Source organism: Excalfactoria chinensis, chromosome Z (genome assembly GCF_039878825.1).
Source record: "Excalfactoria chinensis isolate bCotChi1 chromosome Z, bCotChi1.hap2, whole genome shotgun sequence".
NCBI classification, from domain to species: Eukaryota; Metazoa; Chordata; class Aves; order Galliformes; family Phasianidae; genus Excalfactoria; species Excalfactoria chinensis.
The window spans coordinates 69,384,411-69,455,307 of NC_092857.1; the positions used below are offsets into that span (position 1 = coordinate 69,384,411).

General features: G+C 46.7%; 2 protein-coding genes across 6 annotated transcripts; one reads left to right on the forward strand and one right to left on the reverse strand.

The window, feature by feature from the left end:
* Positions 1-6,764: 6,764 nt before the first annotated feature.
* Positions 6,765-14,682, reverse strand: LOC140264004 (DNA-directed RNA polymerase I subunit RPA49-like). Of its 2 annotated transcripts, none has more exons than XM_072359415.1 (10): positions 14,425-14,682; positions 13,351-13,435; positions 12,572-12,627; positions 12,041-12,185; positions 11,612-11,719; positions 11,047-11,143; positions 10,571-10,704; positions 9,653-9,734; positions 8,668-8,799; positions 6,765-7,110 (listed from the first exon to the last, which is right to left on the reverse strand). In XM_072359415.1, the coding sequence occupies exons 2-10, from the start codon at positions 13,397-13,399 to the stop codon at positions 6,951-6,953; spliced, it is 963 nt and encodes a 320-aa protein (XP_072215516.1). In that variant the 5' UTR covers positions 13,400-13,435; positions 14,425-14,682; the 3' UTR covers positions 6,765-6,950. The 2 variants fall into 2 exon arrangements, with proteins under 2 accessions (XP_072215516.1, XP_072215515.1); XM_072359414.1 differs by having other exon boundaries at positions 14,522-14,673.
* Positions 14,683-14,784: 102 nt separating this feature from the next.
* LOC140264229 (transcription factor TFIIIB component B'' homolog) lies at positions 14,785-26,268 on the forward strand. Of its 4 annotated transcripts, XR_011906013.1 has the most exons (9): positions 14,785-14,973; positions 17,456-17,789; positions 17,999-18,068; positions 19,564-19,600; positions 21,474-21,544; positions 22,540-22,729; positions 25,063-25,261; positions 25,844-25,990; positions 26,129-26,268. XR_011906013.1 is itself a non-coding variant. In XM_072359835.1 (6 exons), exons 1-3 carry the CDS (start codon positions 17,613-17,615, stop codon positions 21,521-21,523), a joined length of 264 nt encoding a protein of 87 aa, XP_072215936.1. In that variant the 5' UTR covers positions 17,462-17,612; the 3' UTR covers positions 21,524-21,544; positions 22,540-22,729; positions 25,063-25,261; positions 25,844-26,268. The 4 variants fall into 4 exon arrangements, 1 of the variants encoding a protein (XP_072215936.1); XR_011906014.1 differs by lacking the exons at positions 14,785-14,973; positions 17,456-17,789; positions 17,999-18,068 and adding an exon at positions 19,023-19,181; XM_072359835.1 differs by lacking the exons at positions 14,785-14,973; positions 17,999-18,068 and having other exon boundaries at positions 17,462-17,789; positions 25,844-26,268.
* The last annotated feature ends 44,629 nt before the right edge of the window (positions 26,269-70,897 follow it).

Here is a 70,897-nt window from a genome sequence, read left to right on the forward strand (position 1 = left end):
CGCAGTTTGCATGAGTAGCCAAGTGCTCCTGAGGTCATGTGTGCTGCAGAGCTGACCTTGGTGGCAGGGGCCGTGTCTTCATTTTCTACCTGCCCCGTGGGAACATAAGAAGACTATTCAGAGCAGGAGCTGCAGAGCAGGATGAACGGCATGAGAAGGTAAGGCTGGGAACCAAGGAGGCAGCTTTTGTGTCGGGCAGCAGTGATGCAGGGGGCTCCCCAGCAGGAAGCTGGCTCATCCAAACGCTTGCTGAGTGTTTGGAAGCCCAAACCCTTATGGTCTCTAAGCTGAAGGCAGCCCAGAGGCAGCATGTCCTTGATCTGATCGTGGTGTGCCTGAGTGAGGGAGTGATCCAAGCTGGATGCAGAAGAGCCATCTTAATTTCTCTGATATTTGACTTCAGGTGACACCTCTTGGGTGTTGGTTTCTTAAAATTTGGATCTAGGAGGCGGCCTCTCCCTTTGCTTAAGGTTGCAGTCATTGCTGGTGTGGGATCATTTGTCCCACAGCTGGTGAGCAGAGCTGTTGCTCTCCTGAGCGTGCTGCACGTGGAGACAGAGCTTTGGACCCCCTTGCTAAAGACCATCCTGTGAGAGCCTGTCAGAAGCACTGCTGCGGTGTGCACGTGAGCTGGGCGCAGCTTAGGCTGAGCAGAACTAAGAGGTGAGCTGGGTTTGGTGCTGGGTGGTTGCTGGGAGGTGTCTCAGCAGAAAAGCCGGGCTGGGGTGGGCACGCTGTGTCAGTCCTCATCCCAGCTGGCAGTGAGAGTTGGAGGAGGGTGATGGGTGCTGCCTGCTCTTGCTGCTGCACCGAGTTTGTGGCACAGCAGCACAGTGGTGAGTGAGCTGGGAGGGGGACGGACTGCTGTTGTGCATGGCTAGGCCAGAGCTGGAGGTTTGTCCAACACGTGCGTCATGCTGGTGCAGCCATTGCAGCTGCAGCAGGAGTAGAAGACAAAGAGGTTTTCTTCGTGAGAGCAACACCAATGATTTGATTCAAATGTATAACTGCTATGAAGATGGCGAAGAACAGATCCACCTGAAAGACATGCTTGATCACATCAGGAATGAGCATGTGATCAAAGACAGCCAGCGTGGCTTTCCCAGGGGAAGGCCATGCCTAACCAGTCTGGCGGCCTTCTGTGATGGAGTGGCGGCATTTGTGGACAAAAGGAAGGAAACAGATGTCATTGACCTGGACTTGAGCAAGATCTTTGACATGGCCCTCCACCACATCCTTCTCTCTAAATTGGAGGGACGTGGATTTGACAGGTGGACCACCTGGTGGAGAAGGTATTGGTTGAAAGGCCACAGACAGAGGGTGGTGATTCATGGTTCTGTGTCCAGGTGGAGGCCGATAACAAGTGGTGTCATCCAGGAGTCTGTCTTGGGACCAGTGCTTTTTTACATCGTTATCAGGGACACCAATGATGCAATCGAGTGCACCCTCTGCTGTTTGCTGAGGGTGCGTCTGACACAGCGGAAGGAAGGGATGCCATTCAGAGGGACCTCGCCCGAGAGGTTGGCCTAGGTGAATCTGATGAGGTTCAACACAGCAAAGTGCAAGGTTTTGCACTTGGGCTGGAGGAATCCCAGGCATTCCTACAGACTGGGAGGAGCGGTCCTTAAGAGAAGCCCCGCAGAGAAGGACCTGGGGGTCCTGGTGGATGAAGAAGAGAACGTGAGCCATCAGCGTGCTCTTGCAGCTCAGAGAGCAAATGGTACCCTGGGCTGCATCAGAAGAGGGGATGGCCAGCAGGGACAGGGAGGTGATTGATCTTCATGATCCTTGAGGTCCCCTCCAACCCGGGCCGTTCTATGGTTCTGTGATTACACTCGCTGTCCGAAATAATGGCAGCTGTGCAGAAGCTGGATATATGTGGGGACAGCTCTTGTAAGCAGCTGATTTTAAGACCTTGCCCCAGTCGAGAGTCTAAATTGCGTGTCAGAAGAAAGCTGGGAAAGTGGTTCTTGCTCATTATTTTTCATTTGCTGATTCTTTCTTTAGGGTTCCTTTTCAAAAGGAGATTTTGGTGATGGAAGCAGTTGAAGAAAGAACAAAACCAGCTCTTGCCAGGAGTGCTTGAAGTCCCTGTGGAGAGAAGCAAAGAACCTGGGCTTCCTTTGGGATGCTCCCCACCATGTCTCAGGAAGGAGACAGCTGCTGTTCCAATTTCTGCTCTGTGTGTGGAAAGGTACGCCTGGGCTTCTTCTGCTTGTTTTCTCTTTCTTGTTCTCTCTTTTAAGGAGAAGGGGTGGAGCAAGGGGAGACCCACTGGTCATTTGTTACCTCAAGAACAGGATGGATTCTGCATTCACCGTGAAAAACCTGGGCTAGTAGCACGGGCGTGTTTCAGGCTGGACTCTTCTTTTCCTGCTCAGTTTCCTTTTGGCTACAGGGAGACAGCTGTCGAAAGGTGTGTTTTCAAAGCCACTCTAGAAAACCGTGTTTCACTGTTGCAGGTGGTTCAGTGTGCTCTTGCAGTGTAGATGCGTTTGCTGTAGAATCTTAGTGGTTTCTGTTCCTAGGGGAGGACTGGGAGGAGGTAGTGAGAAGAGAATTCAATGCCTTGGGTGTATCTTAGTGAGAAATGTTGGCATGAGGTGCTGAAAGTCTTCAGCTGTAAAAGGACAGTGAGGCTCAGACTCCTTAACCTGCTGGAGCAGGGCGGAAGCAAGGAGTGGGCACTGCCCTCCCAAGTGCAGGCTGCACTTGGTTATGGTCTGCCAGGTCTCTGCTGCCCTGTGTTTCTTCTGAGAAGTTTGTTGGAGCTGCTTGGAGTAGTGAAGGGTGGGGAAGAAGTGCTGTTCAAGAGCTAAGGCTCTGCATGATAATTCTGGATGGATTGAACCACGGTGTCTGAAGACATAGCTTCCATCAGAATGATCCCAGCATTGTGCAAGTTTCTCAGCTGAACCCCCTGAGCAGGTGTCTGAGAGCACCCGCCTCCTCCAGCTGAGCCATAGGCAAGCTAACTGTGCCCAGGAATTACAGCTTATGCAGACTGAATATGCTTCCAAGTGTTTTCCTTAGTGATAAACAATGTCCCAGCACTCTGATATTCCATCTCCGGCACAATCTGGAGCATCTCTGCAAACCATGGGTGCCCCTTCCCACCCCCGTTTCTTCCTTTCTCTCTTTAGAATCAGTGTGGTGCAGTTCCCTGCGTTTGTGAGCCGCAGCCAGCAGGCTGTAAGAGATCCAACTGCACCTTTCAGCACACAGAGGGACGTGATGGGGATGGGCCGTCCTTATGCTGAAGGGAGTAAAGGCTGTTGATGTAGTCAGAGGCTGTTGATGTGGTCTACCTAGACTTCAGCAAAGCCTTTGACACTGACCCCCACAGTATTCTGCAGAAGCTGGCAGCCCGTGGCTTGGATGGGTAAACTCTTGGCTGGGTAAGGAGCTGGCTGGAGGGCTGGGCTCAGAGAGTGGTGGTGAATGGAGTTAAATCCAGCTGGCGACCAGCCATGAGTGGTGTTCCCCAGGGGTCGGTGCTGGGGCCTGTCCTCTTCAACATCTTTATTGATGACCTCGATGAGGGCATTGAGTGCACCCTCAGTAAGTTCGCAGATGACACTAAATTGGCTGGGAGTGTGGACCTGCCTGGGGGTAGCGAGGCTGAGATGGCTCAGGGGAGACCTTCTTGCTCCATATAACTTCCTGAAGGGAGGTTGTAGTGAGCTGGGGGATGGCCTCTTCTCTCGTGTTGTTATTGATAGGACTAGAGGGAATGGTGTCAAGCTGCGGCAGGGGAGATTCAGGCTGGGCATTAGGAAATAGGACTTCTCAGAAAGGGTGGCCAGGCACTGGAATGGACTGCCCAGGGAGCTGGTGGAGTCACCAACCCTGGGGGTATTCAAGAAATGTTTGAATGTTGTGTTGAGAGATACGATTTAGCTGAGAAGTATTGGTGATGGTTGGACTGGATGATCTTTTAGGTCTTTTCCAACCTTGATAATTCTGTGATTCTGTGATTCTGTGAAGGGAGAGTTGGCACAGTTTACTGGAAACCCACAGAAGGTAAAGTCTCGGTGTGCCTCAGCCCTTTGAGAGTGATTTCTTGGCTGCTGGATTAATGACCTGCCTTCCCTCTTCTCTAGCAGTGCTGGGTGGTGTTGGGTTTCACAGAACCACAGAATCACCAAGGTTGGAAAAGACCTACAAGATCATCCAGTCCAACCATCCACCCATCACCAATAGTTCCCACTGAACCATGTCCCTCAACTCAATGTTTCTCTGTGCTCTCCTCTTGCTCGCTTGAATGAGTGACCTTCCTTTGCTTTAATTCTCTCCACACGTGCACTGCAGTGCAGTAAGATACACGGTGGCCTTTGCTCAGGCATTGTGGTCATTGGCAGAGAAAAAGGCATCATCTGTAGCAATTGGATCTAAGGGAATAAAAAAACTGACATTTATATTCTGCATAATGCAAAGCCTGCAGTGGGGTATCTTAGCTGGTATAATGGGGTGGGGTGTCCTGTCTTCATTCCTTCTTATCTACATTGAGTTGTCCCTTGGCCAGGAATGCTGGGGATGGCACACGGTGATTCAGCTGCAGCATGGGGCCTGATTAATGTTCCCTGGTAATCCTTCCCAGCGTGGCACTGCCTGTGCTCCTTCCACCTTGTTCAACGTTGGCACCATTGCTGGCTGCCTGTTTGTTTTGCAGCTTCTCTATCCAATGCAGAGCCCCAGCTGCTACTCCCTGCTGCTCCATCATGTTTTTGTGGGGGCACATACCTCTGCCCCACACTGCTGCCCCCCAAAGTACAGACACCACAGGGTTGCTGCAGGTGATCCACCACCTGCTGAGCCTGCCCAGTGCACAGCCCTCTTGCTGCGGGATGCTGTGAAATACAGGCAGATAGGACAGTCTGAAGTAAGAGGTAGTTTCAATTCTAAGGAGGTGCGGAGTCCATCAGGTGCAGCTGTAAGCAGGAGGTTGGGTAAGAGGTGGAGCAGAGAGGCCATGCTGCAGCAGGCAGTACCATGTACCCCATCTCCTTACATTCCCTGTGCGTGCAGATGCAGCTGCTCACCACAGTAGACAGGATACTGAGTGGGCACACAGATTGCCCAACCTGGTGGCCACGTGTACACGAGCCCCTTTTGCTTTTCCAGTGGCTGTTATTTCATGTTTCCCCTCACCTCTTCCGTGCTTTTACAAAAGTATGTAATTGCCATCATCAGGCTCACTTGCAAATGCCTCTTCCATGTCCACACAGAGATCAACAGGTTAAGCTCAAAGCCATTCAAAGCCATTAGCAGTTCTACACAATCACTGCCTCCCTCTGTCATGGGTGTCAGGCAAAATAAAAGTAGACAAAAAAACCTCCATCAACTGTATGTTACTTTTTTAAATAGACAGTGAGGGATGGAGAAACCGCATTTTATGTGGCTGCCAGATCCCTTCCAACACAACCATGTGGTGATTCCATGAAAGCTATGTTGCCTCAACAGCAACAGAAGTGACAACTAGGAAATGCAAACTGGGAGACTGTTATACCTGGCATCACTCAAGAAACATAACAAGATAATTTTGGCAATCAAATAAACAGACAGAACACTTGGGAGAGATGAACTGGCACAACAAAGACACTTTTGTTCCTCTATCTGTGATCTGCCCTCTTCCGTCCTCATTCACTGCAATTCCAGCAGCCAGTCCCTGGAAAATGGGGTTCCTTCCAGGTAGAAGAAAAGAAAGCTGCCACCAGAAGTGATGCCTACCTTTGCACAGTTCATACTGATGTAGATCAGAAAGAGTTGTTTGCCCCCAAAAAAGTAAACAAGGCAAACAGAAATCAACTGTTAAAAATAAATATAGGAGAGAGAGTTTCTGAGATTTGGTTCTGCCTGAGCTGCACAGAAGGGGGCTGATGGATCCTCAGGATTCCATTCAGAAGGTCCTATCATGACAGAAGAACCACAGTTACTTTCAGGAACAGAAACAGTTTTGATCTTCCTGGCAGAGCTTCCAAGATCTCAACAGATATGACCTGAAGAGAGAAGCGAACAGGATGAAGAGACATTGCACTGGGGTTATTTTATTTTTTAAGTTAAGCCTCGCTAATGTGGAGGTGACACAGTAAAAGGCATGCCTGTATGTCCATGCTTTGCTGCTGGCCCGCCAGAAGGAGCTCTACCTCTGCAGATCCTCTCTGCCTTCTGGAGGGATGTTGCAGGGCTCTAAGTCACTCATTTTGTTCTCCCTTTTTCTCACTGGCAGCAAGTAGAATGCACATCAAGAGCAGTGATGCGCTCAGCATCCTTGCTGGTGTCCCTCAGAACCTCTGCAGCAGTGGGGAAAGGGTCCAGCAGAGGCCTGACAGGAATGTGGCCAATGAGGTGAGATGGAGGGAGCTGAGCTTGACTAGTACAGCAAAGCCCTCAGCTGTCTGAAGGGCAGTCAGAGCCAAGCCCTTCTCAGCACTGTCAGGCTCAACAGAGCAAGGGTCAGCAGCATGAGCTGCAGTGCTTCCTGGCCTGTGGGAGGTCCAGCTGAGAGATGCAGAGCATTCTTGCCTTGGGGCAAGCTCCTGGTGGAGTGCTGGGACAGCTCTCAGGGAACTGCATGGCCACCATCCTCAGGGTAACCTCCAAGATCTCTGCATTTGTGTCACAAAGGGGTAAAACCCGCCTGAAGTACGCAGTCAGCACAGCACCTACAATTCCTAACAACATGATTTTGTTCTGGCACATTGTGTACATCTTTCTCCCCTCACAGACAGGAGGAAAGACAAAGGGTTGATACATTTTCTAAATACGTAAGAAAGGTAAACAGTTTAATGAAATAACAGCTGTTCCCGTCAGCACAGAGACTTCAACAGGGCTGTGCCATGATGCTGGAAAGCCAAATCCAACAGGCAAATGCATCCCCATGATGCTGTGTGTGCAGAACAACTGTTGAGAACAGAACTGTTTCACCCCTGCTCACACCTCCCAGATTCTCAGTTCATCTTTTTGCGCTTCCTCTGGCTCCCTGATGCTTTCTGCACAGGCAAGGGGAGAGAAAGGGTGCCAAGCTTGTGATTTTGATCATTCTCAAGTCCTGGCATCCCCTTTGCCTTGGAGACCTTCAACCGCATGGCCCTTGCAATGTCCATCAACCTGGAAAACAACAGAGAAACGTTGTGTTAGTGGGGTAGAGTGGTCTCCTGGGAAAGACACTGCAGAAATGAGCAATAGCTTTTTCACCTCAGGAGGGAAGCTAGGAGGCAGAAGCAAGCAGGATGTCTGCTCTGCATCCCAACACAACCACCAGAACGCAAACTGGAAGTATTTAAATACTACAAGGCAGGGAGCCTTGCTGGAAAGGCTAGAACACTACCAAACTGGACACGAGCACCCCAGAGAGTACTATAAACCCACGGTGCCTTACTCAGTGTACAGCAATCTTGGAGAAAAAAAAAGCAAGCAGCCCGTATTTCCAACAGAATCCTATACCACGAGTGACAGGATGGAAAGAACCTAGTACAGAGAGCAGCTCCTCTTAACTGCTGAAATACAGCAGTCCTAGATGTAAACACATTTTGGATGAGATTGGTACTGAGCAGGGCTTGATCAAGATGGCACCAGCCAGAACACACCTGGAGACTTGTCAAACACAGAATGAAGCATGTTTGAGCAAACGCAGCAAGGAAATGAAAGTCCTGCCTCATCTGGGGCCATGAGAACACACCTCAGAATCCTCTCAGCTGACATTACGTCTTTAAAAGAAAAACAGATTCAGATGGCAAGAGATATCTGGTGCTATTCAAACAAACCTCCCACCATAAGCAATGATCATTCCATGGCTAAATCAAGAGCCTCGCAGCCATATCCCTCATCTTTGTTTTTCCAACATGTTGCTGCTTCTCCCACTTTTTTCTTATCACCACGCTACAATCTATGCTCCCAGCTCCAGTAGAGCACTTAAAAGCAAAAACTTTGGTGTTTGTTGCAGAAAAAGAGCATGTCTTTTATTGAAAAGCTTACTTCCAAAGCAATAAAATTTTAAAAAGGTGGGAAACCAACATTAGATTATACTGTTAATGCCACTATTAGTCAACAAAGAGCAGAACTGGAGGCAAAGCCCAGAAATCTTTACATCAAATCTGACTACAGAGCTCACAAAACCAAGGGCTGGTAACAGCCCCGATAACTTCCAGTTATCCCAGAATCTTGATATTAAATCCTTCCAGGAGAAGCCCCAACATATCTGTTTCTAGTTTTCCAGTTACAGTCAGATACAAATCTGTACTTGCATCCAGACTGGTACCTAGCTGACACCAGATCTCTGCTGAAAGAAGGGATTCAGTGAGGAGCAACATGACTTAGCAGGCAAGATACAGCACTGGGTAGCACCTGGATAGGTTTTCTGCCATTTTGATGCTGCCTGACTCAAGTTTTTCCACTTTCAGATGGACAAAAAGCCTCACAGTGCACCTGAGCAGGTTTGTGAAAAGCACTCTTTCAAAGCTTTGACACATAGAACTACCCCATTAGACGTAGCAGGGCTTGAATATAAAACTTCAACACACTCAGAGTCTAACTGCAACATAGGGAACTCACAGCGGGTATCACTGTATTATTTGGGCACAGAAGAGGCTCCAGAGCCCTCTTCCCCAGGGACTGCTTGCACGAGGACCACAGGCATCTTAACAGGCATAAGCAAACATGACTCACCTACTTTCGTGGAGCTTCAAGTCATTCTGCAGGACAGTGAGGTCAACTTGGAAGTTTTTAATGTGCAGAGCCAGTGCAATGACATATGCTGCAATTTTAGTCTTCAGCGACGCAGAGATTAAATTCTGAACACTGAACAGCAAGTGTGAGAACAGATGAAAAGCAGAGAGTTAGCAAACCCAAAACACAACCACCCACCAGGTGCAGACAGAACTGGAGCCCCAGTTAGCTATGACAAGCATTTCCGAGACATGAAAAAAGAGCTTTAAAAACACAGGTCCCTGATCACAGAGGCCTCAAGGTCTTCCTCAACAACTGCCTATGTTTCTGTTCAAAAGTGCAGGTCTCTGGAGATGTTTACAGGTTTATAGACTTGACTGAATCACTGTCTACAAATACTTCTGTCTCTGTGGCACACTGGCAAGATGACAGCGAGGTGAAGCTGATCTGAAGGTACTCACTGCAGCCATACACAACACACAGAGCAGGTCTGAAAGCATTTATTTTTACTGTTCACCTCTGGTCTGAGTCTTTATAAACAAATGCACCCTTGATGGCCCACACGGATTCAACCTCTCTGTTAACCTCCAGTTCACAGCAAACAGCAGATATATGATGGCTGAGCAATGGCAGTTATGCTACGCAGAGGCTGTTGGATTCTTGAGAAAAGGCACTGTAGCAGCAATTACAAATCTTCTCCCTCTTGCTGATCAAGTCAGCCTGGTGAGCCTGGCTAAATTCACAGGTACAGGCTTGTTTAAGCACACATGACTCTGCCTCTCCCAGTTATGTTTCTGACTTCCATTATTCATGGATGAACATCAGCCATAACAGAATATTTTACCTGGCCTGGCCTGCTACTCAAGAGAAGCTTCTGCTGTTCCCGTTTTGGTGCAGTGCTATTTGATAATGACTCTGTGGCCCTTCAAGCTGTTTTCTACATCCTCTGAACATCAATAACATCAAAGCAATCACAGTTCCTTACCCGCCATTGTTGTAGGTCAGTGAAGTGAAGTTCTTCATAAGCTTCCTGCTAATGATGTGGGGGCATTCAGGACCCATTGGATCTAGAATAAAAAGGGGTTTCACAGTGAGCACCAAGACTGGCTATTTTCACATCCATTTCAAGCCTCCTAGACTAACTCTTGTTGGATGACCCCAGCGTCTCCACCAATGCAAAAAGATATTTACAGACAGATTTACCTTCCTCACCCATCTTACCAGTCACTGAAAAGGCTAACGTTGGAATTTTTGTAAGAAACAGAAACACAAGGTCTGTGAAATACAGCAAGTCCTGAAAACTTCAATCCAAACATTTGTGCACTGCTTTTGAGAAAAGCAGTTCCTGCCACTTTATAAGAAACATTCTGAAGACTGTCATCCACACACTGAGATACTAAGAAAAGTCTGACACAAAGACAGCACAAAAACACCTAAAGATTGCATTGTGTACTGCATGCCTCTTGCAGCTAAAAAATGGAGGCTAGATGAGGAAGAGCACTGATAGTTTCCTGCCTCCTGGCTTAGGAGTAAAGCTTGACGATATAAAATGTTTTCAGGTACAGAAACCATGAACTGTCTGTAAGCAAAAAAGGAATCTCAAACTCAGATGTAAACTATTTTATCTCCTACAAATAGGATCTCACTGCAGGACCCTGATGTATGACAGTTAGAAAAGGACTGAAGAGAATGACACACGTATATCCCAGTAGGTGAAGATCTAAAACTCCACAATGGCATGGAAATGCTGAACCTCATCATGAAACAAGCTGAACTGTAACTGCTGCATGTAGCCATTTATCAAACAGGTAACTCTGGGAAGCTTCATTGTTTGCTATTATGGTAACTACAAACCAAGTCCCAGCAGGCAGCTGAAAAGGGTAAGAGTTGAAAATTGTCTTACGCTTCTTCTTGATTATTTTCAGGAAGCTGAACTTAATAAGGATGTCCAGGAACCAGAGGCATCGAGCTTTGCGGTCCCTGCTCTTCTTATCAGCAGGCAGGAATTTCAGCTCTTCTAAGACAAAGGAGCAATGGCTGAAGAGGAAAGAGGGAACATGAAGACCAGAGAATATCATAACGTATCATAGTATCATAGTATCATAGTATCCTGCGAGTTGGAAGGGACCCTAGAGATCATCGAGTCCAACTCCCGGGTTTCGAGCCCCTTGTGTAGCGAAGCGGCACTTCTACCCCCTGCGCCACAAGGGGGATTCGAACCCGGGCCCTTCGGTGCCACAAGCAGCACTTTATACCAATGCGCCACCAGGGGCACACGATTAGGACTAGCTGGTTACAGCTGCCATCCTGCCTGTAAGAAGAACCACGATTTCATAATGCCAGCCTTAGCTATTAAAAGGCTGCCTGTGGAAGTATTACCTTTTCTCTTCTGTTTTCTTGGCAATTTCCTCTGGAGTGATGTTAATAAAGGCTGCTGCTGGACCCTGCAATGCTTCATACTCTGCTGGAGACAGAACTGGATGGACTTTAAAGAAAAGAACATGGTTCTTTCTGGTTCTGAATAGCTCACAGTGAGATATGGTCTGTCAGCTCTTGCTATGGGAGGTGTGAGATAGGGAAGTGGGGAAAAAATTATAAATTAGCAGAAAGTAACAACAGAACTTGTTGTAACCAAACCAAACGTCTCTGAGGTACAGTGGCTCAAACACAAATAATTTCTCATATACTCCTGACATCACTGCTATTCTTAGCTGAACAGCTCCCAACAGGCAGGCATAGTACCCCTGTCTTTGTAGGGAGGAAGAATACAGAACTGGGAACCCCAAAGCCTCAACATACTAACTTCCTGCTATCAGCTTTTGGTTTGTGAGGGGAGAAGGCTCAACCCTGCTGTCACATGCCCAGCAGCACTTTCTCCACATGCCAGACTGCCAACAGGAAAGTTTACAGGCACCAGAAACCACACGGTCACTGAAAAAGATACTGTCGTCAAACTTGTAAACATGTTCTGGTTTGTCAGCATCCTCATGACATGGTGGTAGGAAAATGGACATGTTCTGTTCATCGTCTTGGGCCACATCCTGGATCAAAGCTTTGGAGGGAAGAAGGAAAGAAGAGAGTATTTGGACCGTGCAGACAAAGCCACAAAGAGTGGACTTCTAGAACACCACCAAAAATGGGCAGAGATGGACGGTGATAACACAGTTTTTCCTAGCGAAATAATAAAGCAGTTCCTTTTCCAATAACAAGTTTGGCAAGGTCCTCAACACGTGCCCATCTCAGCAGTTAAACCAACCTCCTCCCTTCTTACTCAAGGAAAACACCCTTCTTCTTCCCACCATGTTTGGCAAGGAAAAAACAGGAAAATGGTAATTTTGATTGCCTTCCTCAACATCTCAGACAACATTCTTACCTGTTACCCCCTTTGCATCTATAACATCTGCTGCTGCTTTTGTCACAGCTGTATTGAGAATATCATTGCCCACTGCATTCATTCGCCGAGAGTTCAGAGCTCGCTTCTGCTTGCTGGTACCAAATGCCTCAATGCACAAATCCACCTGTGTATAACACAGAAGCAACGACAACACACTGAACTCAAGACACTTTGCATGCAGGAAGAATACCCAGATAACCACTGCTTGTTCTACAGGTACGTTTTTAAAGTAATTCCAAACATAACGCTGGGTACAAACAAAGCATATGACAAAGAAATGCAAAAGGGCATGTTTTACCTGGGACTGTAGACAAGTCTAAAGTATTTAGGAACATACTGCTAAGCTAGACACTAACAACATGCTGTCTCAAAAACCATCAGTGCATAGAAAGAATGCTGACCCTGCACAAGTTTGTCCTGCAACAAATCAAACATCTCAGTTTCAGACAAGTATTTACCACTGTCTGCTGGATAACTACAGCACATTATGATATCAGGTTTCAACCTTACCTTTTCCCTGTAGGATTTATTCTGATAATCCCTTGTGTCATCAGGAATTAAATTATCTACAAAAGAATAAAAATTAGTATGCTTGGCTTGCAGCAGGCAGGAAAGTGCATGTACTGGGTACCCCTCTAATCAATTACAGAAGGGCTAGGTACACCACTTCAGGGTCTTCTCTACAGGATTTTGTTAATAGAATACGTTGAATGTGAAAGATTATGTACCTAAAATAAAGAGGGACAATTTTTGCTACAAAATCTAAAAGCATAATGCACAGGTTGCAGCAATACTAAGCTCCTGTTGCCTAAAAAAGAAAACAGTTCCTTAAAGATCATATTCTCAGGATTATTTCCACTAGATTCAGTAATAAAAAGCAGTTCTGCTGGGGAAAAGCTGTTTTCTTTTTCAGTGAACGATTCAGTCTACTAACTTGATTATTTCCAAGCTTCCCTCAGCAGGAGAAGGGCTGCAATTATCCTAAGCAGTGACAACTTTATTTCTAACTCTGGTATTTCCACCCTCCCACACCCGAGCTCTCTGCTTAACTCTTCCCCTGACTATCAGCTGTGATTCTGCTTCATTCTCCCTTTTTTCATTCCATACTGCTCCCCAGGCGTGGACAGAGTGATGTATCCTCCTTCCCTCATTCTAAGGCAGCACAGCAGAAATAAGAGTAGGAGGAAACAGGGCAATGCTGTCAGTAGCCAATTAGTCAGTTTTGAATGCATACATATTTCCAAGACATTGTGACCTCGGCACCAGGGTTAAATACAGAACTGTCCTACCTGACAGTAAAGGTTGCATGTTGAATATTTCAGCATTATAGACTTCCATTTGCCCAGAATCCTTGTTTAAACACCAAGAAAATACCTGGGGAGAACAAGTGCAAATGATAACCATTGACAGTCTCAGAGCTGAGAAAAATTAACTTGAAATCTATAGAACAGGTTAATTTGTAGCAAGTTATTTTTCATTTCACACTTCAGAGGAGCAAACCCAAATAGTTTGTGCTGCTCCTCACCACAGAATCATAGATCAGACTCATAGAATCCTTAGAGTTGGACCTTTAAGCATCATCCAGTTTGTATTTGGAGAGAAAAATTTAATAATATCATGACCCCGTCAAAAGAACCAGCACAAGGACATTAAATGGCTGGAAGCACCTCGTCTTAACAGTTTCTGCAATTCTGTTTACTCTACGTTGTGTCACCCCACTTCTACTTTAAGTAACCCCCGTGGTCAGAGTAGACATAAACCACGAGCAAACGCTGCAGGACAAATGTAGCGCGTTCACGGGGCACAGCACTCACTAACAGGAGCCTGACACACACACCAAATGTACTTCAGAGCTCTGTAGGTTAGCTATGACAAAGTAAGATGATTTTACACTTGGTTTCCACTTATACAAGAGGTTCTTCTACCAGAGGATGGGAACGATCCCCCATGCAAAATAGTTCTTAGGAATTCATGGGAGCTGCCTCGAGGCTACAAAGGTCACCTTCTAAAACCAGCACATGTGAAAACTGGTGATTTCACCAAGGCTTCCCATTACAGCACGAGGCACAGACAAGTTATTAATTCATACAGCACCTCCGGACTGTGGCCCAGAAGTTAAATGCTGACCAACGACCCCCTGGTTTCCTGGATACTGATCTGGACAGCTAAGAAGGAATAATGCTGTTGTCCCCAGGTTTCAGCCACGTGCAGACACCTTCTCACTCTTCTCCAGCAGATCTAAACTCCACTTATGTGTAAGATCACAGCTCCCGAGGAAGCAGCGTGCAAAATGGTGCGGCTGCCAGATGACATCAACTGCCTAAATCCTCCTCATTCGCACCACGGCCTCAATGGGAACTCACCAGTCACCTTGACAGAAGGCTACAAGGCCATTTCATTTGCGCAGTTCCTCTGCTTTCACCTTCTTGTGTCTCGCACAGTGTGGCCAGCTCCCCATACCTGCACAGGGAGCTGCATTTCATGGCTCCGCTGCTGAAGTTATTCCCCACGTATGAAAGCCTTTCAGCTTCTGAAACCTGACAGACAAAGAACCATGACTTGAAGAGCGCATGGTTTGAAAGCGCACGTTTTCCTGCACGTCCTTCAGTGACACGAAGCTCAGCGCTGCCACAAGCCGCCCATTGGCTAGCGCCACGCCGCGATGCCGCCGCTTCCGGCGGGCGCTCCGAGAGTGCGTCACTTCCGCTCGTCGCCACGAGTGCGTCACTTCCGGGCGACGCGGCGGGTTCGGTGCGCGCTGGGCCCGCGGTCGGAACTCGGCCCGGTCGGAACTCGGCCCGGTGGGCCTCCCGTGGGCTGCCGCCGTCTGTCCCGGCCCCGCCGCCCGCCTTGCTGTCCCGGCGCTGAAGGAGGAGCCTGGAGCGGGGCTCGTCGGGCCTGTAACGGCGGCGGTGCGTAAGACCGGCCCCCTGGGGGAGGGGCGCAGCGCGGGCTGGGCCGTGAGGGTCTCCCGGCGGGCTGCCTGGGCGGTAAGGGAGCCGCCCGCACACAGCAGCCCTTCCTGCCCATAGAGGCGGTCCAGGCACGGCCCGGATACCCGAGTCACCCCGAGGGGCACGCAGCAGAGCGGGCCCTCCTGCCTCACCTTTGTGCCGGTACCGCGTTGCTCGTCGTAGCCGAGCTGTGCAGGACGGGACTTGGGTGGGGGGGTGCCGACTGCGCTGCTGACTCTGACTCAGCCCCGCCTGCTGTGCCTTGCTAAGGGCGTGAGGCATCTGTTAGGCCCAGCCTGCAGCTGGTGGCTTGTCTCGTGCTGGCAAACCGTGTGGTGGATAACACAGTCTGCTGCTGCAGCGCTGTGCTGTAAGCATGTCTGATACAGGCACTGTAACAGTCTGTGTCGGCACTGATGTCTGTGTCAAGCCCAGAACGCTTGGAGCTGACCAGACGTGCTTAATTTCTTCCTCCGCCCTTTAAGAATTGCTCAGGGGTTTCATTCAGCACCCACGCTTGAAAATTGTGGCAATTGTCGTTTAATGAAATGTTTTCATTTCCCATCATTGTGCGTACTGCATAGGTCGCTCTGAAAGTAATGCCTCCTGTTTATTCCTGTGCAAACTACAACAGATGGATCACTTGGTAGAGCATAATGCTCCATTACCACGCGCCATTTTTCAGCATGGTAACCACCATTAGCAATGCATTCTCATTGGTGACGAGCGAGGGCCTGCGTACCACCCTCATATAAATCTGCACCAGCAGAGGTGACATCTGTCACCACTGCAGAAACACGGCATCCACCACCTCACCGTGCTCACATCTACTCTTTGTGCTCCACAAGAGTTCAGCAACTATTGATGAATGTCGTTGGGTGCTGTTTTTTCTGTGTGGAGGAATTCAGCAACTCATTTCTGCTTCATACGCTCTTCCACGTCAGATGCCACCAAGAAGATCAAGCTGCCAGAATTGAGGTGGCTCAAATTGACTTGGACTGGCAGAATAAGGGCGAACTATTTCTAGCTCGATGGGCCCATGAGACCTCGGGCCATCAAGGAAGAGGGAGAGAAAAAGAGTCCCCGAGAACCAGGGGGCCTACTGTAATCTCTAGGCGACAGGCTGGAACGTTGCTGATAGAGGGAGACGGCAGGGATGGAGCGCTCCAAAAGTGATAGATAGAGCGAAAAGAAGGACCTTCCAGCCTGGGAGCGAGATTATATACGTGTCCTCCTCCGGTGATTCGTCTCTGGCCGCGTCGTCCCCTGGGATATGTAGTTCTCCTCCAAGAGCTGAGTACTCAGGATGCTGCCATTCCACAGAACTGGAGCATGAGCCTTCCACACTTCCGCATACCCTCTGTTGTACTTCTGTATGCCATTAACAACTACACTTTCTTTTACCACCAAAACAGTTTGCCACTATTTGTACCCTCAGTTAATGATTCATACTGCACATGATGTCATGATGTAGAATATTGACAGCAACAGCACAAAACCATGACACACCTGAACCATACCAGAGGCGTGCAGAAATCCCTGCACCCTTTACTCTGTTTGCAGCTTCATAAAATGAACAGCCAGCACTCTCACCAGCCTACCCCGGAGTCCACTGTGGTCTGAGTAACAGTTCCAGACTTTAAAAGGAGAGCTTTAAAGATACCCATGCTGGGGACAGTGGGATTATGAGAGTTATCCAAACAAACTGTGCTGGAAGTGTCCTTTAAAAATACCCATGCTGGGGACAATGGGATTATGAGAGTTATCCAAACAAACTGTGCTGGAAGTGTCCTCTGTACTTGGTTTCATCTCTCTATCAGTTGACAATGCAAGCTCTTCTAAGGGTGAAATTTGGAATAATTTTTCTTGCTTAGAGCAATTGCGACCATCGCTTTGGGGATGGAAGCGGTAGCTAATTCAAAGGGATTGTGTTCTAAGAAACGGGAGCTGATAATTAATGATCATCTAACAGTTCTGGTTTCTAGGCATTAGTAAGATGAACTAAAATCTCATAGTTTGGGTTCTGTACTGTGCTTTTAGCAAAGGAGAAACTAGAGAAGTTCCCATGATTTACAAAGTTTGCAAGCTTCACCTATCTCAAAGTGAAAGTGAATTTGTTTGTTTCTAATAATTCCATACATTGCAGATTTCATACTGCAGCTTCTCAGCTCTCTGAAACTGCTTACTCCATGCTTAAGATCAGTACTTTTGTGCACATGTGAAGATTTGGTTTCCGGATGGAGTAATACCCGAATGCATTTTTGCCAGCGTGTTGCAGGAAGTAACAGGACTGTATTCTTGATCACAGTGCTCCTTTTCTTCTTTTCTGTTCATTGAGTTGGTTTTTACTTGTGGTGTCTCTTTTAATGTTTTGGATTGTATTAGACTTGATTGATATTTTTAGTATACTCATGTTATGTGCTCTTGCTTTGTGTTCTAGGAGACAACCTAGGAGGTCATCAAAACAGACAGCACTACCAAAACATGGATTGGAGCTGAGAACTGATCCATCTTCTGCTTCTGAATGTGAGGCCAGTTACTGTGAGAAGGGGAATCGAAGACAAGAAGTGAAATCAAGTGTTGCTAGAGGCAAAAGCATGAAAACTGCCCACAGAAAGAAACCGGTGAAGGAGCAGAGAAGTTCAAAAACAAGCAGCCTGGTGACCCTCCGGGCTTCTCAAGAAGATGAGGAGGAAGCAGATGACTTTGAGCCTGTTGATGAAGATGAATGTTTTGCTGAAGAGGAAGTAAACAAAGCACCAGTGTTTGTTCCAGTAGGTCTTAGATCTCCTAAACCTATTCCTGTTCAGATAGAGGAGACGATGCAAGAGGTATAATGTAGCTGCGTTCTGTGTCCATGTTTGTTTTGTTTCTTCAAACAGAAGCTTTTATTCCAATTGCAATTGCTAGTACTTGTTTAGTTTGTTAAGAATAGTGCTGACAGTAGCAAGGATGTTTACTTGACACATGTACTTGATTTCAGATGAATGTACATCAGCCTGGGATCCAAACACTGTTATGAACTATCAGCAGGTCTGCAGGGTGCTCACCAGGTAATTAATCTGGGACTGGATTTAGGCACAGTCTGATGTGCTTACTGCATGTTTTGAGGCCTAGGGTGGAGCAAATGGAGCATTTCAGTTCTACATTTGAATGTCAGGGAATGAGAGAGATTACCAGTACAGTTTCTGGTTTCTCCGCAGGTTTGTCCTCCTTTGTTCTTGTGATATACTTCCTGTAACATAAAACTTAAGTAATGGGTTAAGTTTAAACATGTGTCTGTTACAAGATACAGCCCTGTATCTCTTTAGTTTAGGCTGTAGAGTTTGACACAGCAGTGGAATCCACTCCTTCCCTGTGCTCCAATGTAACCCTTCCACAGGCTGGAGGTATTTCAAGGAAGATCCTGCTCTGTCTGGTGCGGGCAGATCCAAAGCCTGTGGTCCTTACATTTTGGCAATTATTTTTTCAAAAGCTGTTTTTGGCCTCTCCCATGAACTGCTTTTATAGTTAAGCCTGGAGTAAAGGCCTAGTGTTTAATTGTGGTTTTAGACTAGAATTAGAACTCTAAGAATGTAACAAGACTGAGTATCATCTCAATTGAACAAACACTGGAGTGGAAATTGCTCCCAGCTCTCCTTTTGGTTTACTACTAGTAGTTCTCTTCCTCTTTTCTCCTGTTGAAATCCTTCTTATTTACATAAACTAATCATACAGTTTCTTGCTCTGAATGACAGTGAGAGAATTTAAAGCAGAAAAAATGATAAAATCAACAAAATCCGTTTGAGTTAAATAACCAGCTCAAAAGGTCTCAGCTGGATAATGTAGATTTTCTGATTCTTCTAGTTGGTTACAAGCAGCACTGCCAGTTCTTCCTCCAGTTGCTTCCCTCTTTAACCTGCAGTATTGTTTAGTACTTGATTTGTGGAGGGATTCCATGAGATGTTCAATGTCTGCTAAGCATGTAGTTTATTAGGAAAAAATAAAGTATTTGTCAGATTTTCTACGAGGGCTGATGAACTGAAATGCTTTCAAACCAATTTTTACAGCTGGATATATCTCTGAATATCCCTGATGTGCCGGTGGCTACTAATGTAGAAGGTCTTTCTTGTGTGTCTGTCCAGCCAGTCATACAGGAGGAGGAAAAAGGAAACTCCTTACCAGCTGTAAGAATGCCTCTTTGTTTTTGACATCTTATTCAGCATTGCCATCTACTTTGGGAACCATCTCTCAGGAACTATTGATAATTACGTTCTTTCCCCTTTGGGAGCCAGTTGATGAAGGAGACAGATTCCCACTGTGTCCTCACCATGTCTCCTTCCTTTTCTCTCTCTTATTTTATAGCAGATACAAAGCTCTGGCCTCTGACTGGTTTCCAGGCCTGCTTGTGACACTATAGATATGGAAAACTGTAACATTTTGTCAGCTCCTACTATGTATTTTAAAGCCAGGGCGACCTCTGGGCTGAGAATTCACCAGGATGCATTACATTAAAATTGCAGACTGATTTTTATGTAAATACCTGATATGTTTTTCTTTTTGCTTAAGGAAGCAACTGAGCATGAAAATCCAGAAGCGGACAAAGGTAGATATGCAATTCTCTTGTTTGTGTCTTCTCCATTAACATGCTACCAATTTGTGGTTACTCTTGGAGAGAATTTCAAAATTCATGTATTTTAGAAAAAAAAATGCTCATGAGGTGCTGGATTCTTTCATGTTTTTTTGAACAGGCTTAAACTATCTACATTCTTCTGTTCTCTATCAAGTAGATGGACCAAGCATTGCAAAGTTTTGTTTCTTTGAGTTGGAATGTGCATTTTCTGAGTCCTATTCTGTAGCTATCTGTACTGGGAGAAGAGAAAACTTTACAAACCGTAGAATCATAGAATGGCTTGGCTGGAAAGAATCTTAAACATTATCTAGTTCCAACCCCCAGCTTACAGCTTACTTGACGTGTTGTGAAGTGATAATAAAGTGGCCAGAGTCTAAGCTTTGTCCTCTGTATGTAAGGTCCCTAACTCAGCTCTGACCAGAAGAAAGTACTGTTTCCATAGGAGATATGTGTCCAACCCTTACAGAACTATTGCTTTTCAGAACTGCTTTCACTTAGGAGTTTAATTACATTCTCAGTCTTTGTAAGGAGCACTTGATATTGCCTGGGCTACGGTTTTGGTTGAGGGAGGTGAAATCTACTGTCTTGCTTTGGTTTATTTCGGTACGATAATTTTGGAGGATGGAAATGCTTAGTTTTGTATGACCAGTTAGTTAGGAAACAGAAGTTTAAACAGGGATATAGTTCAGTGCTACGGGTTATGGATATCTGCATTTAAACACTTTCTCCCTTTCCATTCTTGGTGGCTTGGTTGGTTATGAGATGCAGTGGGATAAAGTAAGATGGAAAAGCTCATGGATTGAGATGTAGACAGAGAGATCGTTTTACAAGACAGAAAGTTTATTTTATTGCTAACTAAAAGTAGAGTTGAGTGGTGAGAAGCAGGGAAGACTAAAACACCTCGTCCCCACCACACTTCCCCATCCTGACCTTTCCCACATTCAGCTTGACACCTTCACTCCTGACTCCCCTTTCCCCATGCTGCTCATGAACAGAAGAAGCAGGAGCTGCAGTCAGCCCATCATACTGTACCTCCACCACACGTTCCTCCTCGTGGTTTTCCACTGGTCTAGTATGGGATCTTTCCCACGGGATACAATCCTTCACAACTCTTCAGCGTAAGCCTTCTCCACCATATGTCCTCCAGACTGTGGTTCCTTCAGGGGGTGAAAGGGCCCATATACCTATTGGGCCATGGATATATTTTGCATCTTTAGTTTTGCAGTGGTTGATACCATTCTAGCATAAAGAATTACCTGATTTTTTCCTGAGGGGGGTTCATTCACTCTCCCTTGAGACCTCCAGCACTGCTTGATACCAGCATACTTGCAGTTGCTGTGGAATGGCTGAATTGCAGTGACTTGTTTTCTCAGTGCAACCTGTAGATGTGTCATTTTAGAACAGGGTGCAGAAAAGACTGTGCTCATACTGGAGTGGCAGAAACAGTAGGAGGAGGCAGCTTGCAATGGAGGATTCCTTCTCTTAGCAAAGAACTTCTACCATAGAAGGATGGGTGTGTTGCAGAGCTGGGTGCTTCTCTTTGACACTTGGTTGTTTTGTAATGGTTGGTGGAACTTACATTCCTAGAGCAATTTGTTATGTGAGTCATCAGTGACAGAGTTGTGCACTGGGAAATATCAATTTATTTCAAGAGATCATCCATGCAGACAGTGAGCTGCATATGAATTACATATTACTCTGGTTGGTCTGGTATCCTTCAACCTGGAATGCCTTGAAGGAAAAGCTGAGAAAACACAATTTTAGGTTTTATGTCTCTTTGGAGTCTGACATGCTTTCTTTCTTTTGTGGAGTTCTTTGTCAAGCTTACCGTGTTGCTTTATTTCAGATATTTCCATAATGAAACAAATGCTAAGGATTGTCAGCAGCAACACATAAGCAGCAGAGAAGAGACTTCAGGTATAATGCACACTATATATTTTAAGTGAGCAAAAAAGTTGTGTATCTTACAGTGATGCAAAGATTAATTAAAAGAAAAAAAAGAAAATGTGTTGTTATGATTAAATAATCTACTTAATGAACAAACAAAAGGACTGATAGCTTAGTGTCATTCCCCACTCTTGCTTCTTATTTAAATTTCATTATTGCAAACTAGACTTGGAAACCTTTCAGATGACTCCTTGAGCTTAGATATCAATAGAAGGGAAGTTCTTGCTCTTTTCTCTCAGCAGTGAACGCCTGCTTATTACCTCTGCCGTGTTCAGCATTTGTTAGAGCTCTTTGTGGCACTGACTCACATACCCCTCAAAACCTGAAGGTGGTAGAGGGAGAAAGCCCGTGTATTTTTCCAGCAGCTTAGTGAGCTGTAGTGGCTCCTGAAATGTTGAAGTGAATGCCAGCAGCAGTGAATGTGAGCGGCTGGGCTGGACTGTGCAAGTGTAGAGCAAGAGGAAGAGGAGAATGGGAGGTGATAATTGAAGAAAACACACTTTTCAGCTGCAAATCATTTAAAAGTAATGCAGGGCGCATTAATTTTAAAATAAACAACAGAACAACACCACCACAAAGAAAACGCACAGAAATAAAGCAACAGCAGAATTCTGTCACTTAAAGAAGTAACTCTGAATACCTCACAGCAATATATAGAGACAGAGGGGCATCTGGCAACCACGGCTACACAGATTCGATTAAACAGCACGTCTTACACCTGACTGAAAAGCTTCATCCCTGCTAGGCATTCTTAATATTGTTTCTTCTGGGGGATAATAAGGGTTCTACTGCAGTGCAAGAGCTCCAGAGTGATATGTATCTTGTCTCAGAAGAAAGCAAGGATGTTGTGTGAAGGATATTCCCAGTGCCTTCTTTCATGGAGATCTGCATGCTCATTGCTCGATGTGGGGAACTTGAATAACAGATTTCTGTTACGTTTTTATTTCCCTGGAAAATGATGGTAGTGAATGATGATCGCAGATGTCCGGAGGAAGAAGAACAGACATTCCTTTTAACATTGGTGGAAATCCTTGCTGACTCAGGAGGGTTCGATACATCTGCTTTGCAGGAACAGACCTCAGAACCATTACTACCAGCACCGATACTTATCAGCCCAGTGACATCTGGTGGAACCAGCTTGAATGAAGTGGAGAGGTAAATACTTTGTTTTTGACTTTAAATGTACATTAGAGTAGGAGTATTCCTCAATGCAAGGTAACTGAATTACTTCAACATTACGGTTGGAATGAAATCTGTTCAGCTTGGGAAGAAGGGGGGAAACATCAAAGGAAAATATTCTGAAGTACAGTAAGTGTTGCAATTCTTTAAAGAGTCCTGCTATCTCTATGTAAGTTCTCAGGTAAAAAGAGCAGGTGTGATGCTCCAGCAGTGCAGAGGGCTTTGCCCTTGTACAAGAACTTCTGGTAGGTAAATTTAAACTTGTAAATGCAAATTGAAACTAACCTAAATGCATGGTACAGCACAGTTTAATGCTTGTCGTTATCCCGAGTGGTCCTGTCTGCAACTAACTTGTGCTGTAACACAGTTCACCTTTTATTCTGTGTTGGTCTTTTAAAAAGTACATGCGCTGTTTAATCAGTCTCTGAAGAAATCAACAGAAGGAAAGCAGAATCTCGACAGTACAGTTTTCAATCAGCTGAGCCTTTGGAGGGTTTGGAGATGTACTTCTTGGTTCCGAAGTGAACTTGAAAGAGAGATGGTGGAATTGTAAGCAGCTGGATGACTTCACTAAGCTCTGTTGTGTGCTGTAAAGATTGGGGGTGCGGCTGTACAACTAAATTTCTCCAGCTCTTTCCATACAATGTCTGTGAGATTTTACAGACTTTAAAAGTAGATTGTGAATTCTTTAGTCTTAGCGGTGGTTTTGAAAAACAAAATGACAAAAAACTGAAGAGAAAAAAAAAAAAAAAGCCCTCATCTTTTAAGCCATTTTAATATTATGCTCATTTTTTGACTACAGTGCTATCAATGAAAGGGAATCGCTGAAGTTCTTTAATGACTCTCAACTCTTTTACAGGTAATCCTTTCCAAATGAAAGGGGCTTCAACAAATAGAAATGTTCTTACTGCTGCCCTGCTGCCTGAGCCTATTACAGCAGGAGATGAGAGAAGCCAGTGTGAAACTTGAGAGAATTCAGGGAAAGCATCGTTTCACAATGTAGCGTCCAGTCAAGAGGAGGTGATGTGCAGGTTAACCTCCAGCAGGAAAACAGAAATAGGTGAACAAGGAAAAGTGGGAGATAAACATGAAGCAGCACAGTTGGAATGCACAGAAAGCCAAACAGAATCTTCTAAAGCTCCATTACTCAGGTACTGACAGAATGTTTCTGTCAGCCTGTTCTGTTAGATGTTTTTTCCACATTGAGTCATTGATATCCTCTTTCCAGTTAGTACTACTAGAGCAGCACTGCCCTCCTCTGTGACCTGTAAGAATTATAGGTCTGTCCTCAGAAATTGAAAAGGATTAAACTGTCTCCTTTGAAATTTGGAGTGTTTTAGACATTAAATAGGCAGATTGACCAAGGGATGATGCTACTGATGTACGATCTGTTTAGGCACTGACAGATGCCTCTTCTGATACAGACATCCGTGAGGCTGTAAGACAGACTTGGGGTCATTGTTTTTCCTAGCTCAGTCTAATGCTTAGATATGCACCCATCCATTTGTTACGATTTTCGGCCTCCTGCCAATAAGATTTGGGTTTGATGCAGTACTCGCCATGTTTCTACAAGTACTAATTTTGTCTTTTCCCCGTGGGACTTTCTAGCCTGACAGCTCAGAGGATATTGCTCTTATCTGTCCATCCAGCTATCTGAATTATGTTTTCTTGTTTTAATATACCATTCTACAGTATTTAAATGCTTTAGTTTCTTCTCTCTGTTGTACTTGTGCACACTGTTTCTGACTGTTATTTGTATCTGGTATATCTGCAGCAGCTGGGAAACGATGAATTGAAATAAAGAATCCTTGCTTTGATACAGTTTGTACCTCCTCTATCCTTACTTCATTGCTGTGCCTTCTGATGTTACATTATGTTTATATTATATGATGTTATATTGTGTTTCCCCACTGATGACGTGACGTGTGCTCTTCTGAGTTCTTCCTGCAGGTCTGTGTCTCTGTTCCTCTCAGAAACCGTTCTGAGCATCTGGTAGTTACAGGCTCTAGTTCAGAGACGAGTCACATATTCTTGTTCTCAAGGGTGGAGGTTGTTCAGTGTTCCTTTAACGCTTCATAAACTCCCATGTGCCAGAATAGTCAGTAACACAGAATCCTGGGATCACTTCTTGTTTTTTTCCTTGAGAGTCTTCAAGCATTTCTGAGGTGTGTGTTTGCTGTAGCATGAACTGGATTCCTGTAATACTATTTACATATCACTTTTATGGATCGATTCTATGACGTTCTTACTGTACTTGTTTTGAGCAGGAGTAGATGAAAACCATTGGGATTTTTATCTTTAATTTGCAGAAAAAGCAGTTCTGAACTTGCAGAAGAAATGCAAAGGAGGAGAGGAGAGATCCCAAACCCACAGATGGGGACCACAAAGCAAAGTCTGAAGGAAACAACTCCCTCTAATAAGGATGATGGGGCATCTTGTTCCTTTCCCTCTAGAAGCACATCGTCATTTGTGGAGTATGACAACGTAGCTGCTGATGCTGTAGTTATGGTATGTTTGCTTCTGAATGTCTTTGCATTTCTGAGCTGTGAGAAACAAGGAATTAGTCGCTTCCAGGTGAGCAGGGGGGCATGCTGTGTTCAGGTTCTGAGAGACTGATCTGCTGCAGGGAATGGTTTCTGACTGGTGAATGTCTAGGAAACTTAAAAGGGAAACAGAGCAGCCTTCTCTGTGCACGTCTATCTATGAGCATTTTGGGTTCTCGGGAAGTTGTGGCCCATTTTTCTACTTGTGCAGAAGTTGTACAAGGTTTGTATGTCCCTTCAAGACCAAGTTGAAGCTGTGGGGGCTGCTGCTGATCACTGTGCTTGTGTGTGTAGGTACAAGATGGTTGTCCTGTGAAGTGTTATGACTTTGGATTGCCTTGTTGCAATAGTTCTGTTTAAACTGACACCCACAGCAATATGTGAAGTCAAACAAAAGGGAACGAGCGCTGCCCAGTACGCGGTCCATCTCAAAATCTTGATCAGCTTTTGCTGCAGAAATATTCCTGGTGTCAGCAGAGGATGAGAGAGGAATCTACTCGTTTTCCTTTTTCCAGGGATTCCCAATTATTTTAATATACTTTTATAGGCGCTTCCCGACTGAGCCCTGGGACTGCAAACATCTCTCAGCAAGAACCACGTTTGTGCTGTCAACGTTGTCTCAGCTGGAACCAGGACAAATTCTGCATTGAAAACAAAGGGGTCAGATGCTGCTGCTGCTTCTTTCTGCACGTAGGTGTGTGTGTCTGCAGGGATGTCCTTTGTTGCACTTATTCAGAGCAGCGCAAACAGCTGAATCTAACCACAGTGAGCTTGCTTGAAGGATTTGCTACTTGGAGGCAGCTGTATTTGAACCATTTTCCTCGTGTTTCAGGTCTGCTTGCTCGGAAGAGCTGTGCGCCGGGATCTGGACGGGACTCGTGCCGGCTGTCTAATGGCCGCCGTGCTTTCTGTTTGCAAGGAAGCTGTCGCGTCCTGTACGTGTAAATGCTGTCAATAAAGTCTGTTCTCCGACCTGCGTCCGTCCCGCTCTGTCTCCCTTTCCTCGCGCGGGTGCCGGCCCGGCCCCTCCGTGCATTGGCTGCGTTGGGGGGAGTGCTGTGCCCGGTGCCGTGCCGCTGTGTGCTGCCGTGCCGCCGTGCCGCCGGGCTCCCCCCTCTAGCAGGTAGGCTGGGCCGTGCCGCCCGGCTCCCCTCCGGCCGCCTTAGCGCCCGAGCGCTGCTCCTCGGCGTCCCCAAGTGAACCCTCCGGCGCTGTGCGGAGCCACCCGCAGCCGCCGTGCCTCGTTCGGGGAGTCGGCGCACCGCCACCTGCTGCCGCCTCCTCCGTGCGGCAAATCTCCGCTGCTGATGCTTCGTGCGGGCTGAGCTTCAAGGCGCCGCCTGAAGAGGGCAAGGAGACGCCCGGCTTAGTGCGGAACTTTGGCTTCGTTAGGGTGCCTGCAGGTGCCGCACTTGCAGCGTTGAGGCGTCTGAGCGAACTGCTGCTGTTGTGTTACAGCCGAATGGGGTTTTGCAGAAAACGAGCTTTGGGACAGAACTTCGGGTTACAGAAACTGCTCTGGGACTCCTGTATGCATATATATACGTGCCACGATTGGCTATAGGGGTGTGTTTAGGTACACGTATGTAAACATGTGTAATAGCATGTCATACGTGCGCATGTGTTTGCATCTGCAAACAAACAAGCACAAAAGCAGCAGCTGAATAAATGCATTTACTCTGCTAAGCTGTCGGTGGATTTGCGTTGGTGTGAGCACCTTTCAATCTCAACATCCAAATAACTCTCTGTAGAACACTTTATTTTCACTTCCATTTTTAGCTGCCGTGTATTTGGGCAGCAGTTTGCAATGAGATTCGACAGGGAAGGTGGCTCTGTTCCACGAGCCCACCTGTGTGCGGTGGGAGCGCATTTACAGGCACGAAGGGCTGTGAGGTGTTCAGCAGTCGGAGACAAGAATCACGTGCAGGGAGTAACAGTGCAAACACGAGAGTGCGTGGCAGTGTGTGATGAAGGTCTGGCCGTCTGTTTGCTGTTGGCCCTTCTGGACGTCAGGACAGCCAGACAGGTTGTCCTTCATCATGTGCACGGTACTCTAAGGATTGGCTCTTAGGGCTGCTTTGGTTGGGCAGCAATAATTCACTGCGCTCATTAGGATCTCAGCATCAGTCTGTAACTTCCACTTCTTGGTCCTGCTTTGAGTTCCTAGGAGCCCTTGCACTAAGAGCAGACTTTTATAGACCCGACTGGTGCAGAGGCAGGTTTACAGGAGGAAAGTGTGTCCATTCGCTTGCGTTCTGGGCATTAATTAATGAAGGGGCCACAGAGATACAGCGCAACTGACAGGTTCAATCCTGCATGGAGCCATTTCTGCCTGTGTTCAAAACCTATTTTGTCCTATTTTGAGGTGAATATTTACTGCCAGCAGTGTGAGGAGAAGCCGAGTGTGCTTAGAGGAAACAGGCTGACTGAATAAGGGGGGACAGTGACATCTTGTGCAGTGCTGGAAGGTGGGCCAGCTGCCGCTCAGACACACAGTAACACAGAGTGCTGTGACAGAGTTGGACAGGGATGGACTTTCACAGGACAGCAGCTCTAAGTGCTCTTGTGAGGGACTGAGATCAGGGTTTTTCTCAGGTGTGTGACTGCAGTCGCTGTTCAGTCCATCACAGGGGTGATGCAGTCAGACTCCTGGGGCTAAGGGGCAAGAAGGGCTTCCTTGACAAAGTCCTGGGCAACCAAAACGCTTTGTATGCGGAGCGCCTGTGCATGTGTTTTCATTCCGTTTGCCCTTCACATTGTGGTGCCTCTCTGTGGTTCAGAGCTAAGCAAACCAACCTGCAGCACTTGCTACTTCCTAGGGTGACCCTAATCCTACCTGTTCACCTTTTGGATATTAAGTCTCCGGGTTCTGGGGTTTGTTTGTCTTTTGGATTAGGCTTTCCTATCTCCTAAATGAGAATTAGACAGGACTGATTTTTCTCACGCTGCAGTTAATACATATTGCAATGCACGCTGCACTTATACTTTGCAAAGAAGTTACATAGGTCATTAACCTTCCAGCACAGGAGGCGCAGCAGCACTTCATTTGAGTACCCGTGCTTTATTTTGCAAAGTTCCATTTGTGAAAGGCAAACAAAATGCACAGCAGTAAGTGAACAAAACCTGAAAAATAGAGTTTGAACATCAGAAGTTGCTGCAGTCAAAGCCATCTGAGAATCCAGGTCTCCAGGAAACAAGTAAAGCAAATCCTCTCCAGGACTGTGTCCTAAAAGGAAACAGATCAGAAAGGTGAGTTCTTCCCCCCCTTGGAGCACCCACTCACGTAACGTCCATGTAATTTCTAAGGATGCTGCCCAGACGAAGACTGAGGATGCTTCAGGAGAAGACCTTCCTTGCTAAGCCAAACAGAACAAGTAAGGTACCCAAACATTTAGAGCTAATCTAAACCTTAAAGCATATAGGACCTTACAGCATAAGCCTTAAAGCGTAGAAGCATGACCAGCAGGTGGAGGGAGGTGGTGCTGCCCCTCCACACTCATTGAAACCCCATCTGGAGTACTGCATGCAAAAAAGAAAGCCTGGAATGCCATTGTTAACACTTGTACAGCATCTCCGGAAGCACTCAGTTCAGCTTTCCTCATTTATTTCCAGAAGTTACAGGAATGAATTTATTTCTTTAAGTATTTGTGAACTGTAATTCCCCGAACTTGCTTGGCTGTCTGAGCCACGTGTTGATATTTTCCACCTCTTAGTGAAACATTTCACTAATGTGAGTTAAGCCAGCATGTGACATCTGTTGTTTCTCCATAAGTTTCTGTTTTGAGTCTGCCTGGACTTCCAGAGATCCATAAGGATTTTAGCATGGTAGAACAGACCATATAAATAACATAGAATGGCTGAGAAAACACAATGAAAGGAGAAAAAAGAATAACTGTGAACGTTTATTACCTCTGATGTTAATGCTGATAGACTCTCTCTTCTCCTGTTGTGAAGCACAGAAAGCTCTGTTGCACAGTCTTCATGGAGGCGTCCCAGCTGCAAGAAGAAGACCTATACTGAGGAAGCAGCTTTCAAGTCATCTCACAGCCCAATCTCACCGTGATAGTGTTCTGCTATGCAGCAGTCAGTAATTAGCCATGATTTCAGATGCTTTTTTAAACAGTTAGTGTTATGGCTACCTATTACAAGGAGCAAACAGAAAGAGCCATCCAACTTCAGCAACTAGTCCCTCTGTGGCAACAGGTTCTGAGCTCTGAATTCAAGTACAAAACCTGTCAGCAGATGAGACGTTTTACTAGAGCAGAAGTTCTGCAGAGACACAGCGCCACCCAGTGACCAACGGCAGCCATTGCCTGCAAATACACGACAACTTCCCAGTATCTGCAGCAACAATCTCCCCACGCGTGCACTTACTGAACCAGTGAACAGCATCAGAAGGACCTTGCACGAGACAAGGGTGACTTAACAGTTGTTTAACTGCAGTCCGCTTCTTTGGGTCTACCTAGTGGGCAGAAACACTCGAGCTGTTACTTACAGCATTGAAAAGAACCGGAGACAATTCTTCTATTCCTGAGAGCTTCGAGGTGCCCAGAAGCACAAATAGAGACCAGCAGTATTTCATCACCAAAAGGAAGGTCAAACACCTGAGCTGGGAAGAGCAGTTGCAGAACCTGTGGTTACAGCAAACGTTCCATGAGCATTTTGTATTTATGAGACTGCCTAGATATAGCTCAAATGCATACTGAGTATGTTCAGCTTTCTTTATGAGACATCTTTGGTTTACAGATCGGTTTTAGTTCTACAGCACAATTAAGAACATCCAAGCGCAAGCTGCTTGAAGACTGTTTAATTACTAAAATAGTAATTATTTCTATTACCTGTAACTGGTACCATGTTTTTATTTGAGAATTTTCAGCACAAGGCAACGCTCACCTTTTCTTCATGGCATGGAACAATTTAGCTTGTTTAAACACTGAATAATTTCCAGGTACTCCACCAGTGTTTTGAGCTCCTGCAACAGCATCTTGTAGATCCATCTGAATAGAAGCGGCTCTTTTTCCTGTAGCAGCTGGTGAACTAGCAGGGTACTGCGAGGTGAAAGCCATTTGGGAACAGCGTATCTTCCTCTCTGCAATAAAACAGTTTAATGAAAATAAAACAACTAAAATAAAAGAGGATTTAGAATGAACCTTGAACAACTATTTGGAGGATTCTGATGTCTCTCTACTTTCCAAACGTAGAAACAGACACATGAGAAATCAGCCTTAAGAATCACTTGAATAAATACAATGGTGAAATGAAGATGTGCTTGGCTGAGGGCAATGCTGGAAGGCAAACTGCTCACAAGAGCTACAAAATGCATGAGATCACACCAGACATACTTTGTTCTGACCACAGTTATGGCACATAGTCGATTTCCTTCAGTATTCCCAAAATGAAATGATGTGGAGCATCACAGGGAAAGAAACACTGCACACAGACACGATGACCCTGATTAGATTCAAGCAGCAGGCTTAAAACAAGTCAGAGTTTTAGATTCCAGGACATTTCAGGGTCTATTATGTGTGAAATTCAGTGACACAACAGTGCCCAGGTGCCTGCGTTTCAAGCAACCTTCAGATCACAGCCACGTAAAATAAAAGCCAATTCAGTGCAGAAATAGCAAGCCTGTATCTTAATACCCGTGAGATTATCCACTTTTTTACTGCAGTCTGATTAAGTTCTAAAACTTGCTCATCCCAGTTCACTTACACAAGTTCCACCAATTCAAGCAATGCAGCTCTGAGATCCTGTGTATGTTAGGCAGGTAGAGCTGAACAGTGCAGAAATGATCTCTGACAGCTCTAAGAGCTCCATTCTGCTTGCAAACTCTCAGTCCAAAACTATTCACAACTCTAAGGAAACGAACACCTGAAGCAGTTGGATCATCTGCCATGTGCCGCATTCTGCTTCTTGGCATAAGGATGAACACAGAGTTTTCTGCTGCCCTGCAGAGATGGGCAAAGTCCTGCTCACAAATGGACCAAGTTTCAGTGTACAGACAGGCCTTTCTACCCACAGTTCAGCATGTTCTGCCATCCGAACAGCAAGGCCTCTTGTCAAGCTCAGCTATTTCCCTTCTCAGTGTATTCTAGCACCACTGATACCCAATGTTATCCTCCTGTAGAGTGCCATCGTATTGTCATCATCCAAAGGAAAAACCCCCACAGCAGAGCATACAGCAGGACACCCATGCTCCAAATATCCGCCTGAAAAACAAAAAGACAAGCTTACAAACCTGAAGCACCCAAAATGGCTTACTGACAGATTGCATTGTCTGCCCTTGCCAAAGCCCACACACGGCCCATGAAAAGCTGGCTCTTTCCCTCAGCAAAAAAAACCTTACAGTCCCAGAGAAAGCACATAACCCTCATTCAATTGCTCTTCCACTCAACTTAGAGCGCTACTAAAACCAGTATCTTCATCTTAGCTCATCACACTGCTGCAGTTCCTTTGACCAGGATTTCACTGGCAAAAATGAAATCAAAGCCATCACAAGGGATTTAGCACAGTTGTGTGTTACTGGCTACGAGAGCCGTCAGCACAGTCACCTGTAAGGCTCTGCTGCTGTTCTACTGATGTATAGGCACAACAAGGTTCACACGCCTCACAGTGCAAATCTCTGAAGCTGCTGTTTTGTAGAGCCCCAAAGCAGTCGCTTGAGACAGTTCAGGATCAGCCAGAGACAAACCAGCCAGCTGTGTGAACTGAGACCAATTGCACTTTCCTAGTCTGCGGCCACTGACAGCTTCTGAGAGCTACCAAGCAATGCAGCCTAGCAGAATTCAGAAGGGAAACCAAGAGAGCCTACCTGAGCTCCACTGCGTTTAAATGCTCCGTGCAGAGGGGAGGGAAAGAGGGTAAAACAAACACCGGTCTACATACCTCTGAGCCAGTATCCACTTTGCCCTGGATTAGCTCTGGTGCTGAAGAAGCCGGGCTTCCACAGCATGTGCTCAGGCGGTAATCAAGGCCTCCCTGGAATAACACAAAGAATGGAGAGAAACATTGGCTTTAACAGAGTTGACGTCTTCGGGGAATAACACTTCAGAAGCATCAGAGGCTTCTTCTCCTGTGTATATTTTCATTCATCTTACATTTTGCTTTCATTCAGTGTGACCTCACTAAGCAAGTATTGTCTAAGACCGTATCACGTAAATGTGCAGATCTCAAGCTGCTCACTTATCCAGTGCCCTTGGCATGTTGCATTATTTTCCTCAGCTGATCATCTGGATCGTGCCTGTTGGTTGTGCAACAACAGCCTGTCGGCCTTGATTACCTGTGGGAGGCTCCAACTTTGGCCAGGAAAAATTATTTGAGGGTACGTAATTCTCTTTGAATCAGTAAGGCAGCCTTCCCATTCTTTCTTACCAGCACCCATTTCCATGTTAATAAAGGCTTCTGGAAATCAGTTTGAAGATCAAGAAACAATTCAGTTCAAGCATATGCAATCATAGGATCCGCATGTCACCTGCAAAAGTCATTTTATTCTATCCACAATCTCAGCCTACCTACAGTTCCTTAGAAGGTTCCTGAGGTGCACCAACCCCATACTCCGAATACAGACCCTTGCATAAGACAGGTGATGTACCTACAAGGAAAATAGGGAGTCTAGGTAGAGAAAATGATCTAACTGTGCTTCTGAGCAATCTGTTAACCACTCTCACACAGTTCAGGCCATTCCAAACAAGATGCAAGTACATGCCAGCCACAGAAACAGCTTGATTTTAGGGTGTTTGCTTGGACAAGTCCCTGTTGCATATGGCGGTCAAACATGCATTACTTGGGGGCACGTTATGTTTTACTTAACAGACGCTCTTCCCTTTGGCTTTGCACAGAGTCCAAAGTCTATCAGCTCCTAATTATCAGTCAGCAGATTTTCCCGGTGGATGGGAAAGCAGTCAGGATTGATTTTCACCCAAGTGCCCAAGGAAAGACATTTTCTCTTCTGTTATTTCTTGCCGTGGACAGTGGTTCCCAGTCTACTAAAAGCTCGCTCGCTCTCGCCGTCTCAGAGATCTTCACTGACTGCTAGCAACTACCCATCTTCCAATAGCCCAGGTGGGAAATACCAGCTTGTATCTGTTGCAAAGGACCTGGGGACTAGGAGGACAAGTGGTGATAGAGCACAGGCTGAATGCAAGCCAGCAGTGCGCTCTGACAGAAAAGAAGTACAACAGTGTCATCAGCTGCATTAAAAAGCAGCACAACCAGACCAGGACAAGTCATTCCTGCTTCAACACTCATTGGACCGCATCTACAACACTGTATCTAGTTTTGGCCAGGAAGGATAACAACCTGAAACAGATGCTGTGGATGACCTGCAGCCTGTGCAGGGGGCTGAAGCTCCCACTCAGTGAAGAGAAGCTGGGGAGAAAGATGTTTGTTCAGAGGAACCTCGTGGCAGCTTCTCAATGCCTACGGGGGGCAGAGGGGGCGCGTATGAAGATTGACTGAGGCTGTGGCCAGCAGGTCACGATGGGATAGTGACAGGAAACAGCCATACACCAGAACAGCAGACTAGATAGAAGGAAAAAGCTTTTCAAGCACTGAACGTATTCCCCAGAGAGAACATGCAGCCTCATCCCTGGGAGAAGGCGATGATGAGAGTGGGAAAAGCTCTTGAGAAACTTGGTCTGACGATTCCCAGAGCAGCAGGTTCAGGCACAGATCTCTACAAGTCCCCTCCACACCAAGTTACCGTCCAAGCCTATAAATCCATCAGCCTCTCAGCTGGAAGCCAGTTTCTTCTAAGAGGGATAGACAGTGCTTTCTTTTTCAGAGGGGAAAGGTTCTTTAGATAGAGGGATTTCATAAGATGCCTAGGAAAATGCTCGTGCTGTAATGATTTGCTTTACTGAGAGATACCGGCAGCTTAAAAAATGCAAAGCTCTAACCTACTTGTGAGGAAAGATTCAAGCCTTCCAGTACCTAACCTGTGCTTCAAGTCTTCAGTGACAGAAAATCCACTGGATGGGGCCAGAGGAATGCATCTCACCCCACACCCTCTGTATGGCCACCATTTGTTTAAAGGATCACTCTTCCTTGAGGCACGAAACTAGAGCAGTTTACACAACAGACTGACACCACAAGGGCTGTTCTCTAGATACAAACTGCAGCAAAGAGCGTAACAAAAATGGGAAACCAACACTCATATCAGATCTGTGTCCCATAAGGAGCATAATGTTGTACTCCTCTTCCAGAGGAAGATACAAAATCCAGCTCAGCTCCAGAACGTAGTACCAAATAGCAATAAGTATCTAACGTTTCCTGCAGTGAAAGAATTCTAAGCACAAGATGATGAAGGATGTCTGAGTTTCAGCTGGGACTGAATTTTCTTCAGTGTCTGATAGTACGAATGCTTTCATTCTAGAAAAGCAATGTAGACAGCGCGGTGATGCTTGAAGTTGCTGCCAGGCAGCGTTGTGCAGAGCCAAAGTCAATCTCAGCTGAGTGCCCAAGGAAGTGAGAAGGAACAGAATTAGGACAGCTGACTGAAACCGGCCAAAGGGATGTTCCATACCATACGACAGCTTGTGGAAAGAGTTTTGAAGGGGGTAGAACTTCATGTGAATCTCTTCCACTACCAGGAGGCTAACTGGACACGGATTGGTAGGTGGCGAGCAATTGCTTTTGCATTCATCATAACTATTTCCCTGTTCTCTATCTCAGTAAATAATTCCATCTCACTTTGTGTTACTTTTCCCCCCTTCAGTTCTCTCCTGCAGTCCACTGGAATGGAGTGGAGGACTGTGTGATGCTGAGCCACCTGCCTGGTTAAACCACAACAGCAGGGTAACTTTCTCTCTCCCCCGGCAGAAACATAAAAACACGTTAATGGTTATTTATGAAAGACTGACTACAGTTCAGGCTTACTGGTTTGAGGTCTCTGTGGGCATAACCCTGACTGCGAACAGAAGCAATTGCTGAAACAATCTGTCGAAAACAGACTCGAGCTTCCTCTTCCGAAAGGCGGTCCTTAGAAACAGTGGAATCAGAGAGCTGCCCTGTAAGATAAGGTGATCTGAAAATGCATGTAGAAAGTATCAGAGAAAGATCAGTAACAACGGCAGCACAGAAAGCACGGAGCAGCACCGACAGGACTCTCTCCCATTCCCCGTGCTCAATCAGAGCAGTATGCACAAGTGCTCCAGTTACGCCCTGGCTCGTCACTGTGGCAGACCACACCAGCTAAGAAATCTGACCCTGGCCTCAAACTGTGTCACTGAAGCATTGCATTCATGCTGTGGGTGGCACAGATCACTCAGAAGGTGACAACATTCGGGGGCTCTGGTGTCCCACAGACCTCGCAGATGCTACTTCAAAACACTGAAACAGGTTAGGAATTAAAACCAGTTCTCTTACCGTGAGTGCTGATTAATGGCTTCTACAAAGAGAGAACATGTCACATTTCCTACTTAATTTTCAAACCAGTGAATCTTGAACCCGGTCTCCACTGAGATCTGTCAGAATCATTTCATCTCAGCTTTATTTTTATATTATTGTCTACTGCTAAAGATCAAAACAGTAAACCGAAGTGTGGCAGAAACTATTTCTTACCTCTAAGGCTATAAATATTTCTTTGGTGTCTCTCTTACATGATACAGTGGGCAAACATGTGGATGACTTCAGTTCTTCGTGGCATCAGTTTCTGTTTTAGCATGAGGCAAGTCGTCCTTAAGAGACCATAAAAGCAAGCTATGGAATCGCTAACTACTGTGCCATACCAGGTACCACATCTGACTGCTGTGGAACATAAAAAGCACACATGGCACAGTGCACAATTCAACATCAACTCAGCAAAGACTGACATCACTCCATAGAAATTCTGGAACGCAGATCTGTGAAAACTGAACAGAAAAACATTCAGCATTTTCATTGGCATTTTGTGAAAGTTGCTGTCATGATGTTGAACTTCCTCCACTTTACAGCCAGAGAATATTGCCCTCTGAACAACGAGGAACAAGGTTTGTGGTGCTCTGTTCAGCTCTTTCCAGTTCTACAGCCTCTTCCAAAAGGCAATGGGACCAGTAGGCTGCATTCCTATGTACCATCTCCCTGCCCCCGTGTTCTTGAGAACTCCGCAACTCCAACAGAAGATACGATCATATTGAAATGCATTTTGGCTTACCCCTAAAGTAACTTTGTCCATGTCTTTTATTGCAGCTCTTTCACCAGTAAGAAGATGCCGCCCGAGTTTTACCTTTGCAAAACCACCCACAGTTCAAAATACAGATGCTTAAAGTTGAGGGTGAATTCTTCTCTAATGTAACACTACAGGTAAAGCAGAGCACCTAGCATACACTGTGTGTAATGCTTTAATTAGAGGAAGAGGTAATCGGCACCGTCAATTTCCAACTGGTTTCAAAAGTTCAAGTTTATACAACTGAAACCTGACTCAGAGAACTGACAAGAGCTGTCAATCTATTCTCAGATTAACTCTGGAGTGGTGAGACAGACTGTTAGGCGTGCTGTTTCTGTACAAAGATGACACTTACCCGTTCCAACTGTTCAATGCAATTCCCAGGACTTGAGAATTTCCTCGTAGCTGTTGACAGACATCCTGAAATGTGCATGAACTGAAGATCCTCCAAGCACGTGCAATGAGGAAGTGCCAGCAGTGTTCACATCCTCCTTAGGACATCTTCTTAGAGGCAGATCCAGCACTGCTCATCTCCTCACCAAGGTGCATCCCCCTCTCACCCGGCAACAACAAAACGCAGTGCATGAAGCTGACTTCCCTTGGGCTAACAATAAGTAACACCCCTCAGGGCTTTGTGCCACAGAGCAGTAGCAGGGCTGGACTACAGCTTTAGGAAGCAGTGGAAGCCTTTCCCTGTATGGTTACAGTGTCCCTGCACGCACCCCACAGCCAGAGCGGTGCAAGCTGAGCTGCCTTGCTGTTTCTTGCACTCATCCCAGTCTCTGCGAATGAAGACTCGGAATGCAGTCAAGGCATTGATTGAGCACGAGCGGGCCTTTATTCAATAGGAGAAAGGAGGGGGTGTGAGGTCTGAAGGAAAGGTGGGATTCATCCTCCCTTATCATCATGAGAGCGGCTCACAGCTCGTGCTGTTGCTTGGAGGCTGGGACTGGCGGTCTGATTCTATGTCCCCCTCCAAGAGGCTCGGCTTCTCCTCGGTGTTGCTGACCTGAGCCTGCATGGTGGTGCTGCTGTCGGGGCACTCGGGCTGTGCTTGGGCTGGGCTGTCCTGGGACCCCTGCACTGGGTCCCAATCCACGCTGGTGCCTGTGGTGTCTGGCAGGCTCAGGTCAGCAGCTTCCGGAGGGATGGGATGAACGAGGGCTTGTACAAGGATGACATTCTTCTCTTCATTGATGGTTCCATATGGAAGGCTATCGATTGAAATGCAGCACCCTGTGCTTCCTAGCAGCTCTGCGTTGATGGAAGCACAGGATGCGCTGTCGTAGCATGCCCTGCGTCTTCGGGACACACATGGGCTCGGGTCACCTAGGAAGGAGTAGATGCACAGCGGTTAGTGTCAAACGTTCACAAGATGAATCATGAAAGAGGTTCTTGACATCTGGCTACGTAGTGGTGGTGGGCAGAAGCAAATAGGCTTCTAGCAACAGTGTCACTGTCTTGACAGTGATCCTCGTGCAGGTCCAGCTCTTGTGTTGACAAGAGACTCATTTGGGAAAGACAGGGGTGAACCAAAGATGTCAGGCACGGGCTCGAATGCCAGAAGGAGGTACAAGCCCACTGAAAGCATGAATCCTACCTGTGCTGCTGACAAGCAGTGTTTTGAAAGCTGGATTTGCACCCTTACCTGCCAGGACCACGACTTCTTCTTCTGAGGGATCCCTGGCACTCAGCTGCAGTTGGCGTTCAGCCACAGGGGATGGTTTGCCCAGACAGAAACAGGAACGCCAACTGCCAGCTGGTGACTCCGTCCTCTTGCTGCGACAGCTTGGTCTGGAGAGAGAAAACAGAGCATGCTGTCAGTCGTGGTGCAGGGTGAGGGAAGAGCTGCTCTGAGCCCTTGCTGACAGTTGCCCGTTCCTGGCAAACCCACCCGACTAATGATGATAGGGGCTGGAAAGGGAAGTCCTCTTTACCTTTCAGATGGAAAATCAATGACCGTGTGGAAGTTCCTCATTACAGCTGCGGGGCCTTCCTCCACCTCAGTGTTGCTGCTCCGTGTCGCAGCAGGAGAGCTGCTCTGGCCTCTCCTCTCAGCCTGTGCCTCCTGCAGCGTGAGCAGCTTTGCAGATGGAGGAGACACCCACACAGACTTGGGCCCGTCCAAAGAACTGTGCCCTGCAAGGGGAAACCACAGGTAAGAGGGAGGATCAGAAAGCAGCCGCACAGCCATCCCAGTTCTGCATTTATCTCAGACTTGCTAATCCGAGGCACTGGAAGAAGAAGGGCTCAAAACATCTGAACAGCAGTGACGGTTTTCTCCATGTAAATTATGGGTTTGGACACTCTCAGGATCCAGGAACGGGGCACCATATTCTAATCTAAGCCCAGAAGCCTGCAGTCTCCTCAACAGCAAAAGCATTTTCAAAGATCTTGGAGAAGGCCTGGCTTGGATCAAGGTGTCAGATCAAGATCAAGCTAATGGAGGAAGACGCTCACCTGCCCTCTCTCCCACGGCTGGCGTGGATTTGGAGGGGAAGAGGACGTCTGTGTGGCTGATGAGGAACTCCACAACATCTGACTGCATCTGCAGCTCCTTGCACGCAGCTTCTCCGCTGGCGCAGGCGGACTGGCTCTGCTGGGATCTGAAGAAAAGGCAGATCTTACAAGTCATTTCCCCAGGATCATTTCCCCCAGTCTGAATTTCTGTAGCCAAAAACTGACAAGTTGGGCTCTGGAGACTTCCGCAGTGGGCAATCAGCGATGCCACTGACGAAATTCTCCTTGATGATCAGGGACACAGCAGTCCCAGCTAAACAAGTGACTAGAAACTGTTGTCTAGAAATTGTGCCCCTGGGGTTGGGGGAGAGCAGAAGTAAGCATCGTGCTGAAAAAGAAGTTTACCTTAAGAGGTTTGGAGCCCACACTATCGCCAAGTTCTGAGCATGCATGTTGGTGATGGAGCAGTTCCCGGCCAGAGACGCCAAGTGTCTCATCAGGTATTCCAGCGTCCTGGAAAACAAGAGGGGCAGATGTTCAGCACCAAAAAGCAAGCCGTGCTGCAGCGCACAAAACAAACCTCACTTCATGCCGGTTGTTGTCATTGCTACCGTCCCTGAATATGAAGTAGGTAAAACATTCCCAATGCCACCACACTGCAGCACCAAGCCCCAGCACAGCACAGCCGCAGCCATCGGCTGCACCAACTGTGCCCCCGTACCAAGGAACTGACCCAATCAACCGACCCGACGCAGCCTTCAGCCGCTTCAGCGTGCACAGGCATGATGCTGCCAGCGTGAGGCAACACCTGGAATCGCATCATGGCCCTCTGAAAGGCAGCAGGGCTGAACACAGCAGACCGAGCGCAGCACTGACCTGTAGTGAGGAGCGGGCAGCTGCTGGATGGCATCCTGCATGCTGAGCAGCCGCTCCTCCTCCGTAGCAGCGCAAACAGCGTCCTGGAAAAAGGCAGGAAGGGATTCAGACACCAGGCGGGAATAGCAAAGGAAAGGGAATTCTTCCAAGCGTCGTGAATAGCTTAAATAAGCACCTCCTGGCACCACCAAAAGTGGCATCAGCCTGAGGCAGGATGTGGCAAAGACATGCCTCATGGGGCTAACAGAAATAAGACCTCGGAGCTGGGGCACTGCTGCAACCATCAGCCAGGACGCCCAGGGGAGAGGTGAGTGTCATTTCCAAGACATTGCCCTGAGCTTACCGAGAACTTGGCATACAGCTGCTCGGTCAGCAGAGGGTTCGGGAGCTCCCTGAAGTACATCTTGCAGAGGGAGCTCACGCTGTGAATGTCTCGGACGCTGAGCTCGGGAACCTGCTCCAACTCAAACTCATGGCTGCAGAGAAGGACACAGGATTGGGCAGAGGGCTTTGAGAAAGAGGAAAGCAAGTCCAAAGCCACACAGAATACAGTCAAGAAAAGGAAGGGGTTCCTCTGAACGCCCGCAGCATGGCACGTGCCCCTGCTGACAGCTGTGTCAGTCGCAGCACTCTTACCGTAGGCGCTGGATCCTGGACGCCACGCCGGACAGGCGGTAGATCCCCTGCACCACGCCATGCTGCTCAATGAACTCGGCGCAGCTCTGCAGGACCTGGGGGACTACAGAACAAGAGCCAGCGGTTAGCTCAGCTTCTTCCTCACGTCCTGCTTCAGGCCGTGCTCTTCTCCCATCCCACCCAGTATTCCCTTTCATCTTCAGATGCCCAATGGAGGAAGATCTCAGCAATGGGCTGTTCCTTACCATCACGGCCAGAGCGGAGAAGGTGCTCCCCCAGGTCACACCCAAACACCCCTTCCTTCGCCGGCTCCGGCTGCTCCGATCTCTTGGGGTGGGCCTTCACCACGGAACGAAGGAGGGTGCTGAGCTTGCCCCGTTTCCTCGGCACTGCAAAGAAAGAAAACAAAGAATCCAGTTCATTTCAGGCTTGGATCGGTTGGACGAGGCCGAGCGTAACGCCTTCGACCGAGCACGGAACAACGGGAAGAACATTCCCAACAAGGACACGCAAGAACGGATTTTGCCCATCCCTGCAAGTGCCCGAGGCCAGGTCGGAAGGGGCCCCGGACAGCCTGCTCTCGTCTCCTGCTAAATGCGCAGGCTGGCCACCCAAACTGAGGCAGGGGCCTTGGAGCCTGAGGATGATCCTTTAGGCTCCTTCCAAGCCCAAGCCATTCCAGGAGGATTCCGTGACTTCCCCAAGCCCAATAATAAACACAGTGGGATTGGGACAGATCTCTGCGTGTTCCCATGGACCTTAATGCAGTCCTCTTGCTAAGCTTGCTCAACTCGAGCATTAACGAACCCCCTGAAAGCCACGATCTGACCCCATTTTACTAACCCGCATTGTCAAATGTAACATGTGTACCTGGCTTTGGCAATGTATCGACAAGGGACTCGGGAAGTTTTCCGCTGATGAGCTCCACGCACTCACCAGGGAAAAACCCAACCTGTAACAAGAACAAAAAGACAGGAGGGCATTAGCCCGTGCCCAGGGCCAAACGGAAGGTCCTCTGACAGCAACACAGGGCAACCGTTTGCGTCCAGAAGCCATCCTGTGCAGGCAGAGCAGCTCCAACCTGAGATTCCTGACTCTACTGAAGCTGTGCTCTCTAGTTGGAAGCGGGTGCCTACCTGAAAGCCACGCTTGCCTCTCCACCAGGGGCTCAGCTCCTTTGGTGGCATAGCGACAATGCTCACCATGTCTCCCACCTGCAAGAGATTGAAACGTCAATCCCAGCTTCAGCACAGCTGGCAGGAAAGCACAGCTCAAACAACTGCCTGCTTCTGCGCCGCAGAATATCCTAGAGCTTGACAACAATCGCACCAGTGCAGCCCCCAAGGCTTTTTTCCTTTCTAAAACTGAACTTGGAGGCAAAAGAGTCACACAACACACACAGTGCAGCTGTGCAGCAGGAAACAGGTCTTAAAGCAGCAGGCTCTCTGCCAAAGGCACAACGGGCATCAGTTAGCAGGGCTTCCTGAACACATCTGCACCCATCACGCACCGTGGTGTCTGCTGTTGCTCAGAGACCAGGCTCCCATACTGGGCTTGTGATCTGCTTGATCACAAGGTTCAAATGCCCAATCCAACCATACTGGAGAGATGGCTGAACTCCTCCCGGCCCAGCACAAGTCTAAGCTGGAACCGAACCTTCAAAGCTTCACCTCACGAGACATTCTGAAGGGCTCTGAGAAGATTCCTGAGGCGTTCACACCCTAGACTACTCTCCTGTGCCTGACAACAAGGAACGCCTGCAACTGCTTACCTCCAGGGAGAGCTCATCCGGCCCCTGGGCGACGTAGGTCTTGATAACATGGGCTGCCGCAATCGCTGGAACGTTAACAGATGACTCTGCACGCACCAGCTGCGGCTTCCGCATGTCATCAGCCTGCAAAACAGAGCACAGGCCGTGGTCAGCAGCTGAGGACAAACCAGGAGGATTTCAAGGGGAGGAGCACATCTGCAGAGAAAGCTGCAGGCAATGCGCTCCGTCCTGATCAGGAGCACTTCAGAAGGAGCTGCGCGTCTCATGACAGTCCTTTCTCTTCCTGGCGTGCAGTGCCAGGCCATGCCAAGATGCATCTCTCTCTACCCAGACTCATCAGCAATGGCACTGGCACAGACAGGTGGCCAGGCCCTTTTTGGCCCATTCTTTCCGGCAGGAGAGCACATCTGCGGCTCCCTCTGCTGGCTCAACACAGGGAACAAAGACCAGCCGGAGCTTCACACTGTACCTCCGTGCCCGCCACCTCAGGCTCACTGCTGATCTCACTGCACGCGATGCCCATCCCAGCAGGTGTGACAACCTGGAACAGAGCAGAAACACACTTCTGTTTATCTAGTCACACAGCACAGTATGGAGAGACTTCTGCAGCTGGAGGGCAGTGGAAAATCCCACCCGTGACCAGGGTCACATCTAAGCTGGATGAGGCTGTGTTACTAAACACGCTGCCACACGGCCTGCAAAACCATGCGGGGGGACAAAACACGGCACTTACCCGGCAGAGAGATCACCTCAAGCTATCTGCAGCAGTTCCTTGTCGCTTTGCTCAGATCTTCTGAGAGCAAAAGCTGCACCGAGGACGTGGGCAGAGGGTGGGGAGAGGAGAGAGAAAGAGCAGGTTAATGAGCAGGGCTAAGCCAGCCATGGAATAATGCACACGGCCCAACCGTCCCCATCCACATGCTGCAAGACATGCTGAGTCTCAGGCTACGTGATGCCTGTCTGCCCAGCAACTAGACGATGCTTCCACAACTGAGCAAAGGAGACAACGGAAGAAGCACGGGACGGGTGCCACCTTTACGGACACCCCCTTTGGAACGTGTCTACCGGGGGAAAATGACGTCTGATGCTCAAGAGTAAGCAATGCGGTGCTGGGAGCTCCGACAGCCAGCACTTCTCAACACCTCACTGCCCACCCGTCCATCCCACGCCGGCTCAGCTTACCTACAGGATGCTGCGCACGATGGTACTCAAACAAAGGCACTAAACGCACAAGAACAACAAGCCAACCAACCACTCCGAACTCCAACTCTCCCACAAAGGAACACAGAACGCACCGCTCCTCCCCTCAGTCCAGACGCTTATGACATCACCAACGGCCACCAGCCTGCTCCACCATGACCCCCCACAAGGGGGGGAGGCAAGACCACGGGGTCACATCTGATTTCAACAACATTCACCACACACTCCAGAACTCAGGCTGGGCTTGGAATTATGTCCTGGTGTGGCAGCGCAATGGGAGGTGTTTGGGCACAGCTGAAGAGCTGGCAGACACCTGTCGTTTCCAAAGGAGGGTGCCAGATTCACTCTCAGCACTCTTTTGCAGGGCTCTTAGGGATGCTTCAAACCCATTTTCACTGCCTACGTCATTTCTAGCAAGTCCAGCCGACAAATGCTTGCTTTGTCTGGGTAACGCCTCTGCGCATCTACGATCATGAATGAAAAATAAAATAAAGTGGGCACGCAACCCTATGAAACTTACCTCGCTGCTCTTCTTCTCAGCCAGACACCCAAGATGAGCATTGCATGTCCCTGCTCCTGAATGAAGACTCACCCAAATCTGTGATCCACCTCAGGGTCTAAAAGAAACACAGACAGAGATGATTAGAAGATCCTTTGCGCAGACGAAAGCGCAGGGTGCACGCATACTCTATTTAGCAAGAAATACTACTTGAGAATCCACAGACAGTTTTATGAGAGGTAGTAGGAAAGATGAACAGAAAGGAAATAGATTCATTAAAATAACCTAGTTAATCCTCTCCCCATCACAAAGGAAGCCTTCTGGGCACTGTTAGCAGCAGCTCCTACAACACCTTGCACCACAAATTGCGCCACATACATTTTCTTCCCACAGGCCCCTCGCCTCACTCGTTAATGTCAGATCCACTCAGGTTCAAATACGTGGATCAGAACAGCCATTCAGTTCTGCTGAGGCAGGAACCCACCGCCAGCATGTCCCCCAGTCCCATTCCCTGCTTTTCTCAGCCGGGGTGGGGAAATCAACAGCAACTGACATCACCTACCCAGACTTCTGCAAGGCCTTCCATTCGGTCTCACATCACAGCGAGAAGCGGGAGAGCTCTTGTGGCACAAAGCTCAGGGCTGGAGATATCAAGGCTGCCTCTTAGATGGTGCTTTCAAACAGCACGAGTAACTGGACATAGCACTTGAAACACAAGGGTAACGTGAAAAAGCCACCAGTTCCCATGGTGGGGCTGTTGGCAGAGACAACAGCTGCGTGCTTTCCAGCAGTGTGATGCTCACCCAACAAAGCGCTCAGCCAGCAAACGCGTCCAGCGTCTGAGCACCCATTTGGAGATGGTTTTCTTAACATCCAAGCTGAATCTCCCCTCATACAACCTGAGGCCGTTCCCTCCACTCCTGTCACTAGTTACATGGGAGAAGAGCAGGACAACCCTCACCTCCACATAACCTCTCTTCTGTTAGTCACAGAGAATGATAAGGTGTTCCGTGAGCCTCCTCTTATCCAGACTAAATAATCCCAGTTCCTTAAGAAGCTCCCCATAAGACTTGTGCTCTAGACACCTCACAGCTTCACTGGTCTCCTCTGGACACATCTCAGGATTTCATTGCAGTGAGGGGCCCAGAACAGAACACAGAACTCAAGGTGAGGACTCACCAGTGCCGAGTACAGGGGCATGATGGATTCCCTGCTCCTGCTGGCTCCAGCCTTCTGCATTCCTATTCCAATCCAAACCATTCCTGCTGTGGTAGGACTTGAATCCTCATTTGGGGCTGCAGCTCAACAGGTCAACACATCAGAAATAACACAGCGTGCCACTGGAAGACGTGTCTCAAAGCCCAGAAAATCCAGCTCTCTGACCTCGGCACAACTCACCAACCAAGAGCCAGGCCTTGACAACTTGGCTGATCTGAGCACGTGGGAGGGGGCCAGACAGGGGACCACAAGTGTCCATTTCCATTGCAGCTCCCTGTAGAGAACAGCACCAATCAGCAGGCGTGAAGGAATTCATTCACAAGCTGCACAATGAGTCTGTTCTTTATGTAAAAAAAACCAAACACACACATAGATTCCTGACCAAAAAAGGTGGGAGTTAATAACGACCAAAGAGGTTCCTGTTCCTACGCCTCATCCTCACCCAACTCTGGGATGATGCCCACAGGCTTCAAGTCAGGTCTCAAATCCATTGGACTCCCGTCACAGAACTCTATCAAAAAGGATGCCACACATGTGACACTTACATACGTTTTGCACCAGAAGCAGCGCTGCCAGCAGGAGCAGAGAAGTGACTGTCCCCCTGTACTCGGCACTGGTGCGGCTGCAACTCAAGTTCTGTTTCCAGGATTGGACCCCTCAGTGCAAGAAAGACACTGAGGCTTTGGAACGTGTTCAAAGAAGGGCAACAAAGCTGGTGAGGGCTCTGGAGCACAATGGGGCCATATGAGGAGAGGCTGCAGGAGCTGGGAATGCTCAGCCTGGAGAAGAGATGGCTCAGGGGAGACCTTCTTGCTCCATATAACTTCCTGAAGGGAGGTTGTAGTGAGCTGGGGGACGGCCTCTTCTCTCGTGTTGTTATTGATAGGACCAGAGGGAATGGTGTCAAGCTGCGGCAGGGGAGATTCAGGCTGGACATTTGGAAACATGACTTCTCAGAAAGGGTGGCCAGGCACTGGAATGGACTGCCCAGGGAGGTGGTGGAGTCAACGACCCTGGGGGCGTTCAAGGAACGACTGGATGTTGTGTTGAGGGACGTGCTTTAGTGGGAGCTATTGGTCATTGAAGAATGGTTGGACTGGATGATCTTTTAGGTCTTTCCCAACCCTGGTGATTCTACGACTCCATGATTCATACGCTAAGAAGCAAGCAGAGGCACTTTTCTTAAATCTTTCAATAGAGAGAAGAGTTGATATCCACTTCTCCCAACAACACAAACACGGTACCAGCTTTCCAAGCCCACCCGCCATACAGTAGGCGGACAACGCACACGTAAAGGAGCACGCACAACCCCTCTGGCATAACTCGAGTCCCCCAACCCACCTTCAGATCTCTTGTGGATTTCTCGTGTTTTACACCGATGCAGCCTCGCTGCAGCTCCATGGGTGTCACACAAGGCCTGCAGGACCTCTTCCTCTGCAAACCGCAACCACAGGCCTTGGCTCCTGAGGATTGCCACCTGCCCTCCTGAGCAAAAACAAGAACTAAGAACAAGAGCAAAGCACACTGCCCTGGCCTGGCCCAAGCCCCTGTCCTACCAGACAGACCCTGGGATGAAAATTGCTCCACACACCCTGTCTGGACACCTGCACACAAGGAGTTGATCAGATCCATCCCCAAGCAAGCACCTAGCCTCCCCAGGAAGCTCTTTGCCATCAGCTCCGTCATCGCCCTTCCTTTCCTCCACACCTCAATCCCAAAGTGGTTTCCACATCTGCCAGCAGGTGTTACCTCCCACCTTCTCATCGCGCAGTGCTTCCACAGCACCCAATTTGCTTCCGGGGCCCTCCTTCGCTTCACTACGCTAACACTCATGATTCAAATTACACTGACGTTCCAGGTGAGAACTGTACCTAACATTCCTCCTTCTACAAGCAAACAGGCCCAACACATGGTAGTAGAAATGCTTGCATCCAAAAGAAACAGAGATGGCACGGCACGACAGACGTACTCGGTGTGCACGTTTGAAGCCATTCGAGAACCAAGTCATTCTTCCTGCAAAACCCCTGACTTCTGTTAAATGCTGAATGGTCACAACAACACCTGTTTCCATCAGCTGCCACCATCCAAAACAGCCAGCCTTCCTGCGGTCACCAGGCCCAAACATCCCTTTTGCTCTGCGCCTGATTCCTGCAAGAGAGATGGGAGCTCGGCACGCACACCATCCCTCCAACACCCCAGCCCAGCAGCAAGGGATCACAGCACTGGCACAGCTGAAACAAAAAGGGTGCGCGAGTTTCCTGGTAGCACTCAGTGTGAACAAATCTACCACTGAGCAACACCGTGAGCCCCCACTCACCTCAGCACAGGTCAACCTGTAACCCCAGCCTTCCCCTATCCACGTGCACACGCACACCTGTGTGCCACCCTGCCTGCTTTGCACACCCTCATGCACGCACCGCATCTTCTGCCCTCCTTTGCATTCACAGACGTGTGCAAACCATCCCTGGGAACACGGACGTGCCTACACCTACCACAAACATCCCTTTGTCTGCACCTGTGTGCAACCCAACTCCTCAGCACACGCACTCGTTTGTGCCACCCTGTCCACGCACTCACCACGTGCCCTCCAGCATCACTGCTGCCTCGCTACAAGAAAGTCATTGAGGCACTGGAACTTGTCCATGGAAGTCTGTTTCTCCAGCAGCTCCCATTCATCATCAGCTCCCATTCTGAACTCCACTGTGCAAAACAGCAAAACTTCTCCTGCAAATGGCTGCAGTCACCAAAGCTCAGCCCACTGTCCAGGTACTAGCCTTCTCCCTTCTGTTTTCCACATTAGCCCATCTTTTTGCTCCCCAAAATGGAACTGCACTTCAACAGCCAAAACACAAACTAATACATCACTTTGCACTGCTCCTTCCCGCACCCCCAAACGAATGGTTACCTGACATCCCCTACAGCACAGCACCTGCTCAGAAGTAACATTCAAACTCTATTCTTTCCTACTTCTTAATAGAGGACGGGAAAAACTCACTTCTGCATGGCGGTAAGGACAGTCTGTCCCCATCACATCCCTCTGTCTGCTAAAGGTGCAACTGGATCTCTTGCGGCCTGCTGGCTGCTGCTCACAAACGCAGGGAACTGCACCACACTGATTCTAAAGAGAGAAAGGAAGAAACGGTGGTGGGAAGGGGCACCCATGGTTTGCAGAGATGCTCCAGATTGTGCCGGAGATGGAATATCAGAGTGCTGGGACATTGTTTATCACTAAGGAAAACACTTGGAAGCATATTCAGTCTGCATAAGCTGTAATTCCTGGGCACAGTTAGCTTGCCTATGGCTCAGCTGGAGGAGGCGGGTGCTCTCAGACACCTGCTCAGGGGGTTCAGCTGAGACACTTGCACAATGCTGGGATCATTCTGATGGAAGCTATGTCTTCAGACACCGTGGTTCAATCCATCCAGAATTATCATGCAGAGCCTTAGCTCTTGAACAGCACTTCTTCCCCACCCTTCACTACTCCAAGCAGCTCCAACAAACTTCTCAGAAGAAACACAGGGCAGCAGAGACCTGGCAGACCATAACCAAGTGCAGCCTGCACTTGGGAGGGCAGTGCCCACTCCTTGCTTCCGCCCTGCTCCAGCAGGTTAAGGAGTCTGAGCCTCACTGTCCTTTTACAGCTGAAGACTTTCAGCACCTCATGCCAACATTTCTCACTAAGATACACCCAAGGCATTGAATTCTCTTCTCACTACCTCCTCCCAGTCCTCCCCTAGGAACAGAAAACACTAAGATTCTACAGCAAACGCATCTACACTGCAAGAGCACACTGAACCACCTGCAACAGTGAAACACGGTTTTCTAGAGTGGCTTTGAAAACACACCTTTCGACAGCTGTCTCCCTGTAGCCAAAAGGAAACTGAGCAGGAAAAGAAGAGTCCAGCCTGAAACACGCCCGTGCTACTAGCCCAGGTTTTTCACGGTGAATGCAGAATCCATCCTGTTCTTGAGGTAACAAATGACCAGTGGGTCTCCCCTTGCTCCACCCCTTCTCCTTAAAAGAGAGAACAAGAAAGAGAAAACAAGCAGAAGAAACCCAGGCGTACCTTTCCACACACAGAGCAGAAATTGGAACAGCAGCTGTCTCCTTCCTGAGACATGGTGGGGAGCATCCCAAAGAAAGCCCAGGTTCTTTGCTTCTCTCCACAGGGACTTCAAGCACTCCTGGCAAGAGCTGGTTTTGTTCTTTCTTCAACTGCTTCCATCACCAAAATCTCCTTTTGAAAAGGAACCCTAAAGAAAGAATCAGCAAATGAAAAATAATGAGCAATAACCACTTTCCCAGCTTTCTTCTGACACGCAATTTAGACTCTCGACTAGGGCAAGGTCTTAAAATCAGCTGCTTACAAGAGCTGTCCCCACATATATCCAGCTTCTGCACAGCTGCCATTATTTCGGACAGCGAGTGTAATCACAGAACCATAGAACGGCCCGGGTTGGAGGGGACCTCAAGGATCATGAAGATCAATCACCTCCCTGTCCCTGCTGGCCATCCCCTCTTCTGATGCAGCCCAGGGTACCATTTGCTCTCTGAGCTGCAAGAGCACGCTGATGGCTCACGTTCTCTTCTTCATCCACCAGGACCCCCAGGTCCTTCTCTGCGGGGCTTCTCTTAAGGACCGCTCCTCCCAGTCTGTAGGAATGCCTGGGATTCCTCCAGCCCAAGTGCAAAACCTTGCACTTTGCTGTGTTGAACCTCATTAGATTCACCTAGGCCAACCTCTCGGGCGAGGTCCCTCTGAATGGCATCCCTTCCTTCCGCTGTGTCAGACGCACCCTCAGCAAACAGCAGAGGGTGCACTCGATTGCATCATTGGTGTCCCTGATAACGATGTAAAAAAGCACTGGTCCCAAGACAGACTCCTGGATGACACCACTTGTTATCGGCCTCCACCTGGACACAGAACCATGAATCACCACCCTCTGTCTGTGGCCTTTCAACCAATACCTTCTCCACCAGGTGGTCCACCTGTCAAATCCACGTCCCTCCAATTTAGAGAGAAGGATGTGGTGGAGGGCCATGTCAAAGATCTTGCTCAAGTCCAGGTCAATGACATCTGTTTCCTTCCTTTTGTCCACAAATGCCGCCACTCCATCGTAGAAGGCCGCCAGACTGGTTAGGCATGGCCTTCCCCTGGGAAAGCCACACTGGCTGTCTTTGATCACATGCTCATTCCTGATGTGATCAAGCATGTCTTTCAGGTGGATCTGTTCCTCACCATCTTCATAGCAGTCATACATTTGAATCAAATCATTGGTGTTGCTCTCACGAAGAAAACCTCTTTGTCTTCTACTCCTGCTGCAGCTGCAATGGCTGCACCAGCATGATGCACGTGTTGGACAAACCTCCAGCTCTGGCCTAGCCATGCACAGCAGCAGTCCGTCCCCCTCCCAGCTCACTCACCACTGTGCTGCTGTGCCACAAACTCGGTGCAGCAGCGAGAGCAGGCAGCACCCATCACCCTCCTCCAACTCTCACTGCCAGCTGGGATGAGGACTGACACAGCGTGCACACCCCAGCCAGGCTTTTCTGCTGAGACACCTCCCAGCAACCACCCAGCACCAAACCCAGCTCACCTCTTAGTTCTGCTCAGCCTAAGCTGCGCCCAGCTCACGTGCACACCGCAGCAGTGCTTCTGACAGGCTCTCACAGGGTGGTCTTTAGCAAGGGGGTCCAAAGCTCTGTCTCCACGTGCAGCACGCTCAGGAGAGCAACAGCTTTGCTCACCAGCTGTGGGACAAATGATCCCACACCAGCAATGACTGCAACCTTAAGCAAAGGGAGAGGCCGCCTCCTAGATCCAAATTTTAAGAAACCAACACCCAAGAGGTGTCATCTGACGTCAAATATCAGAGAAATTAAGATGACTCTTCTGCATCCAGCTTGGATCACTCCCTCACTCAGGCACACCACGATCAGATCAAGGACATGCTGCCTCTGGGCTGCCTTCAGCTTAGAGACCATAAGGGTTTGGGCTTCCAAACACTCAGCAAGCGTTTGGATGAGCCAGCTTCCTGCTGTGGAGCCCCCTGCATCACTGCTGCCCGACACAAAAGCTGCCTCCTTGGTTCCCAGCCTTACCTTCTCATGCCGTTCATCCTGCTCTGCAGCTCCTGCTCTGAATAGTCTTCTTATTTCCCACGGGGCAGGTAGAAAATGAAGACACGGCCCCTGCCACCAAGGTCAGCTCTGCAGCACACATGACCTCAGGAGCACTTGGCTACTCATGCAAACTGCGTAGTGCAAGGAAGATTGTTGCCTGTTGCACTTCTTCTTCTCCTGGCTCAGAAAGTAGCTTTCCTACGTACTAAATGGGAAAAGAATAGTAATAATTAAAAAAAAGAAAACAAAAGCCTGACACAAAACAGACGTGATTGTTACTGTGGAATTCAGGAGGGCGTGGGATTTGCCCTCTATATGAAGAAGCTGACTGCTAAGGACTAAGAACAGCCATGATCACATGGAGAACTTGCGGGTCAAATTAATGGCTGAACCAATTGTGGGCTTCTGGAGGTGAGGGTCTGCTCCACACTGCCCGGTGAAGAGAGTCTGTTGATGGGCCCTGCTTACTGCAGCTACCAGAAGCACCGCGCTTACAACTCACCAACCAAGAGCCAGGCCTTGACAACTAGGCTGATCTGAGTACGTGGGAGGGAGCCAGACAGGGGACCACAAGTGTCCATTTCCACTGCAGCTCCCTGTAGAGAACAGCACCAATCAGCAGGCCTGAACAAACTTATTCACAGGCTTTGCACTGAGTCTTTTCTTCATAGAAAAAGTCACAGCGATTCCTGTTCAAAAAATGGGGGTGTTAATATGTACCAAGAAAGTTCCTGTTCCTATGCCTCATCCTCTCACCCCAACTTTCCTTGCCTCATCCCCAACTCCTGGATGATATCCACAAGGTTAATGGCAGGTCTCAAACCCATAGGACTCCTTTCACAATGCTCCATCAGAAAGGATGTTACACTTGTTCTATACACTCAAGCGGACTGAGCATCCGTATCTCAGTCACTTAAAACACACAGAAGCATCCAAAGCCAGAGCACACACATCCCTTCCTGTGGTACTGGAGCCCACAGCTCTCCTTCACACCTCTGTCGAGTTTCAGTGTTTTACACCCATGCAGCCTCGCTACGGTTCCATGGGTGTCACCCAAGACCTGCAGGACCTCTTTCTCCGCAAACCCCACCTGCAGGCACTAGCTCATGAGGTTCACCACCTGCCCTCCTGCGCAAGAACAAGCATTAAGAACGAGAGCAAAGTGCACCGGATCCAACCTGGCCTGCTCTGACCCTCAGTCCCGCCACGGATGCAGACTCATCCTCAGAGCCAGGCTGGACATCAACACATGCATCATTCTTCAAACACCCCATCCCAGCAGCAAGGGATCAAAGCGCTGGGACAGCAGAAACAAAAATGCTGTGAGAGTTTCCTGTTGGCACTGTACATGAACAAATCTACTGCTGAGCAACAGGATGGGAGACAAACAGCAGAAAACAACCAACCTGCAGAACTAACTCGTTTGGGGTTGGCCCAGATGTTTGCATGCTCCCTTTCCACGGCCCAGGCCAAGCGTGCTGAGCTGCTCCTCATTTGCACAGGGGGAGAACGCTGCAGATGGGATGTGGTGGCTATGCACACCATGCCTTTCTCCTGCTTTTCCTCTCTCCATCTTCCATTAGCAAACAGCATCTCCAAGCTTTCCTTCCTGAAAAAATCACTGGTAAAAAAAAGAACTGGCAAGCTTGCTTTTAAAAATGCCGTGTTTATACAGCTTGATGCTTTAAAGCAGAAGCTCACCTAGCAATGACCTACGTCAGACAAGCCTGCAGAGAAGTTATTTCTCTCTGCCGGCAGGCTTTGCACACATTCGCAAGTGCGACAGTCTGCCCAGATCTCAGCACAACTTTACTAATGGCTGAAATCCAGTTTATGCCCACCGCGTTTTTCTCTCTTCTGAAACACTGTACTGCTGCAAGAAGCAATGATGCAAGTACAGAATCACAGAATTAGAGCTAGAAGGGACCGCTAGAGACCATTCCCCTGCTGGCCATGCTCCTTTAAATGCACCCCAGGATCCCACTGGCCTTTCTGGCCGCCAGGGCACACTGCTGGCTCATGGCTGACCTGTCACCCACCAGGACACCCAGGCCCTACTCTGCAGAGTTCCTCTCCAGCAGGTCACAACCCAGCCTCGACCGATACCTGCAGTTATTCCTTCCCAGCTGGAAGACTCTACACTTGCTCTTGCTAAACCTCATCTGCTTTGTTGTTGGCCCAGCTCTCCAACCTGTCCACGTCTTGCTGAATGGCAGCACGGCCTTCCGGTGTGCCAGCCACTGCTCCCAGCTTTGACTCATTGGCATCCTTACCGAGAGTGGACACTACCCCTCTTCAGGGTCAATGACAAAGGCATTGAACAAGACCAGACCCAGCACCGACCCCCAGAGAGCATTGCCACTCACAGCTCTCCAACCGCACTCTGCACCGCCGATCGCCACCCTCTGAGCTTGGCCAGTCAGCCTGCTCTCAGCCCACCTCACCAGCCACTCATCTGTCCCACACTTTTTCAGCTTTATTACCAGGATGTCATGGGAGACTGCATCAAAAGCATTGCTCAAGTCAAGGTAGACGACTTCCACTGCTCTCCCGCCATCATCCCAGCTGGTGATGCCATCGTAGAAGGCTAACAGGTTGGCCAAGTACAATTTGTCCTTGGTAAATCCATGCTGACTATTCCCGAAGGTCTTCCTCTTCTCCAATTGCTTGGAGATGCCATCCAGAACAAGCTGTTCCAGCACCTTTCTGTGCTTCTTTATGCCACAAAAGCTAGGAAAGAAGAAAATAGTTCCACATTAGGCATACATTTCAAGGAGGCTCCAGACAAGTGGAGACAGGGGAAAGCACTGGCAAGCCAAAGCAGGTCAAAATTTCCCACACTGCGTTAGCTACGGGGACGATAAATCATGCCCCCAAACCGCTTGCACTAGAACACCCAACCTGAAATCATAGAAGCTGCCGAGATACGAGTTTATCACAACCCAGAAGTCCTTTAGATCGTGCACTCCCTGGTGCAGTGACACTGGAGGATCAGAACCCTTGGAGAAAAGAACCGGGCCTGCTCAGCTCCTTCCCACCCTCCCAAGGAAAAGCAAACCAGCCGCACCGCTGCCAGCACAACCCCGCAGCACACAGCAGGGAACACAAACAGCTACCCAGTGCTCCCCTTCACTCCCAGCCTAACTACGAGTCCACCGGAGGATTCGGCGGGAAATCAATACAAAACACATGTGAGTGCACACAGGATTGCATAAAGCCAGGATGGAATTGCACACGCAAGTGTGTGTGCACAGGGCTGCACGAGTGTCTGCGAGCACATCCCCCTACTGTCCACCCTATAGACATATCCCCCCGTATCAGAGAATCATAGAATGGCCTGGGTTGCAAAGGACCGCAGCGATCATCTAGTTTCAACACCCCTGCTGGGTGCTGGGATGCCAACCACCATACCGGGATGCCCACAGCCACATCCAGCCTGGCCCTGAATGCCTCCAGTGATGGGGCATCCACAACTTCCATTCCCCCTTGTCCTATCACTATCCACCCTCATAAACAGCCATTCCCCCTCCTGTTTATGCGCTCCCTTCAAGTACTGAAAGGCCACAATGAGGTCCCCCCGCTGCCTTCTCTTCTCTAGGCTAAACAAGCCCAGATCCCTCAACCTTTCCTCATAGGAGAGCTGCTCCAGCCCTCTGATCATCACAGTGGCTCTCCTCTGGACCAACCCCAACAGCTCCACATCCTTCCCAGGCCTGGACACAGTACTGCAAAGAGGACCTCACAAGAGCTGAGTAGGAGGGGACAATCACCTCCCCCTCCCTGCTGGTCACTCCTTTTTCAGTGCAGCCCGGAACACACGTGGATGTATCTTTTTATATTCCCATCTATGTACATATATAGAGCACACCTACACCCCCACCATCTGCTAGAACTCCATATTCCTCCCCATAGCACCCAACAGCCCCCAGGAGCCCCATATCACCCCAAGGCCCCCACAAACCTCTCTCTCTCTAGACACCACCCCTTCAAGCCCCAGATCTGCCCATATCCTCCAATAGCTCCCCACAACCCCTACACACCCTCAGAACCCCCTTGAGCCCCTAGTCCTCCTATGGCCCACCACAGCCCCATATTCCCCCTAGAGTCCCCCTCAACTCCCTGTAGGTTTTTACAGCCCCTGCACAGCTCCCTACAGTCTTATATGACTACCTAGAGTCCCCCCACAGCCCCCTACTTTCCTACATCCCCCAGTGGCCCCCCCACATCCCTCTACGGCCCCTGAAGAAAAAACAAAACTAGAGCGCTGCAGTTAGAAAGAGACCATTGAAAACAAATGCAAAATTCACAGGCTCACAGGGAAAACTCCAAGAGAAGCAATCTACACAGAGAGATCCTTTCCCAGTGGCATTCCCCCAGTCCCAAAACCCTCTCTGGCCCCCCCACAATCCCATATCGCCCTCTCCCCCCTCTCCCCCAGCCCCATATCCCCCTCTGGCACCTCCACATCCCCATGTTCCCCTATGGCTCCTCCACAGCCCCATATCCCCCTCTGCCCCTCTCCCCCCCACCCATCAGTCCTATATCCCCCTCTGGCCCTTCCCACTCCCATATCCCCCTCTGCCACCCCTCCGAGTGCAATATGCCCCTCTGGCCCCTCCCCCGCTACCTCATATCCCCCTCTGCCCCCCACCCTTCAGTCCCATATCCCCCTCTGGCCCCTCCCAGTCCCATATCCTCTTCTGCCCGCCCCCCCACCAGACCCATATCCCCCTCTGGACCCTCCCCACAGCCCCATATCCCCCCTCTCCCCCCCCCCCCAGTCCCATATCCCCTCTCAGCCCCCTACCCACAGCTCCATATCCCCCCTCTGCCCCCTTCCCAGTCCCATATCCCACTCTGCCCCCTTCCCCCTAGTCCCAAATCCCCCTCTGCTGCCCCCCCGCACCATATCCCCCTCTGCCCACTCCCCAGTTCCATATCCCCGCTCTGACCCCCTCCCCCCACCAGTCCCTTATCTCCCTCTGGACCCTCCCACACAGCCCCATATCCCCCTCTGCCCCCCTCCCCCCCAGTCCCATCCCCCCTTCTGCCCCCCCCAGCCCTCTCCCCGCTCCAGTGCCGTTCTCCCCGCACTCCGGCGGAGCTGTTCTCAGCACTCGTTCCGTGGTGCCGGTTTCCGTCCCGATGCAGCTCGCACAGCCCCGGCTGCCGCGCCGGTCCCGTTCGCCCTCGGATCGGACCGGGCTGCGGAGCCGCACTCTGTGTGGAGCCGCCCCTCCAACGGCCGGGACGCAACGCTGGTTCCCGCGCACTGCGGCTCAGCCAATCGGAGCCGGCGGAGCTGCCGCTGCCCAATGGGAGGCCGGGGGAGGGGCGGACACGGGTCAGGAGCTGGGAGCCAGGAATGGCCGCGGGGGGAGGACGGAGGTGTGAGGGAGCAGCATCCAAACAGCAGGAGAAACAGCACTGAACGGCAGCACAAACCACAGACAGGAAGCTCGGGCTGATCAAGAGCAGCACCGGGATGCGAGAGATCGTTTGCTCCCATCCACAATGGCAGCACAGCTCCTGCTGCAGGAGTGCCTTAGGAATCCAACTCCATCCCCACAGAGCAGAGATCAAGCAGGTATGATCGTGGCGTTCCTGAGACCCCATGAGCATCAGCCCCTCCCCCTTGCGCCTGCGTAGTGAGTGGTGGGGGTGGGGGTGGGATGAAGGCTCATCGTCTTCCTCGCCTTCAACTTTTTCACTATTCAGCCGTACAGGAGATGCCCCTAATGGCTACAGCTCCAGGAGACAGCCAGCTGAAGAGATGATCCATTGATGTTATGGAGCCGTTTATGCTTTCATAACAGCCTTGTTATCACATGAATCACGTGTGTTTTGAACATGACATCTACGGATGCAGATGTAAGTTCCTCTCCAGTGACTGACGTGATTCTGTTCACTCCATGGAAAAGTCAAGGTACGTACATTCTGGAAATCTCAAACCGATGCTGTGAATCAACTTGGCCAGGCGTAAGTTCTTAATGTAATGTAAAAACGTGTTCTGTGCAGTGCGTTAAGCAATTACTTTTTCTAAGGCTATTTAAAGAAGTAGTAAAATAAATAAATAAATGGCTCGGGTGCCAGAGACATCCAAACTCTGAAAATCAAAAGTCACACTGACAGCATCAGAAATTCTTTCAGCTGCAGTTATTCAAGCCTTAACTTTCACCTTGGATTCTACTGAATTCCAGACAAGATCCTAGAGCTCCTGAACTACGGAAAACAACTAGGAAGGAATGCTGGAAATGGGACAAGATGGGATTTAGGTCATGTTATGTTATAGACACGAGTTCTAAAGCAGCATAAAATCCAAAGCAGCAGTGACGGGCCAGGGAAGCACAGAGAGAGGTATGTAGCCAGCAGTGCTCGCTTGGCAGGATTACAGAAGACAGCCGTGGAACCAAATGCTGAGTCCCTATGACACTACCCCTGCCACACAGCTGGAGAATTGCCTGCACTGTGCTGCTTTGCTGAGACTGAGGCTTGACATTTGGTGGGGAGGGGAAAGTGATAACAGTGGCTTTGCCCCCACCCCGTCTGCCAGCTGTTTCTGATGCTCGGAGAAGCAGCAATGGCATGCTCCCAGTGTGATTACTTAATCTTTTCAACATACAGATAAATGGAGTTTCCACACTCTTAAGACTAAGCAATATTTGATGCTTACATGAAGTAACTTGCTAAAGTGTGTCTAAGGAAGAAACTGAAAAGGTATTGATGGTGCGAGATAACTGGAAATAACCTGTTAAGTACAAAACTGTTGGATGCAACAGCAACATTCGCTTTTGTTTCCTGAGGGTGACTAGGAATTAGCACTTACTTAGCCATTAGTAACATGGTGTAGAGATCTCAGCCTGGGAGACAGCTCGTTGCACAAATGGCAGATGTTAATGCTCTCATGCCATGCAGCAAGCACAACATTGGTTTTTTGAACTAGGGTTTACAGCACCTTTCTGGGCATGTGATACTCACTACATAAGTGATTGCATCTGTCATGAGCAGCCTGTTTTGTATCTTGTCATGGATAGTTACCTGGTCTATTAGGTAATGATGCACTTGATAAGTACAAAGGTGTTAATGTCTTAATATTCTGTTTCTACTCAGAATACTGACCAAAGGAATAAGTTTGATGTCAGCAGTGGAGAAGCTGTGGAAAAAGCTGGCAAAGTCTTGGAGATGGTGTCTCAGTAAGTATGCTGGAAGTAGGGGGGGAAATAAAGGATGCTTCTTTCTTGCAATTTGCCACCCTCACATCTGGTCATGTTACACAGGATGTTAGTTACACAGGATCACGGAATACCGGCATCTTCACAATCTTGCAGTTCTTAAAACAGAAGTTTCTTGGACAATTTCTGCTCTGAGATAGAAATTCAGAGAAGAGTAACATTTATTTATTTATTTGTTTGTGTGCTTACTTATTAAATGCATGAAATAAATTAGTTGTTTTTCGATTTAAAGCAGTGTTTTTAAATGCATCAATCCGCATGATGAATGCAAAGAATTAGCTGGTCCCTTGCAAACTAAAGCAAGCTTTCTCCAATACTTTGAATACTGATGTATCATCCTTTCTGTGAGTGAAAAGTATTGAGTGTTTATAAGTGTTTGTTCTTAAAGCACAGTTGAGCATATGAGTGTGAGGAGAAAAAAAAACACCATTCCAGTGTGGGTGGTTTAATGTATATTTTAATTAATGAGTGTTTCCTGTATTTCTACTCAGTGGAGAAATGGCAGATGTGGTGTGACAGGAGAAATGTCCTTTACAGGAGAGTTAATAAAAAAAACACCTTGTCTTTTCACTTAGTCCTTTTAAAGAAGGGGAAGGATGACTATACAAGGTTTGATCAGACATAAAAACACTTCAGCATTTAGTTCTGTTATTATCTTCCTTGCTGTATAACGTGGCTCTCGGTGTAAAGGCACAGAAGAAGGTGGTAGTTGTAGATACATCTTGTATTTGTACGCCAGTAAGATTATTAAGTTATTGTTATATTCTTATAAAGTTCCTGATACCTTTCATAGCCTTTGTTAAATTAGGTTGTTCTGCCTCTAGAGCAGCTACGAATTTGAGAAGTGCCTTTGTGAGTCAGGAAAAGATCTGTAGCGTAGTATCCCATTTCCAGTGGGGAAAGAAAAGAACGGTGCAAGCATACATTTTTACTTCTCAAGCACTTCTACTGTCTCCATGGACTTAGCAGTGCATAGCTCTGCCTTATGGAAATGTATGTGATTTAGTGCTTAAAAAGGAAAACATATTTGCCTTAGGAGCCTTCCAATGTAAGATCCATAAGTACACAAGATGTATTATGTATTTTTCCAGGTCTAATGACATGGCTGGTTCACAAGAAGGCAGCAAAGAGAGTGTGCTGAAACCAGCACCTTTCAAAAGAGGCCGAGTGCAGAAACCCAAACCAAACCTAGAAAGAACTGTTGCATGGATAAAAGAGCACGGACATGAAAAAGATCCTGAAGAGGACAAGCAGAAGGATATGCGTTACACCATGTGAATGAAAGCAAGGATTCGTGCCACAAAGATGTAAGCTTCTCAAGCAGCTGCATAGATGTATTTTTGCTGGGCAGTGGTAAGAAAGATTTACCATTTAATCTGTAAGCATAGTATTTGTGTGTCTTATTCCTTCCAGTTAATCTGAACTGTCATAGAGTTTTCTGGTGCTTGTAATTAGATTCTGCTTTCTGTGGAGACAGAGATTATATTTCACTGATGTTTTTGTTGGTGGTGGTGGTGATACCAGATTTGAGAAGAGAAGTGCTGAACAGAAAGGACAATGTTGAAAAAAAAACCATTTCAGATGGAATGTATGCAGAAAAGTAACAAATTTTTATCTTTAAAGTATTCGGGGATTTTAGCTGATGAACAAAAAAAAGAACTTAATTTTTGAGGTGTTTTAATACGAGAACGATTAAAGTAAATATTTTCTCTTCCTTTCATTCCAAAAAAGAGATTGGCCAAAAATGTTTTCCTTACTAGAGTGGAACTTGTCTTCTTTTTAGGGAGTGGCTGATGCTCCCAAGAAAAGCCCACAGAAGCTAAAAGCTGTTGAAAACGAAAAAGGATCTTCAGATGTCTTGAAAGACGCTTCAGATCTCAGTACAGGGTAAGATTATTTTTTAAGCGGAGAGATGGAGTGGAGGATGCGCTCCAGGTTGGACGTGTCTGTGACAAGTTCTCCTTTTGGTAAAGAAAAAGGTTAATGAATAAGAATTTAAGAAATGCTGTAGATCTGTTTTGTAGTTTTAGAAATTAGTAGCTAGATGAAGGATTTGGTTAAATGTTTACATTCCTCTCAAGGTTTGACTAGAAGTTGCAGCTGTTTTGAAACTGCTTCATTTTTTTTTACATTTGCTGACCTGTCTTGAAGGTACAGGTTCTTGATGTTTGATGTGATCTTAGTTGATCTTTTTCATGGCGTCCCTTACTTTGCTCTCGTTCTAGCTACTGCTGAAAACTAAATACAAGCATGTGAAATGTGATTGGAAGAATTCATCTTGTCCCATGCCATCAACTGCCTGTTTGGTTTTTTAGGGAGTCTGGTGCTGAGATCCAAGAAGACAAAACTGTTACTTCATCAGTTCGGTTACTGAGGAGTCGATTCCATAGACCAAAGCCAAATTTCAGAACAACAAGTAGGAAGGAAGAGATGGATATAAATAAAGGTGTATCGCAGGAGGATGCCAACAAGAAGGAAAGTTTGATGCAGAGTAGTCATGAGTCTTGCGTCCCTCCAGATGCAGATGTAAGGCTTGTTTTATTTTTTCATCAGTTGGATTCCAGCTTCTGAGTTTGTGAAACTGATAGAAACACTTGATGATGTAAAGAAAAGATAAATTAATCTTTTTAGAAACAATATATTTTTTTCAAAAGCTGTGATTTTCTGTGTGGGAACTCTTGTACTTCCAGTTGTTTCTGACCTGAGGTGAACTTCATGAAATGACGGTGAAGAAATAAAAGTACTGAAAACATCTACTGAAACCTACATTTCAAGGTGTTTAGTTAAAGAAAGACTTACGAATTTTTCTTGGGAAGCCTGTGAAATGATTAGGGAGCAACTAAAAGGAGATGGTCTTTTTGGACAGGAAGTGCTCTGAGGAGCGATTAGTACTGAGCTTAGTGGACATAAAGCTATCTCCTTTTTGGGTTTAGTACCATGACTTGCTTTTGCTCATATTTGTTTTTCCTATTTTTCAGAAAGCAGAAAAAAAATGTGAAGTCCTGCAATCATTGGAATCCTTAGGAAAGGCAGAGTCAGTTGGCCCACAGGATGTTTCTGAAAGCTCAAGTTTTAAGTCCCCAGACACACTTTCTGGATCAGAGTGTGGCAACATGGAGGCCTGTCTACCTGTAGATAACCTGAATGAGACCTCAAGTACTAATGCTGGGTAAGGGTCTAGCTGCATTTATACCTCGACTAACAAGGAAGGCATTTTAAAGGGAAACTGTTCTGCTGATGGATTTCTAATTGACTAAGAATGTCTAATAAAAATTCTGAATGTTACTACTTGTAGATTTAACGCTAGTTGTATGAAAGCCCTAGTTACTGCTATGCTAAGCATCACATGAATGAATGTTTACTTTAGATTGAGAGAGCAGTTTGTGCTGTAAGGGATCTTAAAGACTATCTCATTTCAACTGTCCTGCCATACCTCCCACTAGATCAGGATGTTCAGATCTGCTAACCAAACTAGCCTTGAACACCTGCCTCTAGGTGTGGGGCACCCATAGCTCTGGGCAACCACCGCTCTTCCAGGCTCCTGTGAAGTCTATCTCTGTGCTTATTATATGCCCACTGTAAATATTGAAATGACTCAATGAGGTTTCCCCCCCAGCCTTCTCTTTTGCAGGCTGAAGGAACTCAGTTCTCTGTCTTTCTGCACAGGGGAGACTCTTGTGGCTCTGATCATTCTTGTGGTACTTCTCTGCACTTTCAGTAATAGATCTACATATTTCTTGTGCTGAGGACCCCACAGCTGGATGCAGTACTCTCCATGGGGTCTCCTGAAAGCTGAGTAGGTGGGGAGAAACACCTTCCCCACCCTGTTGGCTTCTTTTGGTTGCAGACCAGAATATGACTGCCTCTGGGCTGCAAGTGCATGTTGCCAGCTCGTATCCAGCTTTTCATCTCTTAAGCCCTTATCCACTGTGCTGCTCTCATTCAGGTCACCCTCCCAGTCTTTACAAGTGTTGGGCATTACCCCAACCTTTCTGCAGGATGCCGTGCTGCACTTTGTTGAGCTTCACGAGATGCACATGGGCTGACTTCTTGTGGGTTGTCTGAATGGCATCCCTTCCTTCTCTTGTTTCAACTTCACCACTCAGTTTGATATCATCCATAGACTTGCAGAGGATACACGCAACACCACTGTCTCATTACTGAAGCTTTTAAATGGTATTACTCTCAGTATGGACTCCTGAGAGATGCTGTTTGCTACTGCTTTGCATTTGGACACTGAGCTGCTAACTGCAATTCTTTAGATACATCTATTCAGCCACTTCCAAATCCATCTAGTAATCTGCTCATTACATCCGTATCTCTCCAATTTAGAAGCAAGAGTGTTGTGGGGGATCCCTCCCCACACTGTGTTCCTTGATTTATTTTGCCCAATGGAAAGGTAGTGACTATAGCATACTTCCCTGACACCGATTAGGTGCACCAAAACAATTTATTAAATGTATTCTGAACAAGATTTTGCACATATATCTATATCTATACAAGTTTGTGTAGCCAGTGGGATACAGTGCATATTGCTAATGTTAGGTTCAGCTTTGTATTCTTACATCAATGACTAAACAGTCCAGCCATAAAAAATGACAGGAACATGGCTTTTTGGAAAAGACAAGAAAAAATTTCTTGTTACTGAATGCACGAGGAAACACCTTAGTAATCCATCAGGGTGTTTTGGGGAATTGCTGCTGTTCATTTAGAGAGCTAAGATTATTCATATGTCTAATTCTGAATATTTCACTTTAGGCAGCAGAAGAGGAGGACCCACAGAACCCAAATGATGATGCTTCCTCTGCTTCTGGATCAAATTCTGGCCCTGATTTTAACTATATCTTAAACATGTCTCTGTGGTCTCTCACAAAAGAGGAAGTGGAAGAGCTCATTAAGCACAGAGTTTCAAAGGTTGGTACACTGTGAGAGGCTTCTTTTGAAATGATTTAATAATTACGGATGTGCCCAATTGTGAATGTTCAGTTCAGATAGTATTTACTAAGTTACTTGTAACTTATGATTCAGCCAACTCATAACGTAAAAACTTATATTTTATATGCTACTTTCACATTTTAGGAGAGAGAACTAAATGACCTTAAAAGGAAATCTGCTTCAGATCTCTGGAAAGAAGACTTAGCAGCTTTTGTTGAAGAGCTTGAAGTATGTTTTACAAATCTTTCTAAAAAATATATATTAAAAATAAGCAAAAACAAAACAAAACAAAAAAAACAAAACAAAACAAAAAGCAGATTGCTCTCCAAATGTAGGGGCAAGTGGGAAATCTGATTTGTTCTCAGGGATTCTTTCTTGTATTTGTACAGTACAGTGCTTTTCCCAAGTCTGTGAAAGAAAAACTACCAGGAACAAATTTGTTTTCAAATGTCAAAAAAACTGGGAGTAGTAACTAGCAATTCTAAGTGAGGAAGCATTATCAAATGTAAAGCCACAAATTTGGGAACAAAGCATGTAGAGCAGAAGTGCTAGACAAAAGGCTTTTACCTTGCCTCATTAGTATCTCTGGCAAAAAGGTAAAGGCGTATTGATGGGTAACTTGCTGAGCCTCAACCTTCAGTGTTTCCTGAAAATGGCTGATGTAATCTTTTGAAGTAACACAGGATAATACAAATAAGATGTTTATTTCTCTGCATGTTCATGGTGCAGATGCAATTGGAAGTATTCTGTGCTGAAACCTCAACTTCTGTAATAAAAAACTGGAAAGGACTGGAAAATGTGCCTTAAAAAACTTAATCTAAAAGCTCACTGCTTGCTTTAAAAACCGAAGGACTGAAAAGTTATATCAGTACCTAGCGATACACGTGAGGAAGAGAAACTTGATGAAAGAAAGATATTCGAAAGTCTCCAAAAGATTTCATTTGTTTGGGCTTGAAAAAAAGCGTAGTTTTTAACCACATGAAGTAGGGAAGAATTTACCAAGATTAAGTGATTGATTTTCCATTAGTAAAATGTGCGCTATAATTCAGCTGACAATTAAGGGCAATCCTCTACTCCATGTTAATAAAGACTGAAAAAGTACCATGTTTTGCCTTTACTGAAAATGAACATGTTTCCCACTCGCCCCTGGTTTTTTGTTAGAAAGTAGAAGCACAGGAAAGAGATGACATTCTGACAGGCATGATTAGCAAGCCAATAAAAGGTGAATTTGGTAAACCCAAGATGAAGAAGCTACAGTTGGAAGAGACCATGCCATCACCATTTCGTAGAAGAATAGTTCCACAGATTACATCTGCCTTGAAAGCTGACGCCGGTTGGAAACTGCTGAAAAGGCAAAAGGTAAACCAGTAACCTTACCTGCCCCAATTCTCTGAATAATGGAAAACTGATCTTGTCCTGTCCTGAAAAGCTCCAGTAACCTTTTAAAAACAATAATTTGACTGCTCAGGAGCTATAACTTCAAATTAGAGACTTCTCTACTTTTCTGTCTTAGAGCGAATTTGTTTGGCAGCAGCAGCTGGTTAACCTCTATATGAAATTTTCATCACGTTCTTAATTTTTCCTTTAGGGAGTAAAACAAAACTTATAATGTTTAAAGAAAACATTTCAGGATAAACTATGCTAAGATTATGCAACATAAACAATTAGAAAAGGCAGAAGTTGTGCTTTTTTTTTCCCCTGACTGTTAGAGATGCTTTAACTTGTTACAGGTACTAGAGTAAGAAGAGCGCCATCACCTACAAAATCCAGTGCAAAACAAGTGAAGAAACGAAACCCCTGGTCAGATGATGAATCCAAGTCTGAAAGAGATTTAGAAGAGAGTGAGCCTGTGATTATTCCAAGAGACTCGCTGCTTAGGAGAGCTGCAGGTACTCCAGCTTTTGTGAAACGTGTACTGAGGCAGAAAGTTTAAACTGCTAACCTGTGTTTTCCTTGGACTGCAGCGCTCCTTAAGGACATTATCTGCTGCAGATAACTTGCGTTTTATTCTCTTCACTGTGATGTTTGTGAAAAAGCCCTTAATGACAAGACCAAGAGTTGCTGTGAAAGATTGTGTAACTTGATCCAGAAATCTTTCACCTTATCCAAAATACTAGAGTAGAAATTACTAAAAAAAGAAGAGGTTTTTGCTCATATCCAAACTGAACCTCCTCTGGTGCATCTTGAAGCCATTCCCTTTCATCCAGTCTCTAGTTACCTAGGAGAGGAGGCCAACCCCCACCTCGCCACAACCTCCTTTCACGCAGTTGTAAAGAGTGATCAGATCACCCATGAGCCTCCTCTTCTGCAGACTGAACAATCCCAGTTCTCTCAACCATAAGATGTGTGCCCCAGTCTCCTCACAGCTTTGTTGTCCTTCTCTGGACATGCTTCAGGGCCTGGATTCCTTCATGTAGTGAAAGACCCAAAACTGAACATGGTGTTCAAGATGCGATCTGGCCAGAGCTGAGTACAGAGGGACAGGGAGATCACCTCCCTGCTCCTGCTGGTCGCACTACTTCTGATGTTTGGTAGCAGTTTAAATGATGTGCCTCTATTCTTCTAGACTCAAACAAGACTTTTTTTTTTTTTCCCTCAAATTCTTTTGTAATCTGAGGCAGGCCCTGCTGAGTGACTTCCCCTTGCATTTATTTATGTGGTAACATAACTATACTGAAGTATGTAAAAATGTATTTTTCTTTTAGCTGTGAGGCCCAAGTATACATTTGACTTCTCAAAAGAAGAAGACGATGCCGATGATGCTGATGATACCAACAATAACAATGATTTAGATGAGCTTAAAGTAAAAGCTTCTCCAGGTATAAATGACAGAGAGGAGGAGTTCATTCCATCAGACAGTAGAAGAATAGTTCCACAGATTACATCTGCCATTAGGAAACTGCTGAAAAGGAAAAAGGTAAACTAACTGTTGCTATAGTGACATTATTTAACTGCTATATTTTTCTGTGCTGATAATGCAAATCCAAAGACTAGATCCCGTTAGACCCCATTAGTACTGAATGTATGTATGATGTTTTTCTAACTTCATGTGTAAAGAAATTAATGCCGGACTTATTTTATATTTGAAAGCCTATTATGACTACTTATTGCTGGAGTGTTTTTGTTGCTTTTTTTTCCCTTCCAATACTATTAAAATTGGCAATGTAATAGTCTACTTTAATTTATTCTCTGCTAAAAATTGTATTGCAGTTTATCACAGTATCACAGTATCACAGTATCGTGCGAGTTGGAAGGGACCTTAGTGATCATCAAGTCCAACTCCTGGGATTCGAGCCCTCTAGTGTAGCAGAGCGGCAGTTCTGCCACTTGCGCCACAGGGGGGATTCGAACCTGGGCCTCCAGTGTTGCAAGCGGCCGTTCTAACAGTGTGCGCCACCGGTTGTTATTTATTTATCATATTTATTGTTGAAATATAAAGGTATAATTTTATTTTGACCAACTTGTTAATATTTTTAGGGTGATGCTGATTCTGTAGCAATAAAACTGGAAATTGATGAAGAATTTGGTGGTGCGCAAGCTGCGGGTGGTGGGGATGACTCGGTGAATACAGCAGCCCCAGCAGATCAAATCGTTAAAGTGAAGAGAGAGAAGAAGGAGCCTGGTGAGATATCCTTACGCAGTCATCATTAAGCTGGAATGAGTACTAATTTGGCATTAATTGTATTTTTCACACATTATGAGAAGGGAAATATACCACAATAAGAATTTCATCTGATTTTCTTCCTTAAAGAGATGTGTAGAAATACTTCAAAACACTTCTGTATTACTTTCAGCATACATGGAAATTAAAAGCAGAGGTATTCAATGCTCAAGTTAAACATGTGGACACGTCTATTATGGTTCTCTAGTTGTAGTAACTTACTGAAATTTCTGTTGAGTATTCTGCTTCTCTTGAGATGGGGATCTTCTGCTTTCTACATATGGTTTTGAGGGGGAGGGATCTAAATCGTTGAATATGTGAGCAGAAAAAAAATAGATTATTTTTTACATAATTAGATGGTGTACAAATGAAAATATATGACGTGTATGTTCTCTGCCACTGAAGGACCAAGCCCCGAACTTCAGTCTCAGTGTACAGTACAGCTTGCAGAACTTGAATAAACAAACTTATTTTCCGATTTACATATTCAGTCATGGTGACTTTTAGAAAGTATGCACACTGTGGTGTGGCAAAGTAACCAATGTATATGTTAACTTTTTTCCTATTAATAGGAATTTATTATTACTGTTTGAGAAATACGGTGATAATTGGGGGAGAGTCATGACAGGCAGTAACAAAACAGAAAGCTAAAGGAATAAAGAGAAGATCTGAGTATGAATAGATAACCCCCATAAATAGAGAAGCACCCTGAGTACGGTTATGACCACCCTCATTAGTGTTGAGCCAGAGTCAATTAGTCCAGCTTTAGCTGAGCTTGCCCTGCAATTGTATTGTACCACCTCCAACAGTGTATCCTCTGCTTTGCGTGTTAATGGATTTGTCCAGTAACCTTACCTGCCCCAATTCTCTGAATAATGGAAAACTGATCTTGTCCTGTCCTGAAAAGCTCCAGTAACCTTTTAAAAGCAATAATTTGACTGCTCAGGAGCTATAACTTCAAATTAGAGACTTCTATACTTTTCTGTCTTAGAGCGAATTTGTTTGGCAGCAGCAGCTGGTTAACCTCTATATGAAATTTTCATCACGTTCTTAATTTTTCCTTTAGGGAGTAAAACAAAACTTATAATGTTTAAAGAAAACATTTCAGGATAAACTATGCTAAGATTATGCAACATAAACAATTAGAAAAGGCAGAAGTTGTGCTTTTTTTTTCCCCTGACTGTTAGAGATGCTTTAACTTGTTACAGGTACTAGAGTAAGAAGAGCGCCATCACCTACAAAATCCAGTGCAAAACAAGTGAAGAAACGAAACCCCTGGTCAGATGATGAATCCAAGTCTGAAAGAGATTTAGAAGAGAGTGAGCCTGTGATTATTCCAAGAGACTCGCTGCTTAGGAGAGCTGCAGGTACTCCAGCTTTTGTGAAACGTGTACTGAGGCAGAAAGTTTAAACTGCTAACCTGTGTTTTCCTTGGACTGCAGCGCTCCTTAAGGACATTATCTGCTGCAGATAACTTGCGTTTTATTCTCTTCACTGTGATGTTTGTGAAAAAGCCCTTAATGACAAGACCAAGAGTTGCTGTGAAAGATTGTGTAACTTGATCCAGAAATCTTTCACCTTATCCAAAATACTAGAGTAGAAATTACTAAAAAAAGAAGAGAAGAGGTTTTTGCTCATATCCAAACTGAACCTCCTCTGGTGCATCTTGAAGCCATTCCCTTTCATCCAGTCTCTAGTTACCTGGGAGAGGAGGCCAACCCCCACCTCGCCACAACCTCCTTTCACGCAGTTGTAAAGAGTTGTAAAGAAATATTCCACAATAAGAATTTCATCTGATTTTCTTTCTTAAAGAGATGTGTAGAAATACTTCAAAGCACTTCTGTATTACTTTCAGCATATGTGGAAATTAAAAGCAGAGGTATTCAATGCTCAAGTTAAACATTAGCTGTTTTTACAGAATACGTACGGGGTTTTATGTCATAAATTGAAACTTAATGCAGTAGTCTTAAGAGTAATGATATTGGGATTTATGCAGGGGAAAAGAAATAAGAGGTTCTGTTCCTTAGAGGAACATGGCTTGTATTGTAGGCACATGGTACACACGTAGCCTATCTGTAGTATCAGAAAGGTGTATCTGTGAGATTGATCTTGACTGTAACCGATAAGGATGATTTAAAATACGCAGTGAACAAATCTTATTCTGAACATACTCTGTGGTTATAGATACAACAAAATTGGACAGTGATGAGGAGGATTCTACTCCTGTTTTCTCATCACCTTTCGCCTCAAAGCAAACAGAGAAAATTCTAAGTAAAACAGTAGCTGCTAAAAAAGGTAAGTGTAGGATTACCATGTAAATCAAGTTTTTTCAAGTTCTTCACTTCCATCTTTGCATCATCTCTTCACCATCATCATCTTAAAAGTGGGAAGAGCATTCATTTATTTCAAATTCAGTGGCACTGCAGGAGAGAGTGTGAATTTCTTCCAGCTTCTTAATGATATTAATTTCTTTCTTTCTACCATAATGTCAATACTTACTGTGTATGGAGTTCAGCCTTTTAGTTAAAGCAATGGAAGGGTTTAACCCTCAGGGAATAAATGAGACATGATGTCCTTGTGGTTGAAGATAGTCTTCTATAATGCATCTAACTTACTAACGTTAGAAGTAAAAACAACTGTGCAAAGGAGGAATCCCCAAGAAGTACATTAAGTCCTAAGCAGACCATGTACTTGGCATAGTTGTACTTAACTGGGTTTTTTTGATACACGGAATGGAAAGTTATCTTCACACTTCAGAGGTAGAAGTTTCTTCATTTGTTAGTGAGGCTTTTAGAAGTGACAACTTGCATGTTCTTAAACTGTGGAATTCAGGACAGTTCCAAGAGCGTGTTCATTGGTTGTATTGGTTTCATTAGTCGTGCATGGATATTTGTAGGAATAAGGTGTACCTTGGAGAATATAGGCATAGTCACTGTTATCTGTCTACTTCTACAGAAGAGCTTGGAGCCTCTTTCTGAGTACATTTTAAGGATTATAGCAAATGCTTGCCATAATTAATGCTGCAAATAATGTTTTTTCTACCTAGGTTGAAAAATAGAGTTCTTAGCAGTTAACAGACTTCAAATCTTTGCCTTGCTTCTCCTATTTCTTTCAGATGACTTTGTTTTTTCTTGCTTCTTAATATTCTCTCCTCCAAAAGCTTTTTTTTGCCTTCTTTGACCAACTTACAGCTGAACTTAGTACGTTAACATCACAAAAACATACCTCCAGGAAATCTGCAAGAAAGCAGCCAGTTACTATAATTAATTTACCTTATGAAAAATGAGGAAAAAATTATCTTGTTTTATGAGTTAGGTGCCAGGTATCTGCAGCATCCATCCACCCTCCCCTCTTTGCTTCTACATTTCTAATCTCTGTCTCACTGACATCGTGCTACTCTAATTGAATGTCTGACTGATTTCCAAAAACTTCAAATATTTTTTAATCATCAACAGTAAGGTTTTATAATACAACGAATGTAGATTATTTTTATTATTATTTTAAGTCTCTTATGATAAACATCTGTTTTAAATACAAGAAAGAACTGTGTATATAGTAGTATGGATGCAACTTAGCATTCAACCTCTCTCTCCTTTCCCCTTTTTTGAAGGTGTGGATGCAATTAGTTGTCATTAACAAAACTTTGACACTTCAAAACGCAGCTGTGATGTTTCTGAGTGCTGATAAACCTTTACCCTTACAAAATAGGTATAAACAGGCTCTCATTCAAGGAAGAAGAGTTTACTTTTGTCTCCATGGTAGTCTTAGAGACACAGTTTCCTTTTTGGTTCATGAAAATTCACAGCATTCAACAGTTTTCATCATCTCTCCTTTGCCCAAACTGTA

Bases quoted from the DNA above. Each gene is read 5' to 3' on its own strand.
- LOC140264229 (XM_072359835.1), top strand. From the start codon at position 17,613: ATGAAAACTGCCCACAGAAAGAAACCGGTGAAGGAGCAGAGAAGTTCA. The intron at 17,790-19,563 runs GTAGGTCTTAGA...TTTTTGCTTAAG, and splicing joins AAGCACCAGTGTTTGTTCCA to GAAGCAACTGAGCATGAAAA. The intron at 19,601-21,473 runs GTAGATATGCAA...GCTTTATTTCAG, and splicing joins AAATCCAGAAGCGGACAAAG to ATATTTCCATAATGAAACAA.
- LOC140264004 (XM_072359414.1), bottom strand. The intron at 9,735-10,570 runs GTAAGACAATTT...TTTTTATTCTAG, and splicing joins GAAAATAATCAAGAAGAAGC to ATCCAATGGGTCCTGAATGC. The intron at 8,800-9,652 runs GTAAGGAACTGT...CTTGCTGTTCAG, and splicing joins CTGACCTACAACAATGGCGG to TGTTCAGAATTTAATCTCTG.